We start from the raw sequence: 72,089 nt of genomic DNA, 5'->3' as shown, positions 1-72,089 counted from the left end.
CGCTGCTTAAAGGGGCTCCACAGACGGGCGCGAGTCGCGACTGAAAGCGCGGAGCCCAGTGACGGGCGTGGGACGCTGGGGCTGCTGCTGCCGCCGCCAAGAAGCCCGTGTGCGAGCGCAGGTCACTGTCCACACCGCCCTTCCGGGAGCCTGAGCAGCCCGCCACTGCCGGGGTCCCGGGATCCAGGGGCGGCTTCCCTGGGAGAACGCACGGCGCGCCTCGGGCTGGTGCAACGTCACGCCGACCTCTGCCGCTGCAGGCTCGCCCCGCACTCCGTGCCCCTCCCTCCCGCCCGGCCTGAGTGAGCCAGAGTTCCCGAAGAGGCTGCTCCTTTAACCCTTTCCTGTCTGAGCGAAGAACAGACGCCCTCCGGCGACCTACACGCAGAGGCGGGGCCAAATCCAAAGCTGAGACCCGGGAGCTGTGAGAACAAAGAAGAGAAAGGGAAACCTCTCCCAGCAGCCTCAGAAGCAGCGGATTAAAGCTCCACAATCAACTTGATGTACCCTGCATCTGTGGAATACATGAATAGACAACAAATCATCCCAAATTGAGGAGCCAGGAGTCAGTACTGTGCCTCTGAGGTGGGAGAGCCAACTTCAGGACACTGGTCCACAAGAGACCTCCCAGCTCCACATAATATCAAACGGCGAAAATCTTCCAGAGATCTCCATCTCAACACCAGCACCCAGCTTCACTCAACGACCAGCAAGCTACAGTGCTGGACACCCTATGCCAAACAACTAGCAAGACAGGAACACAACGCCACCCATTAGCAGAGAGGTGGCCTAAAATCATAAAAAGTCTGCAGACACCCCAAAACACACCACCAGACGTGGACCTGCCCACCAGAAAGACAAGATCCAGCCTCATCCACCAGAACACAGGCACTAGTCCCCTCGACCAGGAAACCTACACAACCCACTAAACCAACCTTAGCCACTGGGGACAGACACCAAAAACAACAGGAACTACGAACCTGCAGCCGGCAAAAAGGAGACCCCAAACACAGTAACATAAGCAAAATGAGAAGACAGAAAAACACACAGCAGGAGAAGGAGCAAGATAAAAACCCACCAGACCTAACAAATGAAGAGGTAATAGGCAGTCTATCTGAAAAAGAATTCAGAATAATGATAGTAAAGATGATCCAAAATCTTGGAAATAGAATAGACAAAATGCAAGAAACAGTTAACAAGGACCTAGTAGAACTAAAGATGAATCAAGCATCGATTAAAAACACAATAAATGAAATGAAAAATACTCTAGATGGGATCAATAGCAGAATAACTGAGGCAGAAGAACGGATAAGTGAGGTGGAAGATAAAATAGTGGAAATAACTAATGCAGAGCAAAATAAAGAGAAAAGAATGAAAAGAACAGAGGACAGTCTCAGAGACCTCTGGGACAACATTAAACGCACCAACATTCGAATTATAGGGGTTCCAGAAGAAGAAGAGAAAAAGAAAGGGACTGAGAAAATATTTGAAGAGATTATAGTTGAAAACTTCCCTAATATGGGAAAGGAAATAGTTAATCAAGTCCAAGAAGCACAGAGAGTCCCATACAGAATAAATCCAAGGAGAAATACGCCAAGACACATATTAATCAAACTGTCAAAAATTAAACACAAAGAAATCATATTAAAAGCAGCAAGGCAAAAACAACAAATAACACACAAGGGAATCCCCATCAGGATAACAGCTGATCTCTCAGCAGAAACTCTACAAGCCAGAAGGGAGTGGCAGGACATAATTAAAGTGATGAAGGAGAGAAACCTGCAACCAAGATTACTCTACCCAGCAAGGATCTCATTCAGATTTGATGGAGAAATTAAAACGTTTACAGACAAGCAAAAGCTGAGAGAGTTCAGCACCACCAAACCAGCTTTACAACAAATGCTAAAGGAACTTCTCTAGGCAAGAAACACAACAGAAGGAAAAGACCTACAATAACGAACCCAAAACAATTAAGAAAATGGGAATAGGAACATACATATCGATAATTACCTTAAATGTAAATGGACTAAACGCTCCCACCAAAAGACACAGATTGGCTGAATGGATACAAAAACAAGACCCATATATATGCTGTCTACAAGAGACCCACTTCAGACCTAGAGACACATACAGACTGAAAGTAAGGGGATGGAAAAAGATATTCCATGCAAATGGAAACCAAAAGAAAGCTGGAGTAGCAATTCTCATATCAGACAAAATAGACTTTAAAATAAAGACTACTAGAAGAGACAAAGAAGGACACTACATAATGATCAAGGGATCGATCCAAGAAGAAGATATAACAATTGTAAATATTTATGCACCCAACATAGGAGCACCTCAATACATAAGGCAAACACTAACAGCCATAAAAGGAGAAATCGACAGTAACACAATCATAGTAGGGGACTTTAACACCCCACTTTCACCAATGGACAGATCATCCAAAATGAAAATAAATAAGGAAACACAAGCTTTAAATGATACATTAAACAAGATGGACTTAGTTGATATTTATAGGACATTCCATCCAAAAACAACAGAATACACATTTTTCTCAAGTGCTCATGGAACATTCTCCAGGATAGATCATATCTTGGGTCACAAATCAAGCCTTGGTAAATTTAAGAAAATTGAAATTGTATCAAGTATCTTTTCTGACCACAATGCTATGAGACTAGATATCAATTACAGGAAAAGAGCTATAAAAAATACAAACACATGGAGGCTAAACAATACATTACTTAATAACGAAGTGATCACTGAAGAAATCAAAGAGGAAATAAAAAAATACCTAGAAACAAATGACAATGGAGACACGACGACCCAAAACCTATGGGATGCAGCAAAAGCAGTTCTAAGAGGGAAGTTTATAGCAATACAATCCCACCTTAAGAAACAGGAAATATCTCGACTAAACAACCTAACCTTGCACCTAAAGCAATTAGAGAAAGAAGAACAAAAACATCCCAAAGTTAGCAGAAGGAAAGAAATCATAAAAATCAGATCAGAAATAAATGAAAAAGAAATGAAGGAAACAATAGCAAAGATCAATAAAACTAAAAGCTGGTTCTTTGAGAAGATAAACAAAATTGATAAACCATTAGCCAGACTCATCAAGAAAAAAAGGGAGAAGACTCAAATCAATAGAATTAGAAATGAAAAAGGAGAAGTAACAACTGACACTGCAGAAATACAAAAGATCGTGAGAGATTACTATAAGCAACTCTATGCCAATAAAATGGACAACCTGGAAGAAATGGACAAATTCTTAGAAATGCACAACCTGCCAAGACTGAATCAGGAAGAAATAGAACATATGAACAGACCAATCACAAGCACTGAAATTGAAACTGTGATAAAAAATCTTCCAACAAACAAAAGCCCAGGACCAGATGGCTTCACAGGCGAATTCTATCAAGCATTTAGAGAAGAGCTAACGCCTATCCTTCTCAAACTCTTCCAAAATATAGCAGAGGGAGGAACACTCCCAAACTCATTCTACGAGGCCACCATCACCTTGATACCAAAACCAGACAAGGATGTCACAAAGAAAGAAAACTACAGGCCAATATCACTGATGAACATAGATGCAAAAATCCTCAACAAAATACTAGCAAACAGAATCCAACAGCACATTAAAAGGATCATACACCATGATCAAGTGGGGTTTATCCCAGGAATGCAAGGATTCTTCAATATACGCAAATCAATCAACGTGATACACCATATTAACAAATTGAAGGAGAAAAACCATATGATCATCTCAATAGATGCAGAGAAAGCTTTCGACAAAATTCAACACCCATTCATGATAAAAACCCTGCAGAAAGTAGGCATAGAGGGAACTTTCCTCAACATAATAAAGGCCATATATGACAAACCCACAGCCAGCATCGTCCTCAATGGTGAAAAACTGAAACCATTTCCACTAAGATCAGGAACAAGACAAGGTTGCCCACTCTCACCACTCTTATTCAACATAGTTTTGGAAGTTTTAGCCACAGCAATCAGAGAAGAAAAGCAAATAAAAGGAATCCAAATTGGAAAAGAAGAAGTAAAGCTGTCACTGTTTGCAGATGACATGATACTATACATAGAGAATCCTAAAGATGCTACCAGAAAACTACTAGAGCTAATCAATGAATTTGGTAAAGTTGCAGGATACAAAATTAATGCACAGAAATCTCTGGCATTCCTATATACTAATGATGAAAAATCTGAAAGTGAAATCAAGGAAACACTCCCATTTACCATTGCAACAAAAAGAATAAAATATCTAGGAATAAACCTACCTAAGGAGACAAAAGACCTGTATGCAGAAAATTATAAGACACTGATGAAAGAAATTAAAGATGATACAAATAGATGGAGAGATGTACCATGTTCTTGGATTGGAAGAATCAACATTGTGAAAATGACTCTACTACCCAAAGCAATCTACAGATTCAATGCAATCCCTATCAAAATACCACTGGCATTTTTCACAGAACTAGAACAAAAAATTTCACAATTTGTATGGAAACACAAAAGACCCCGAATAGCCAAAGCAATCTTGAGAACGAAAAATGGAGCTGGAGGAATCAGGCTCCCTGACTTCAGACTATACTACAAAGCTGCAGTAATCAAGACAGTATGGTACTGGCACAGAAACAGAAAGATAGATCAATGGAACAGGATAGAAAGCCCAGAGATAAACCCACGGACATATGGTCACCTTATCTTTGATAAAGGAGGCAGGAATGTACAGTGGAGAAAGGACAGTCTCTTCAATAAGTGGTGTTGGGAAAACTGGACAGGGACATGTAAAAGTATGAGATTCGATCACTCCCTAACACCATACACAAAAATAAGCTCAAAATGGATTAAAGACCTAAATGTAAGGCCAGACACTATCAAACTCTTAGAGGAAAACATAGGCAGAACACTCTATGACATAAATCACAGCAAGATCCTTTTTGACCCACCTCCTAGAGAAATGGAAATAAGGACAAAAATAAACACATGGGACCTAATGAAACTTAAAAGCTTTTGCACAGCAAAGGAAACCATAAACAAGACCAAAAGACAACCCTCAGAATGGGAGAAAATATTTGCAAATGAAGCAACTGACAAAGGATTAATCTCCAAAATTTATAAGCAGCTCATGCAGCTCAATAACAAAAAAACAAACAACCCAATCCAAAAATGGGCAGAAGACCTAAATAGACATTTCTCCACAGAAGATATACAGACTGCCAACAAACACATGAAAGGATGCTCAACATCTTTACTAATTAGAGAAATGCAAATCAAAACTACAATGAGATATCATCTCACGCCAGTCAGAATGGCCATCATCAAAAAATCTAGAAACAATAAATGCTGGAGAGGGTGTGGAAAAAAGGGAACACTCTTGCACTGCTGGTGGGAATGTGAATTGGTACAGCCACTATGGAGAACGGTATGGAGGTTCCTTAAAAAACTACAAATAGAACTACCATATGACCCTGCAATCCCACTACTGGGCATATACCCTGAGAAAACCATAATTCAAAAAGAGACATGTACCAAAATGTTCATAGCAGCCCTATTTACAATAGCCCGGAGATGGAAACAACCTAAGTGTCCATCATCGGATGAATGGGTAAAGAAGATGTGGCACATACATACAATGGAATATTACTCAGCCATAAAAAGAAATGAAATTGAACTATTTGTAATGAGGTGGATGGACCTAGAGTCTGTCATACAGAGTGAAGTAAGTCAGAAAGAGAAAGACAAATACTGTATACTGACACATATATATGGAATTTAAGAAAAAAAAAAAGGTCATGAAGAACATAGGGGTAAGACAGGAATAAAGACACAGACCTACTAGAGAATGGACTTGAGGATATGGGGAGGGGGAAGGGTAAGCTGTGACAAAGTGAAAGAGCGGCATGGACATATATACACTACCAAACGTAAGGTAGATAGCTAGTGGGAAGCAGCCGCATAGCACAGGGAGATCAGCTCGGTGCTTTGTGACCGCCTGGAGGGGTGGGATAGGGAGGGTGGGAGGGAGACGCAAAAGGGAGGGGATATGGGAACATATGTATACATATAACTGATTAAATTTGTGATAAAGCAAAAAATAAAAAAAAAAAAAAAAAAAAAAATAAAGACTAGGTCTAAATACAAACAAAAAAAAAAAAAATAAAAAAAAATAAAAAAAAAATAAAATGGCATTAATCATAGTATGTCCCTCATAGAGTGATTGTGAGGATGGAATTCCATAACACAAACAAAATGCTTAGAACAGTGCCTAGCAGATGGTAGACACTCAGTATTGGCTTAAAAAAATTGTCAACCCTTATACCTCTTTTTATGCTTCTACATTTTCTTATCTCCTCAGAAACCTTGTTCCCGTACTTATTTGTCACTTTTTCAGTAACATCGGACTCTCTCTTATACATGAAATTGATATCTAGAGGTTAGCTCGTTGACTGAAAGTCAGACACATGTTCAGTGGCAGATTTTGGACTAGAAGTCAGGCCAATGAATTCCTACTTCAGAGAAATTAGCGTAATAGTTTTCTGTCTCCCACCTTAACATAACTTATTGATGAAGTAATCTTTAGCATCCTACAACATGGAACGCCTATCTAGTCAGGCCAGTCATTTTACCTGGCATAAAGTACACTCTATGTCTTTGTAAAAAGTACACTTTATGACTTTGTAAAAAGTATACACCCAGGTATACTTTATACTCTTCTTGTCACTAATCTAACCACCAAAAAACTTCTTTGGAGGTAAAGATTTCTCAGATTGCCATTACATTTATTTTGAGTATTCTGAAGTTCTGCAGGATTGAAGCTGTTCTGAATTATTCCAGTTTTTATACTACACGTTATCACCTCAACTAGAATGTCATCATTTGTTCATTAGAAATACAGGGTACAATGCACGGCACTAAGTGACCTTGGAGTAAATTTACATTAAATGAAGAAGGAATCAATGGTAGATACTCTCTGGAAGTATATATTTATTTACCATCCTTGTTTAGCATCTGTATTGCAGACCGAAAACAATCCTTTCAAAGAGTCCTGGTTCTGAGGATTCCAGCAAAGCCCAGTCTATAGATATGGGCCTCAAACATTTCCTTGCTCTGTGTCTGTGGAAAGAAAGTAAACAGGATGATTTAGGGCTTGACAGGGGTGAATATAATTCTAGTTGGATATGAATGACAGGGCTTACTAAAGGAAACCAAACTGGCTGTGGTTGAGATTGGGATCCATCAAATATCCACCCTACAATCAATACAGACTCTTCTTTTTTTTTTTTTAATAAATTTTATTTATTTATTTTTGGCTGCGTTGGGTCTTCGTTGCTGCACGCGGGCTTTCTCTGGTTGTGGCGAGTGGGGGCTATTCTTCGCTGAGGTGCGTGGGCTTCTCATTGCAGTGGCTTCTCTTGTTGTGGAGCACGGGCTCTAGGTGGGTGGGCTTCAGTAGCTGTGGCTCCCGGGCTCTAGAGTGCAGGCTCAGTAGTGGTGGTGCGCAGGCTCAGTAGTTGTGGTGCACAGGCTTTGTTGCTCCACGGCATGTGGGATCTTCCCAGACCAGGGCTCGAACCCGTGTCCCCTGCATTGGCAGGCGGATTCCCAACCACTGCGCCCCCAGGGAAGCCCAATACAGACTCTTCTGATAAAGGAATTAGAAATAAATCTTTCAGAGAGTTAGTACTCTTCTCCCAAGCTGTATATTTCTGTGTTATTATGCAGTATGAGGAATCTGAGATCAACTACAAGATGTAGATGATTTTGTATTTAGCAGGACTGGCTTTAAGAGCAAAATAAAGGCTTGACACATGGAACACAGACGGCTTATCTGTGTTGCAGGGGGCACTGTACTCAGCCAAATCTGCTTCATCTGAAAGACACGATGGGGGAAAACCTTGAGAATGGGAGCTTCAGTGGGACAGGGTTTCACGGAGGGGTTTTGACATATCAGGACTGCACACTTCACTGAATCAGGAACTGCATCATTGCAGAAATGTCGGCTTGCTGGGGAAGTAGACAAGAGTGGTCTTGGGATTTCCACTCTTGGTACCATTGACATAATCCCCTTCTCTGTGAGAGAAATGAAGGGCTGACCACACTGCAGTTGTTCAAGCAAAGTATAAGGGGGATAACTGTAGGTGTGTGTCCTTTCAGTTCTGCTTTGATATTTGCTTCTTTCCCCCTTCATGATATTTTCTTATCGTTTTCTCCTAGTCTGCAACATTCAGCATGTTCCTCTCCACCAATCAGAATAACACCTACATTTTATCTTACAACTCAGATTTTATTTTCTTTGTTTGGTCTTCGTTGACCATTCAAGGGATTGTTATCTTCCTATCTCTAATTTCCTCCCCTAATTATCTGTATAATTCTCCAGGCTCTTATTTATTACTTTGCATTGTTATAGCATCTTTTTTTTTTTTTTTTTTTTTTTTTTGCGGTACGCGGACCTCTCACTGTTGTGGCCTCTCCCGTTGCGGAGCACAGGCTCGGGACGCGCAGGCTCAGCGGCCATGGCTCACGGGCCCAGACGCTCCGCGGCATGTGGGATCTTCTCAGACCGGGGCACGAACCCGTGTCCCCTGCATCGGCAGGCGGACTTTCAACCACTGAGCCACCAGGGAAGCCCTGTTATAGCATCTTTTAAAGGAGATTTATATATCTCTTTATCTGTATATATTTCTTTGTAAAACTCTTAGTCCCTTGGAAATTTTTGCATGATTGGCAGACGTATGTTGTAGGTAGTTTTTGTAGTAGTTTTATAGGCCAAGGCAGCAGGAATAAGGTAACAGAATATGTTGAAAACAGGGCTTACTTACAAATGTCTGTCACACTCTAATTCCTTTATTATGGATTGAGGTTACTCAGGGTTCTTAGTCCTCTGTTACTCACCAGTCTCATAGTAGGCATAGACTTTCACAATAGCAGGTTGCAGATCTCTTACAGGGATGTCTTGTAGAACTGAGAAGGAAAAGCTCAGTGTCTGATTGGTTACCTGAAAAAAGAAAGGGAGAATAATCCAGAATCAGAGAGACCTCACCTCTTTTCCTTTGGCACCATTCAATCTTCATTCTTTGAGGAACAGTTCTTAGTTGGCTGACAGAGTTCAATCTCAAACCAGCTGTGCTCCCTAACTTCCCACCTAGGAGGATGGCGATAAAGATTTTAGAGTAGGAACCTGAGGAGCTAGAGAAGAGCTCCTTAGAGTAATGAAAATTTACCAGATTTTTAACCAATTAAAACAATTCATATTCCTCCATAATGTCCCATACATGGCTCTGCTCATAGTGAGAGAAAAATTCTTTTCACTGGCAGACTGACTCTATCCATAGTAATGTTTCCAAATATTTAGAAAACAGACATTTTTCAAAGTATAAACCTACATGTACAAAATCACAGTGGTTTCTTGTGTTGCTAATGAAATCAATTACATTATGATAAAACTGACTGTGATTAATACATCTAGACTGATAATATATCATCTATCTGTCTATATCTATCTATGTATCTATGTATCTACATATCTATATATCTAACTACCTACCTATCTACTTGTCTATCTGCCTATCTATCTACATCTAATTTTTTGTATATATTTATGTTAAGGTGAGGTTGACATAATCATTGGCCAACTCCTGGGAACACTTCCTACCCTTAATCAGCAACTTTTCAAGTAGGCTTCTAGATGATCAGGCCTGTTTGCGGAAAAGAGTGTCTACCTGAAGTAAGCAGAAATACTTATATTCCTATTTTAGTACAAACAAATCCATATCCTCTGGCCCCCCCAACCCCCATACTTCTGACGCTCCAAACTCCAGGGAAGCCTGCAATGAGGAAAGAGAATTTAAAATATTATCTAATGGAACAGAAAGGATGTGATTTTCAAAAAGGCTTTCCTCGTGATTGCTCTTCTCATACCATGCACCTCCTAGGTGAAGAGACCCGTCTGAAAGGACTATCCACCTGGATGTGTCTAGCAACGCTGCAGGGCCCTTACCTGTTCCAGGTAAATCAAGACATTGTTGTTGCTCACTTCTGTCCTGCTCATGTGGCGTGATAGATCAATCTGAGGGAAATGAGAGAAATCACCAGTGTTACTGAATAAATGCAGCCCTTGGGGTACTAAGAGACAAGTGGACTATGGGACTGAAGTATGTACAAAGAGGAAGCTGGGATTAAATTCCTTGAAATGAGGTTTGCAGATACTCATCCAGTAGAATGGAAACATATATAGAAAATTGTGAATACCAATACATCAGATGTAAGACTGAATATTCATATGACTCAGTAACAGGTGTCCTTGGCTTCAGTTTGAAGGTAAGGGAGAAGTAGCCTCAAGTAAGATAACTACTCATCTGAGATTATTTGTGAAGGTATCTTTTTTTTTCTAAAGTTACAACTAATAATAATAGTTTACATTAATTCAAACACAGCTCTGAGCATTCATTGTGTCTTTATCTCATTCAGTCCTCCCCGCAACCCTATGAGACAGGCACTTGTTATGCCCTTTTTACAGAAGAGGGGACTGAGGCATAGCAAAGTGAAGTGACTTGCCCTAAGTCACACAGTAAATAGCCAAACCAGGATTTGAACCCAGGAAGTCTGGCCCCAGAGCTTGTGTTCTTAGCTGCTAGGCTGCCCTGCTCTCTGCACGGAAAACTTACTCATGGGTGTGGAGCTGAAGATATCTTTATCTATTCTAACTAACACTGATCTCAATTTTTTCTGAATTCTCACAGTATTTGAAGACTATACCAATAGTTTTGGTACTTAATTACATCTTGTCCCGAAATGTTATTTGACGGTTTCAGTTACCCATTTCTAAATATTCTTAACTAGAATGTAGGCTCAATTAATTCAGACATCTTTCTTCTATTTCTTGTATTGGTACTTAGCACAATGCTAAACATATGCTGGGTACCAAATAAATTCAGTTTCTTTAATTAGGACCAATGTTGTTTTGACAAGCTGACCTTATGAGGATGCTGTTGGTATGGTTGTACGCTGGGGATACAGAAAATTCAAATACCTAGGATCTACTTACCATTTTCACTGTTGGTTTCAGGGGAATGAAACCAGATATCATCTTTACATCAACAATCACCATGTTGGAGACCGGATGGTTCCCTGTGTATCTACAGATACAAGGAAGGGAAGAAACAGGCCCCTCTATATTTGAATCTTGCCCTCCTTTAAGGTCCAACATAAGCCCTAGCGTCTTCAAGTAGTTTTCCTAATGATTGCCTTGCCCTCAGTGATCTTTTCATACCCAGAAATATATAACCTTTATAGTCAATATGAGTGGTTCTAAAAACTGACTGTATGGCAGAATCAGCTGCAGAATTCATTTAAAAAGTGGATACCTGAGCACAGCTCCAGAAATACTGAATTAAATCACTGAGGGTGGGACCTGACAATATGCATTTTTAAACAAATTCTGCAAAGGACAATAATCAGATTTTAGAATCTCTGGTATATGCTACATCTTTGTAACTCATACATTTTAGATTAATGATTATCATTTTTTTATTTGAAAATTATCTTCACAACTAGACTATAAGATTCCTTTAAGTAAGAGACCCAGTCTGTATTTATATTCACTGTAGCTACTTGAGTGTATTTTTTATTTTTGCTTAGTTAACATATCTTGCTTTTTTTTTCCTTTACATCTTTATTGGAGTATAACTGCTTTACAATGGTGTGTTAGTTTCTGCTTTATAACAAAGTGAATCAGTTATACATATACATATGTTCCCATATCTCTTCCCTCTTGCGTCTCCCTCCCTCCCACCCTCCCTATCCCACCCCTCTAGGTGGTAACAAAGCACCGAGCTGATCTTGCTGTGCTATGTGGCTGCTTCCCACTAGCTATCTATTTTACGTTTGGTAGTGTGTATATGTCCATGCCACTCTCTCACTTCGTCCCAGCTTACCCTTCCCCCTCCCTGTGTCCTCAAGCCCATTCTCTACGTCTACGTCTTTATTCCTGTCCCGCCCCTAGGTTCCTCAGAACCATTTTTTTTTTTAGATTCCATATACATGTGTTAGCATACAGTATTTGTTTTTTTCTTTCTGACTTACTTCACTCTGTAGGACAGACTCTAAGTCCATCCACCTCACTACAAATAATTCAATTTCGTTTCTTTTTATGGCTGAATGATATTCCATTGTATATATGTGCCACATCTTTATGCATTCATCTGTTGATGGACACTTAGGTTGCTTCCATGTCCTGGCTATTGTAAATAGAGCTGCAATGAACAATGTGGTACATGACTATTTTTGAATTACGGTTTTCTCAGGGTATATGCCCAGTAGTGGGATTGCTGGGTCATATGGTAGTTCTATTTTTAGTTTTTTAAGGAACCTCCATACTGTTCTCCATAGTGGCGGTATCAATTTACATTCCCACCAACAGTGCAGGAGGTTCCCTTTTCTCCACACCCTCTCCAGCGTTTATTGTTTGTAGTTTTTTTTTTTTTTTTTTTTTTTTTTTGCGGTACGCGGGCCTCTCACTGTTGTGGCCTCTCCCGCTGCGGAGCACAGGCTCCGGACACGCAGGCTCAGCGGCCATGGCTCACGGGCCTAGCCGCTCCGCGGCATGCGTGATCTTCCCGGACCGGGGCACGAACCTGTGTCCCCTGCATTGGCAGGCGGACTCTCAACCACTGTGCCACCAGGGAAGCCTTTACTAGTTTTAAATTAGAAACTAATAAGAATACACAAAGTGAAAAACATAATAAACACTTTTTAAACTATTGTTATCCATAAAATTATAATTCATTAATTTTTTTAGCTGAACTTGGTAATTAAGGTAATTTCATTCATTTCTAAAAATGACCTGAAAAATAAAGTACATCGGTAAGAGTGTCAACTTCTGGAAATTAAAATCTTATACCAAAAAGGACTCAAGGTCATTGTCCAGTGAAAATAATGGCTCATTTATTCCCCTGCTAAAGTTCTTTCTCTGCCACCCTGCATTTTTTTTTTTTTTTTTTTTTTTTTTTTTTTTTGCGGTAGGCGGGCCTCTCACTGTTGTGGCCTCTCCCCTTGCGGAGCACAGGCTCCGGAGCACAGGCTCAGTGGCCATGGCTCACGGGCCCAGCCGCTCCGCGGCATGTGGGATCTTCCCAGACCGGGGCACGAACCCGTGTCCCCTGCATCGGCAGGCGGACTCTCAACCACTGCGCCACCAGGGAAGCCCTCACCCTGCATTTTTTTTAAGGATACATGAAAGACATCTTTTAAGACAGTCCACAAGCATAGAGTCATTGTAGAGGGATTAAAGAAAACAAAACCCCCAAAGAACTGGAATTCAAATCCAGGCTTTACTATTTTTTTAAACTGTTTCTTCTGAGTTTTAAGGCAAATTAAGCAAATTTGCTCATTGAACATTTCAAGTGAAAATCAATTTTTTTTTTTTTTTTGCCTAAGGGATTATATAAACTTTCCATTGATTTTGCTGTGATTCTCTCCTTCCTTGATCCAGCTGGGTAAAAATTGCCATTTATGTGTAAAGGATTAAGAATTTTATCTAATGGAAGAAGAGTTTCTGAATGTTCTAATTCAGAGCAAGTTAATTCATTGTATCCGCTCTGTAGTATTACAGTGCACAATACTACATTTTATTTAGCCATTTTAATACTCAAACTGTGGTTTCTAGTTTTTCTTAGTAACAGTACTGTAATGAACATTCTTGTGTAGTCTCCTTATTTACATGTGGAATATTTCTTTATGGCAGATACTCAGAAGTGGAATTGTTACCAGTGTATGTATACTTTAGAATACTAACAAATTGCCCTTCGATGTATATAATCCCTTTCTGCAACCTTGCCAAATTAAAAAAATATAGTATTTATTTATTTATTTATTTATTATTTTGGCTGTGCTGGGTCTTATTTGTGACACACGGGATCTTCGTTGCGGCATATGGACTCTTAGTTGTGGCATGCAGCCTTCTTAGTTGCAGTATTCGGACTTCTTAGTTGGGGCATGAGGACTCTTAGTTGCAGTATGTGGGATCTACTTCCCCAACCAGGGATTGAACCTGGGCCCCCTGCATTGGGAGCGCAGAGTCTTACCCACCAGGTCACCAGGGAAGTCCCAACCTTGCCAAATTTAATATTACCAAGCTTTAAAATTTTTCCTGATGTGATGTGTATAATGTTTTAATTTGCATGTTTCTGATTACTAATGAGGCCAGGTAACTCCTGTGTTTACCAACCACTTATATTTCCTTTAGGTGTGAACTGCTGTTTCATGTCTTTTGTCTATTTTTCTATTGATTTGTCTTATTCATGATGATTTATAGCCTTTAAAAGATATAGTGTAGACACTAATACTTTTTTTGTTGAGGTATAGTTGATTTACAATGTTGTAAAAAGCAAAGTGATTCAGTTATATATATATATACATTCTTTTTTAGTATTCTTTTCCATTATGGTTTATCATAGGATATTGAATATAGTTCCGTGTGCTATACAGTAGGACCTTGTTGGTTATTCATTCTATATATAATAGCTTACATCTGCTAACCCCAAACTCCCACTCCATCCCTTCCCCCGACCCCCTCCCCCTAAACAAGTCTGTTCTCTTTTAAACACTAACACTTTGTTTATTTGAATTAAAAATATCTTCTCCCAGTCTGTCTTTTGTTCATCTAAAAAATTTTTTTTGGACCCTTGTTTGTAAGTGATGATTTATCTGGGTATATATTTTTAGATTTGAAGTTATTTTCTCTCAATATTTTGAGTATATTATTTCACTATCTTCTGGCTTCAATTATTGCTTTTGAGTGGTCTGTTCATTCTAATGTATGTTCTCTTTGTTTTCGAAATTTTCACTCTGATATGCCTAGCACTGGATTTTTTATTTTTGTGTTTTTATTATGGTGAAATATATAAAATATAAAAGTTGCCATTTCAACCATCATTTAAATGCACAGTTCAGTGGCTTTAATCATATATGCAATGTTGTGTAACCATCACCACTATTTATCTGCAAAACTTTTCTGTCACTCTCACCACTATTTATCTGCAAAACTTTTCTGTCACTCTTAAGAGAAGCTTTGTACCTGCTAAGCAATAGCTCCCCAATCTTCCACCTGCCCCCAGTCTCTGGTCTCCTCTGATCTACTTTCTGTTTCTATGAATTTTTGTATTCTAGCTATTTCACGTAAGTGGAATCATACAATATTTGTCCTTTTGTTTCTGGCTTATTTCACTTAGCATAATGTTTTCAAGTTTCATCCATGCTGTAGAAATGTCAGAACTTTATCTTTTTTCATAGCCGAATAATTTTCCACTGTAGGTATATACCACATTTTATTTATCCATTCACCTGTTGTTGGACATTTGATTACCACCTTACTGTGACTAATGCTGCAATGAACAATGGTGTACCAGCAACTGGTTGAGTTCCCTTTTCCAATTATTTGGAGGTGTGTCCTTAGGACCGGAATTGTTGAATCGTATGATAATTTTATGTTTAACTTTTTGAGGTACCACCATACTTTTTCACAGTGGCTGCACCATTTTACATTCCCACCAGCTGTGGGAACAAGGGTTACAATTTTCTACATCCTAGGCAACACTCGTTAATTTTTAAAACAATTATGGCCATTTTTTAGGTATGAAGTGGTATCTCATTATGGTTTTGATTTGTGTTTCCCTAATGACTAATAGTGTTGAGCATCTTTCATGTACTTATATGCCATTTGTATAACTTCTTTGGAGAAATATCTATTCAAGTGCTTTGACACGTTTTAACAAGTCTTCTAGGTAACTCTGATGCACACTAAACTTTGAAAACCAAATGACTAGAAACTAATGAACGAATAACCACAAATAACCTAATAACATAATTGGAACTGACTGGAGTAAAGGTGTTAGGTTTTTATTGTAAGACTATTTGATGGATCAGGGTGAACGTGTGCTGTTCAGTTTTAAAGAACTTGTTTCTTGTCTTAAGTAGACAAAGGCTGAGGAGAAATGGATAAACATTTGGGGAAAGGATGAGGAGAAATCAAAGACAAGGAGGAAAAAGTGAAGCAAGAGCAAGAAAATACTTTTCACAAAACAAGATATGAAGAGTATTTGGGATTTAAGACCAAATGAAGATTATGAGGTAAGATATCTTTAATTGTACTTTATAGAGTAAGTATTCTTTCTCCTTGTATAGATTGGCAGGTACTGAATTCAATATTTCTTCTTAGACTTAAGCTTCTTATTCACTGGATTTTAGTTTACTTTTCAGAATAGTAAATATGTTCAAACAGTTCAATAGTCAAATAATTTTAAATGGTTTTCTCTAAGTGGTCTCCTTCCCATCCTTGAAAACTTCCACTTACTTTATACTGTTTCTGTAGGAAGGTAAACACTTTTTTAGTAGCTTTTTTTTTTTTCCGGTGGGTATCATTCTTGTCTTAGTTTATTTAATTCCAAAAAAAAAGGACATGTCATTTCCTCTCCCACCCTTTTTTTATAATATGAGTCCATAATATGTATCCTGTTCTTAGCTCTACTGTTTTCTCTTAACAGTATAATCCTGGGATATTTCTTTAATGATACATAGAGTGCTTCCTCATTCTGTTTCCAGCCACATATTTTGCCATTATTTAGATGTTTCCTAACATATTCTGAATTCTTGTGACCTCTTTCATACAGTAAACTGTCATACTCTAATCTTCCAGGATTAACTTTTGATTTATCAGTGGGGTTTAACTAAATATAAAAGTCATTTATTCTTGCAAGGTGAATCAAGTATTCTATTTCTTTCTCTTTGAATTCCTGCCATAACCACCCAATTTCCCTGAGGCACGGGGTTGCCTCTGACCAACTCACTCAAGGTGGGGAAGGATGAGTTTGGTGATGAGGCAAATGTGAGAAAATGCAAGGATATAGGGCTTCCCTGGTGGTGCAGTGGTTGAGAGTCCGCCTGCCAATGCAGGGGACGCGGGTTTGTGCCCCGGTCCGGGATGATCCCACATGCCGCGGAGCGGCTGAGCCCATGAGCCATGGCCACTGAGCCTGCGCGTCCGGAGCCTGTGCTCTGCAACGGGAGAGGCCACAACAGTGAGAGGCCCGCGTACCAAAAAAAAAAAAAAAAAGCAAGCATATAGCACCTTATTATTTTTTAAAATAAAATATAAAACTCTATATAAACTGACCCCTGAACATCTCTATCTCACTTACTGTCATGTCTCCACATCCTTTTACAGAAAGTAAATCTCAATTCACAAAATTCGATGTAGTCAAGATATGTCACTCTTTAAAATTCTACTCATACCAGTAGGCTGGTGGCAAATCCATTTTCAATTATAATTAGAGCTTTCCCCAGGGTAAAGAACACAATGTGAAAATTCATGGCTCAAGAGGATGCACGGGTCCAGGTCTTCCTGGTCACAAAAATAGTGTCCAAAATCTTACAATACAAATGAAAGAAAAATGAAGCAAATTATAAATGAATTCATAGAGAGTGCTTGATAATTACCAGAATATCAGAACTTGGATGTGGTACGTCAAAACTTGAGAAGGTCACTGTGCCTGGAGTCCATCTTGGTAATAAATAGTTTGCAGTATTTATCATGTAGTATTATAATAAGCCAAATATGTATCTTTTTCGTTTACTCTGCAGTGTAATTTCTCTAAGGAAGGAATCCCATTTTATTGAATTCTGTATCATAGCATGGAATATAGTGCCTGACATACAGGAAGTAATCAGTAAGTGTTTCTGGAATGAATCTTCTTGGTCCAAGGAGACACAATGATTGATTTGCAACAAGTGCACTCTTCAAGTACATTTGCAGTCATGATTTGCAATGAACAAAGAAAAAAGGACTAGAACTGATAGAATTTATTTTAATCCTGTTATTTCCTTTTGTCATACCCCTAATTTTTTTATATTTCATGCCCCAGATGGATGCTTAATTGATACTAATTATAACATTTATTCAGCTCTGAAATATGTTTTTTTCTTGGCTTTCTTGTCTGAAGTGGGCTGGAGAGACAGCATGGTTTGAGGTTATGAGTGTGGACTTGGAAACCAGACTTCTTGGTATTGAATTCTGGTTCAGCCTTTTACTAGCTGAGTAGCTTAGGGCAAGTTACCCCTCTCTGTGCCTCACTCTCCTCATTTGTTTTAAGAATACCTATTTCATAGAGTTGATATATTACTACCTATGAGGTGCTTAGAGTAGAATCTAGCACAAAGGTGATAACATTTATCTTTCACTTTTGCCTAGCCTGGAGACAGAGCTAAGGGTGCTTGAACTTCAAGTCCTTTAGAGTTCTTAGTTTATAGCATCCAGGCTTTTGTCAGACTCAACCAAATGAAGACTAGGACTCTAGGACTTTTCAGGGACCTTCTCTTCAAACTCCAGAAGCTTCTGCCCCTCCATCCACATAATGGATGATTTTAATACATAATGCCTCTGAATACCTCCTTGAGTTTGTATCCATCCTTTGGTTCTGGCTCAAAGTTGCAGAAAAAAGATGTAACAGTCCTATTTGGGCTTTGAATCCTATATATTCTTTCTTCTAGGAAAACTCACTTCTACTTGAATCACCTCTTCAGCATTTTCAATCTGTCATCCTTTCTTGAATCTGAAACCCAAGGTTAACTGACTGATCACTTGTATTGGTCAATGGCAGATTTGGTTCTGAGGTCACGTAACTTCCAATTCAAATCAAGTCCCAATTAATTATGCTGCCTCCCAATGTTGGACATATCCAACTTTCTATTTCATATTTCCCTTTAATGTGGAAAGTCTTTCCTTGTCAAGTCAGCCTTTTATTCTCTCATAAATCCACTCTTTGGCTTTTTCTTAGGGTAATCCTATAACCAAACTCACTTTACATGCTCCTACTACATAATCCAATACTTTATTCTTTTCCCTGAAACCTCTAAATGAAGCCTACTGTGACCACCACCTCTGTAATGTTTTTCATTTTTTGAAATCCTTTAGCCCTTGATTGCTGTGAATTTTTATCTCAGGAGTCTATTGGGAATCACATGGAAGTGTAATAAGTGTTTATTGAATAAATGAGTAAACAGTGATATGGGCTGACTAGAGAAAAAGGTTTATTCAACAAGCCTTCAGAGATATAAAAACTCTTTTCTCCCATGGAGACCTGAGTCTGTGGAACAGGGACTCCAGCAAAGCAGTTTTCATTGATGTGGTCTTTAAGCATTTCCAGTGTCTGTGATAGTGGAAAGAATAGAAAATTAAGATGGACTTGGGTTTCCAGAACAGTGAATATTCCTTCCTTTAGATCTGGGTAGCATGGTTCCTGAGGAAATCCAATTAGTATAGTGGGAAATGAGATCCATTACTTAAAATTATCTAATATGCAATTCTGTGAACTGTCTGAGGTCTGACTATCAGGGACCCTTTCCCAATAAATGTATTTTTCTATAATAAGTTGCACTGTGAACAGTATGATGTCTGTGAGAACTATTTAGCTAGCATTTTATGCAGGAGATTTGAGGGACAAGCCAAAGGGGTTCTGACTCCATCTGGAAGGAGTATGAATTGCTTACCTTTGCTGCAAGGAGCACTGTACTCAGCAACGGCAAACTCATCTGAATAAAAACAGAAGTAGTCAGGAGAAGTGAGAGGGAAAGCGAACATCTATGTTACAGGTCAGTGAAAGAATCTTTATTGTGGGAAGAATTGCATCAGAAACCTCAGCATCATTCATTTGATGTGCTGCTTTCTGTCTTATATTTTCAAATACTTTATTTTATGCTTTCCTTTACCCTAAACTCCTGAAGGGTAAGAGTACAGATATTATACTTATTTAAATTTTGTATTGTCCTACAGTTGATTTTATCTGAAGAAAAGGGAACTAAATATCTTACAGGTGCTTTGTATTAGTAATAATATATTTATATCAGACTTGATAGAGACAAAATGAAGTGATGAGAGTGATTAGTGTAATGAATTGCCCCAACACATCCCTCAGATCTAAATTTCTGTGATCAGGTATTTAATTTCTGTGTGAACTTTGCTTTCACTCACCTGTCTCATAATAATCATAGACTTTCACTATGGCTGGTTTCAGATCCCTTACTGGGATGTCTTGAATAACCGTGAAGGACAAGCTCAGGGTCTGATTTGTCACCTATAAAGCAAAAGGGAATTAAATGACTCTCCAGGGAGCTTTCCTCTATCTTCTTTGAGTGAATTTAAGTATTCATCTATTTTGGGGAAAAACTTTTTGCCAACTAGCAGGGTACTTAAATTGGGCCAAAAGCTCTCAGAGTAGGTGAAAACTTCCCCAAATTGTTTCTTAAATAACTAAAACTATTCATATACTCCCATCAATGTGAGTGCATAGCTCTGTTCATAGGGGGTGAATGATGCAGGCTTTTTATTGTTTGAATAGCTATGTTTATTTTTAAGTATCAGAGATTCAGTACAGCTTCACTACTCTATCTTGTAGAAATACTTGTGTCGACTCAAAAAGGAATATAAAAGGTGGATCACTGCAGCCTATGTTTCATAAAATTTGTAAACTATAATATCCGTCAATATAGGAATGAATAAACTATGCAACAACACACAACTATAAAATCAGATTGGTTTATTGGTGCACTGGTCTCATTGTTTTATGGTCTAAGTCCTTGCTGAGATTGATAGCATATTCCCCTTTTGTCTTTTTGATGTGCTATTGATATAATAATTGACTAATCCCAATGGTTACTTCCTTATATGTATCTTCAAAATAACTTGTGCACCTAATGAGCACCTTTTGTGGAGAATTTCTTGCTTATGGGGTCCTAGAAATATTCATATCCCAATATTATAATAAGTCATTTCTTCCCATAGTCCCAGATGAAATATAAATAGAGAAGGAGAGGAGAATATTCACTGGACCTAATGTTAGAACTCTCAAATTTTTAGCATGGAGGTGATGTCTCCAAAATGCCTTCATTCACTTCCCAGGTAGCTCATTATCCATATTTTTTTTGGATGGAATGGCAGGGCTCTCACCTTATCCAGGTAAATCAAAACACGGTTGTTGCTGACTTCTGTTCGGCTCACGTGGTCAGATGTTTCAAGCTGAAGAAAATTAAGACATCACAAATGTTAATAAACAGAAGAAAACCCTGGGGAACCAGAGAAAAGAAGAATGTTTATTACCAAATTAAGCCTGAGGGTAAAATTTCTTCAAATGCTTTTTGTGAGCAAAGGCAATAATGTGGCAGAATTAAAAATGAAAGAAAATTGGGATGCAGGGTTTAACTTTAATACGACACAGGACCTATGTGTAAATTGATTTATTTGAAGAAGAGGGAACTAAATGTCCTAAACTTGGAAATTACCCATATTTCAAGGTTCAATTCACATTCCATTCCTTCATGAAGGAGGTTTTTGTTTTTTTACTTTTTTTGCTTATTCTAACTTGTAGCAATCTCAGTTTCCTCTGTACTTCTGTAATAGTTCTAGTTTATGTCAATAAATCTTTCTCATTTTTTTCACTAGTTCACGTGCGTATGCTTTATCTTCTGAAGATTCTACGCTCCATTAAAGCAGTAGCCTGCTGACAATTTTTTCCCAGTAGATGTGGCTCCTAGCAAAGTGCTGTTCATGACAAGAGATAGACCGTTGCTGTGGGTGTCCCTAAAGCAGTGGACAGGAAGGCTGCTGGAGCTGGCAAGGTCACCAGGTCTGCCCAGATAGTTCAGAAGGCTAAATGAATATGACCCCTAATACCTGCCACCCCAGTTTGATCAGTGATGGAAGCCCAGTCTCAAAACCCTCTGAGTTGACCATTGAACTTAGTAGTGAAAGACTGGTTAATGATAACAATGTATCATAAAACTAGAAGAAAAGGAGAATGTTTTATGGATCATTTGGTTTTCTGTGGGCGGCAGTTTTGAGTTATTAGTTTTTAAAATTAGTATTTTTATTAATACCTTAATGGAAACTTGACCAAAAATCCATCATAAAATTTTGAGACCCATTTAAACAAAGTTAAATGAGAAAACAAACAAACAAACAAACCCCCATATAAATGTGCTAAATTATATTTCTGCTTTTGGAGACAGTAATGTCTTTGATAGAAGTTAATTTAATAGTATTTTTATATTAATGTTGTCTTAGTCTAGAGCTACATAAAATATTAAATAAAATAGTGTCTCCTGGGCTTATAGTAAACCTACCATTTTCACTGTTGGTTTCAAGGGAATGAAGCCAGATACCATTTTCACGTCAGCAATCACCATGTTGGAGGCTGGACGGCTTCCGGTGTAACTAAAGATCCAGGGAAGAAAGGAATTAGGATTTTCTGTGTTATTAAATATTTTTTTCTATGTCCACAGTAAGCACTCAACAGCCCTGAAAAGTACCAGAAGTCTTCCAAAATTTCCTACCAAGTAGCTTAAAAAACTGGCTGTGCATTAGAATCTTCAGGGGAGCCTGTTAAAGCCACAGAGACCAGGCCTATACTCTAGACCTGATGAATCAGAATTTCATGGGTGTGAACTCTGAGGATCTGCATTTTAAGAAAGCTCTGTAAGTGATGCTTAGCTGGGCATGAGACTGCTAATCTATCCCAGTTATTTGTTACATATACTTTGTCTTTTTTCCTGAATAGTATCCCCAACCAGGTTATAATATTCTTGAGGACAGATACAGATAGCCCTGTAGGTATTTGAATATGGCTGCTTATGTACGTTATTTTCCCCAAAATTGATTATTTTGTATATAATCTGAGATTTAATTACTACCAGTAGGAATTCTAACTAGAGAGTCACTACTTCCTTCTATTCACACTTTCAAGAAGTCTCCACCTCTGTCCCAGATAAAGCAAGAATAATATAGGATTTCATTACAATAGAATGAAATCAGGATGAATAATTATGTTAGAATAAAGTCAAGAATTCAGGTTAGAGGTTCTTTATTATTGAGGGGAATTAATAAGCTGTAAATAATGAGACTAGACACTAATAGATCCCGGAGTTGGGGGATGTACAATGTAAGCCCCATCACTGAGAAATTGTGTCAACACAAGAACACGTTGCTTTTTCAATAAAGGTAGAACAACATTCACTGTCACCCTGCTCTGCTTAATGCGGAGTTCCAGTAAGAAGATTGGTTGTTGTACCCAGAACTGCATGATGCAGTCAGAGATCTTACCTGACTCTCAGTGAGATTTGGAAGCTGGTGTGAGCTTTGGGTCCATCACAAATTTGGGGCAGAGTCTGCACCTCCAAAGCAAATGGGAACTCTTCCTTTTTCAGGAGAATATTGTATTTCAAAGATGTCTGTGGAACAGACAAAAATCTGTGATTTTTCCCTTGCCCAGGATTCCTCCCAACTTCCTCAACTCTTTCTTTGATTTGCCCCATCATTTGCTGTGTTAGGCCTTCTCAGTGACAATGTTACTCTGGACCTTTTGTCCCCACCTGCCCCTGGAATCTCACCTGGAGGTAAACACATCCTTCTCCTGTCGTTGTCATGCTGTACTCTCCGGGCACCTCTGGCAATGAAACCTGCTGTAGTAACAGGAGGTTGCTGTTGTCCACTCGGAATTTTGTGGAAAATGTCCCTGAAGATTGGATGGTCACCTGTGCAGCCTTCCCAGTCCTGGTGAAAGTGGCTGCTCCATATTTGGACAAAGCATGGAGAGCCACCACAGTGTCCTGGAAGAGACAGGTGAGGGAACCCACTTAGGCATGATAACCCTTCGAAGACCCAAAGGCCCATGTTAGCTGCCACAAAAGGGGCTTTGATTTCCTATTTCCTGTTTCCCTCACTGCTTAAATATTGAGGTTCTCATTTCAAGATTGATTGTCATCCTTAGATAGATGACAGAACCATAACCTTGACATATCTGCCTTGTACTATATGCTTTAGAAATTTATTTCTCAGAAAATCCATTCTCTTCTCTCTATAAATATATGTGAGGTATGCAATGTGGAGAATATATATGAATGGGAATAATTTATTAGAATTAGCTATTTGCCTAAGATGTCTTTCTTGATAACTGTGGTCATATCTGTCACCACCCAACCAAAGTTTAGTTTGGCTCTCAGCCCAAGCTACACTCTGCTCTGCTGCTGAGGTCAGTGCCCTGAGAAAACCCAGGGTCCTTTGCAGCCATGATCAGGGTCATGCTTCAGTTTCTCCAGAGGAAATAAAAAATGAATAATTATAATTATATTCTGGATTTGTTGACATTTTTATTTGGTCCTCTCTTTTTCATCAGAAGTTTGGATCCCCCTCCACCGGGCAGGTCATATTCTCAATTCTCATCCACATTGAACCTGGCATCCTTCAAATAATAATTTTCTAAGAAACGAATGATAACTTTTAACAAAATTATTTTCTCCATTTATATGGAAAAATAAGAGATTAAATACAGTGGAAAAAAGATGGAATGTCTTTCTGTCACATTCTGCTTCTCTTTTAGGGTGCATACGCTAACCTCTGAATTTTCTGGAGATGAAACTCCCTGCTCTGTCTATATTGATGAATTTTTTAGATATAAGATTATATAGTTAGGCTCAGGAGGTTGGATGAATAAAGATAGTTCTTTATGCTCCCAATGAACAAATGTTTGTATATTAAGAGGTGGATAGAGGAAGCGTGAAATGTGTCAGCCTTAAAAGAAGCCAGTCAGGGCTTCCCTGGTGGCGCAGTGGTTGAGAGTCCGCCTGTCGATGCAGGGGACACGGGTTCGTGGCCCGGTCCGGGAAGATCCCACATGCCGCGGAGTGGCTAGGCCCGTGAGCCATGGCCGCTGAGGCTGCGCGTCCAGAGCGTGTGCTCTGCAACAGGAGAGGCCACAACAGTGAGAGGCCCGCACACCACAAAAAAAAAAAAAAAAAAAAAAAGCCAGTCAAGGTGGACCTAGAAATGGAGAGCTTTGCAAGGAGAGGTGATTGGTTTCTGAATAGTGTTTCTGGGAACAACTTGAAAGGACTCTTAGAACTTCCAGAAGAATGGTGGATTTTTAAATTCGTTCTGCTGTGGCCATTGTGTGTAGGGTCATGGTGCCCCACTATTGCTTTAGGGCTGTAGAGTTGTTACTGGAAATAGGAGCCTGTGATAAAAATATGGGATGGGGGTGAGGCAGAATTGGCATTTTCTTTTCAGCCCTCTTTGACTCTCATTTTTTCTTATTTCTCACCATCCTTGAATACTAATAACATTCTTCTCATTTCAAGTTATTCTTATCTTCATTTCTTTTCTTCTTGTATGTGTTTGCATCTTGTTCAAACATTTTTCTACCTGAAGGTAAAGTAAAAAGCTCTCGCTAACCACAGACCTGGGTGGAGGAGAAGCCCCCCTGGGAGTTCTGCTGCCTTGAGATCCACTTCACGATGCGCGTGGCAGGGTTTAGGTCCTCCGAGGGCAGGGGAGGCTGGGCGGTGAGGTAAGCGAGGAGCACATAGGCTGTCATCTCCACTTCAGCAGAGGGAGCCCGGGGTTGGTACAAACGCTCCACTCGTGCCTTGGGTTTCTGAGGTCGTGTCCAGTGGACAGAATTATCTGGAGGTGAGAAAAAGATTTGCAAGTGACCACATGTTCATATTTAACTTCAGGTAAAAGGACAAGGGCCAGTGCTGAAGTGCAGTTTGCCTTCCAGTGATAATCTCTTAAATCTTATCTGGCGGCTTCTCGCCTACAGACAGCTGAATGAGGCTTGTTTCATCTGGGCTAAGGAGTCAGAAGCTGTGCCATCTAGTTTTTCAAATGGTTGCGGTGTTTGCTTTGGTGGAAGAGAGAAATGGCAGAGCAAGTTCTCTGACTGGTTGTGGTAATTTCCGACATCTGATGTTATCCAGACCCTATCTAGGGCTTGTTCAACTTTCTGTAAAGCCTGTCCTCCGAGGTTTCTTATGAGGATCATAGATCACATGAGATAATGGAGTTTACACTCATTAGATTAAAAAAAAAATAGAGTAATCCTCAAAATAGCAAAGGCTGACAGGGTGTGAAATAACGGGAATGGATTTACACTGCTGTGGGAAGAAAACAGCTCTTTGGAGAGTAATCTGATGATATCCAGCAAAGGGGAAGATGTGTTTAGCCCGCTAATCAGCAGTTACACTTTCTAAGTACAAGTTAGAGAAACTCACACACCCCCTCAAGGAGATGGGTGTATGAGTATTCATTGCAGCATGGTTTGCAATAGAAGTAAATAAGAAACAAGAAAAGATCCACGAGGAGAGACTCTCTAAGTAAATTATGGCCTTTTTAATATATTGGAATGTATCATGCAGCAGTGAAAATTAACATACCCATACAGGAGACTCCTATCAGCCTGCCTAATGTTGAACTTAAAAAACAAAAGGCAGACAGACAGACAAGGATCAAGCAGAAACACTCAGAAGGATGATACTTCTTATCTAAAGATGAAAAATGTAAACTTTCTGAATATTATTTAGGGATACATATGCAGTAAAAAGATAAATCCATGGAGTTTGTAATGACAAATTCAGGATAACGATTACTTTTGCAGGTAGGAATGGTACACAAGGGATTTTTCCAGCATTGGTAATATTTTGTTTCTTAAGCTGGAAGGGAAGTATTAAAGGTGTTTGCTTATTATTCGTTATGCCTTTTTTGTATATATACAGTACATTGCCTCTTATCTTTGGATGTGTGACTTGAGTAAGAAATCCTTGAGTCCATAATGACATAGACAAAAGAAGAGAGGGGAAAGGGGTCCTGAGAGGTAGTCATGGGGGTATTTTTGATATGGAATCCTTGATCCAGAGACTGTGGGATGGGAGAAAGATCCCGGGTGTGCTCTCACCTTCCTTTACGGCTTCCTCATCAAGTGACTTGAGTACTTCTCTCCTCTTTTCCTGGTTACCTGCCAGGGCAAAGGCATAGGCCAACAGTGCCTTGGTGTAGACGTGGCTGCCTCGGGATCCTTCCTTGGCTGACTTCCAGGCTGACTCCAGGCAGAACAGGGCATTGCGGACGACAGGGTGCTGGGAAGGCAGAGCAAGAAGGGAGCGAGCTGTGTGAACAGGGGGGCTAGTGCTCCCGGGTAAACACAGACCACAACACAGAGGTCAGGAAGTTGTTGGAAAGCATTTGTCTTTCTAGCCTCATTCTTACGGATAGGGAGAATAGTATTTTTTTTTAATCTGTTAGTCTCACATTCATAAGGCAGGAATATAGGCCATATCTTTAGAATTCATTCTGCATGTGTGGTGATGGTGGTAGTGGGGTTGCTAGGGGAAAAATAGACTAGGGTCGTCACTGGGGAAGTGTAAATCTTTCTTAATGGACTGACTAAATTCTCTACTGATCTGGGAAGCATTGACATTGCATAGAATGAATGCCGACAACTGGTTTTTAGTGGGGTGTTGTTTCAAACATCAGGTCAGCAGTTTCATTGCATCTAGAACGAGGCTTTAGCAAGGGCACCTACAGTGACAGGGAGAGGAATCTCCAGAAGGGCAATGGTGATATAGGCAGAGAGGGTCACTTCATCGTCCACTCCACCCTGTAAATATGAGAGAGAGACAGATTTGAATAATTTGAGGGACATTTATAGCGATACAAGCTTACCTCGGGAAACCAGAAAAATCTCAAATAAACAACCTAACCTTATGCCTAAGGCAACTAGAGAAAGAAGAACAAACAAAACCCAAACTTAGTGGAAGGAAAGAAATCATAAAGATCAGAGAAGACATAAATAAAATAGAAACTTAAAAAAAATAGAAAAGATCAGTGAAACTAAAAGCTGGTTCTTTGAAAAGATAAACAAAATTGATAAACCTTTAGCCAGACTCATCAAGAAAAAAAAGGGAGAGGACTCAAATCAATAAAATCAGAAATGAAAAAAGAAGTTACAACTGACACCACAGAAATACAAAGGGTCATAAGAGACTACTACCAGCAACTATAGGCCAATAAAATAGACAATCTAGAAATGGACAAATCCTTAGACAGGTATAATCTCCCAAGACTGAACCAGGAAGAAACAGAAACTATGAACAGATCAGTTACCAGTACTGAAAATGAATCAGTAATTTTAAAACTCCCAATAACTTTTGAGAATGCTCTTAATCAGCTCCTTGTATTCTGCTGTCATGGAATTTGTCCTTACCCATATATGTCCCCATGAAGCAAAGTATCACAGTCACTCTAAGTTCCATCCCCTCTTTCTTGGTGCTATCCAGGTTTTATTTTCTTCTGATACCTTCCTTAAGGAATTATGTTATCACATCCTCTCCTCTTCCTTGTAGACAGTGTAATGGACAGATCAACACTAGCTCCGAGAACACTTCACCTTAATGGCATTGTTGAGCAGTGACCCAGAACTCCTGAAACAGCCACTGTCCCTCTGCTTTTGGGCGAGCCAGGTGAGAGCTTCGGTAATATGTGCTTCATCAATGAAGATATAGGTTCGAGCCTGGGCAAAACTCTTCAGTACAAAGGCTGTGAGCCTGAAGGGGAGGAAGTCATGATCACATTTATGTTGTTACAATGGTTTTATACCCACATCACAGAAACAGGCTTCATAGGACACTTCTCACACTGACGTGAGTCATCTAACAGGAATTCTTTACTTAGAGCTCCCATTGCCTTTACTTGATGAATCTGCTAGCTCTCGTACAGCTGACCCTTGAACGACATGGTTTGAACTGCATGGGTTCACTTACACATGGATTTTTGTTTTGCTAAATATTTACTACAATACTACATGATCCCCAGTTGGTTGAATCCGTGGATGCACAACTGGGGATACCGAGGGCCGACTGTAAAATGATATGTGAATTTGCTACTGCTGAAGGTCAGTGCCCCTAACCCCCATGTGTTTCAAGGGTCAACTGTACTAATGTTACTTATTTTTTTATTTTATTTGAGTAAGGCTTTAAATCTTTTCTTTAGCGATTTTCTTCTGTAGATGGCAGAATCTTCTCATACACAGCTCTTACATGCAGTAACTTCTGACATTGCTTTGCCTTAGGGATTTTAAAACAGTGTTTCATATCACTGGCTCCATCTCATTTCTTTCCTCCTATTATTGAATTCATTAGTGATTAAGATGAATATGATCTAAAAACATAAACTGAAGTGAACATGGTTTATCTAGAAGTTATATGATATGTTTGCTGGCTATCTCATTAAAAAAATCATGGTTATGGGGGCTATTTTAGAAAAAAATAATAGCGATTTCAGAAGGAATACCTTGGTGTATTATGAACAGGATGAATTCTGGGGACAAATCTAACATACGTGTATTCGAATCTCAGCTTTTTTGCTTGTTACCTTGCTAGTTTTGGTATACTTATCTAGTATAACCAACTATAGCCTTAATAATACATATCTGATAGGCTTCCTGGGAATATAATTTTGATAATATATGTAAAAGACCTGACACAAAAATAGGAGCTCAGAAAATTGTCTTTCCCTTACCAGGTATTACCCTCATTGTTGCCATGTTGCTCCCCAAAGGTGCTATAAGAGCCATGATAGTGCCTGTAGAGCAGCTGTCTCTGGTAACCTGGAATGGAAGGTTAATGAAGCAACATGACGGGTTGTACATTCTGTAGCCAGAGAAATAAACAAAATGCCTTGGCATCTTGTGATAGTTCCTAAATTTTGCTGCAATATGTTAGATGGTTCTGAGTCCTAAACATTTTATTGGAGGTTGAACACTGGATAGGTACCATGAAATCAACTGTCATAGTATTCTTATTATTGTAACTATCATTGTATGATAAATTTACATATCATAGAATTGATAAGTAACTCAAGCCTATTGGGGATTCTAACCTATTGTTAAAATTGCACTGTGAAATTTTCACTCCCTTATTCAGTGACTCACCAGTGTTGAGGTAGCGAATGGCCTTGGACTTGATCTCTGCAGTCAGTTGCTGTGTTTTATTTAGATAATCCAGAACGTAGATGTTAGGAGCGAAGAGGACCATATTCTGTTCTCCACAGCCATAGGGCATTTGGAGGAGATTTTGTGTATTTCGCATGGCAGAGCCTAATATGTCTCCTAGGAAATGGGAGAGATGGGAAGTCATAAAGCTTATAGATTATAATCTATCAGAATCATTAAGAAGAGATGAATAATTAGCTGAGGTAAAGAAATGAGGAATTTTAGGAAGGGTGTCTTCAAGGAACAGAAGTATGATTGGAAGCAATAAATAAGTCCAAAGAAGAAAGAAGTTAAAAGTATAGCTGTTATTTTGAGAAAGTATTTATGGAAAAAATATAGTAGACATTGTCTAATATAGTACAGTAGTCCCCTAGGGCTGGAGACTCACCCAAAACTGAGAAGGAGGCTCGGGCAGATTCTTCTACCACATTTGGTGGCAGCTTCAGAGATAATTTTTCAGACACCTCAGCACCTAGAGAAAGAAACAAATCAGCCACAATGAAGATGATTTCTGCTGTATATCTTCCTGAAGAGTTCCAAGACCCAGAAGCCAGAACTATGCCTTGTACCTAAACTTCTTCTGGAAAGTTGTCCCTCTTTTAATATTCCAGTTTTAAAAAATACCTTCAACATATATGAATGGAATTCTGAGATTTCTAGAACTTTTCCTTCCCCAACCTCCTTGTATGTGGAGTTGCATTCCAAAAGAAGGCTACAAACTGACAAATACCTGTGATGTTGTGATTCTGTTGTAATCATCCTATGGCTAACACAAGATTGTTATCACAGGTGATATATTTCATGTCCATTCCCAGCCTCCTTACACAACAGTTGTAGGCAAAAAACCCGCTATGTATATATAGGCAAAGGAAAAATCTTCAAAAAGTTCCTGAATTCTACCATAATGCTCGGTCTTTACCTCCATCAAATTTCACCAGATATGAAGACAGTATTTTTAATGGAAGCGCTAGACATGGGGCTAGGGGTGAAGATGAACAGTATTTGACTCAGTGAAAATAAATTAATTGCTGCTGATAAGCATACATTTGCTGGCATTTTAATATTAGTGAATTACATGAAGATGAAAAAAGAAAAATGTAGTATTTATCATTATACTGCATCCTGTCCTCATAAGATTAATAATAAAACTTTTGTGAAAGGGTACAAACTATCAGTTATGCAAGATGAATAAATTCAAGAGGTCTATTGTAAAGCATAGTGCCTACAGTTAACAATACTGTATTGTAAATCTAAACATTTGCTAATAGGATAGATCATATATTACAAAAATATAATAATGAGAGAGTGGGAGGAAACTTTTGGAAGTGATGGATAGGCTTATGGTATAGATTGTGCTGAGAGTTTCACAGGTGTATACTTATCTCCAAACTCATTAAGTTGTATACATTAATTATGTATTATCAATTATATTAATTACTGATAGTTATATAATTAAATTTAATCATGTAGTTAAATACATAATATAATTATGTGTTAAATACATACATAGTTATATTAATTATGTATGTATTATTTGTATGTCAAAAACTTCTCTTACCTTCAAAAAAACTTTTGTAAGAAAACAGATGACATATATGGATTTAGTAGTAAGGACTAAATTCACTTAAATGTAGAAATAAGGCTAAATAATAAGGCAATTATGTTTTTAGAATACATTTTATATATTTTAAGTATTGACATGACAAAAAAGATAATAAACAGAAATTAGTAGGTACAGAAAGGTAAGGAACACATGATGTTGATTAGACATTGGTTTGAGATGAGAACACATTGTGTTGATAAATTTCTTAGTGTACTAAATTTCTATAAATGTTTTTGTTTAGGAAATTCTCCACAAAGATAAAGCTGTATCTTTTATTGTAAGCTTCTTTAGTCCCTTCCCAATGACTGGTAGGATACTAGGTATAGGATTGGCACCAAACAAATATTGACATGACAAATGGTAAAGGCTATGGCAACCTTTTCTTCTGGAAATAGCATAGTCTCATTATCCAGTGCGGTTAGCTATGCAAAACTCAGTGTTGAAGGGGCTTGAATTCAGCTACCCATGTGTGGTATTACTAAATATCCAAGGAAATATCCCCTTTGGCAGTATTCATTTTGAATCTACCCACTTTCTACCTATAATCACATCATACACTGGTCAGAAGGACAATTTGATGTTTGCACAGGTGCTTAAGAAATAAAGACTCAGAATTCCTGGGATACGGATATTCAGTTGATCAAATTACTTGGCCTCTCTAAAAACCAGTTTCCTCACTTACAAAATGGGTTGATGGTTCTTCAGGTCTTACTTACCTCATAGGGAAAGTGTAGGAATGGTATATATAAAATACTTTGAACTTCAACTATTATATTCTAGTCAATGTTGTTTTAATTATGATGACTGAGTCTTACCTGATGGACAAAGCAGGGAGTTGAATGTTTCTTCCTTCTCTAGTCCTTCAGGCTTTAGGTGGAAAGAAAGAAAAGTTAGAAGTGAGAATGGACTGACTTTCAGGACATGTGTGTTAATAGGGGAACTACAGGTTTCTTGATGAAGAGAAGAATTGGAACTGATTTTCACATGTATTATAGAAGCAAATTCTATAAGTGTAAGTAATATGAAGGCGACAGGTTGATAGATGAGAAAGGGAGGAGAAAATTACAAAGTAAAATCAAGAGAGAGAGACAGAGAGACACACAGAGAGAGACTCATATTGTGAAATATCCCATGACCATATATATATATATATATATATATATATATATATATATATTTCTTTTTTTCATATATCTATTTTTTAGCCCTTCTTACCTAAAAGTTGGAACCCCAGCTGGATTCACCATTGTTTTTCTTGACTCACTGTGACTTATCAAATGGGCAGGCTTACTTACTTCCACCAACAGGGGCTTGATGACCGTGTCTTTCCTTCCATGTTCAGGGACCATAGCCACCTCAGTCCCACACAGCCCTTGAGACTCCAGTGCCTCTGCACTCACTGTGAAATTCACATTCCCTGGAAAAAGGGGCCAGTAGAGATGAGCACCATCTCTCTCTTCCTCCATGCCTCCAAACCCCAAGATTTTAAAATGTTTAATGCTTTGTGACCTTATTTTTTTGTTTTATAAAAACATAGGAGCAGGAATGGAAGCAGCATAGACTAGAGGCTAATGATACTGAGAATCCAAGGTGGAGCCGGAGGTGAGGGAAGGGGGTATATCCTTCTAGACATCCTAGAATGAAAGACAAAGAAAAAACTTCTACCATTTGGTGGGGGGTGGGGGCGTCTTTGCCTGGATATGAGGATCCCATAGACAGACACACACAGTCGTTGAGTAGAGAACTGCCTCTAGGAGGCTGTCTCTCACCTAATGACTTTGGGGTTACTGCCCAGGACACGGTTTGCCGACCATTCCCACAGATGCACTGAGTCTCTTGTTCCTTCTCTCCTGGGACAGCTAGGAATGCAGGAGAGGCTTCTAGGTGCACATTGACCTGAAACCATGCACGAGACAAAGAGACAAATAGACCAGAGAGAAAGGGGGCCAAAGGAAGAATGGCTTGAAATAAAGCACATTGAGGGATTGGGTAGATTCCCGGTTGCCTAATATTGAAGATAATATAAATGAAGACTGAGCATCTTGTAAGTGGATCTGACATCTAAACATTAGTATTTGGGCATCATCTGTTCTTTCACGTGGTAGGAGCAGAGGAGAGGAAAAGTCCTGATGGTATGTTTGTTGCCTGTGGAAGCGCCACTCCTTTGGCTTAGGATCTTGACCATACCCTCAGCTCTCCCAGCAGAGTATACAAGATTTATAAACAATGATGGTAAGATGCACATAAATAACTTTAAAAGTTAAGTTTAATACAGTTCATCATATAAGAAAAGTTAAATATATGGGAATGTAGAGGTTGAAACCTTGGAGAGTATAAGACATGAGAATCAGCATACTAGTGTTTGTTGTTCATGTCAGAAATCTTCATGTTACACAGACTTCCTAACTTTAAAGGGTTATGATAAGGGTCAGAACCTTGTTTTAAGTTGTCATTTGGTATTTGGAGATATCAGCAACCATAGTCATCTAACATATGAGTATCTCTGACAGTATTATCTCCTGGTGAGCCCATCTTATACACAGGAGTTTGTCAGTATTCCCACGAATGCGGTTTTTAATTTACTTGACTGTTACCTTGTGTTCAGGTTAATAAAGAGAAGTCCTTACCCGGATGCATTTGGGAAGGTAGTTTAACACAGTGGCCTTGAGTGTGAAGGCTTCTCCGTGGATCACAGAGTAGGGCATCGTGAGATCCACAAAGAAGGGCTGGAAGGCTCGGAGAGAGGCAGTCGGAGAGAGACCAAGTCCAGTGTCACTGGACAAGCAGAGGGCCCCTGCCTTCCATTCAGTGATGGTATCGGGGACTATTACTCCTACTTCAGCCACACCCGAGGAGCTGGGGAGGATGGCAATGTGCAGAACAAAAAGTAAGCAGTTAAATACAGGCATGCCTCATTTTCTTGCACTTTGCTTTATTGTGCTTTACAGATATGTGTTTTCTTTTTTAAACAAATTAAAGGTTTGTGGCAACACTGCGTCAAGCAAGCCTATTGGTGTCATTTTTCTAACAGCATTTGCTTGCCTTATCTCTCTGTGTCACATTTTGGTAATTCTCTCAATATTTCAAACTTTTAAATTATTATTATATTAGTTACGATGATCTGTGATCAGCAATCTTTGATGTTACTATTGTAATTGTGTTGGGGTGCCATGAACTGCACCCATATAAGATGGCAAACTTAATAGATAAATGTTGTGTGTGTTCTGACTGCTCCACCGACCAGCCATTCCCCTGTCCCTCTTCCTCTTCTTGAGCTTCCCTAGTCCCTGAGACACAACAATATTGAAATGAGGCCAGTTAACAACCCTACGATGGCGTCTAAGCATTCAAGTGGAAGGAAGAATTGCACACTTCTCACTTTAAATCAAAAGCTAGAAATTATTAACCTTTGTGGTAAAGGCATGTTGAAAGCTGACGTAGGCTGGAAGCTAGGCCTCTTGCACCAAACAGTTAGCCAAGTTATGAATGCAAAGGAAAGTTCTTGAAGGAAATTAAAAGTGATACTTGAGTAAACACTTGAATGATAAGATAGCATAACAGCCTCATTGCCGATATGGAGAAAATTTGAGTGGTCTGGATAGAAGATCAAACCAGCCACAATATCCGCTGAAGCCAAAGCCTAATCCAGAGCAAGGCCATAACTCTCTTCAATTCTGTGCACGATGAGAGAGGTGAGGAAGCTGCAGAAAAAGAGTTTGAAGCTAGCAGAGAATGGTTCATAAGGCTTAAGGAAAGATGTCATCTCTGTAACGTAAAAGCTCAAGGTGAAGTAGTAAGTGCTGATGCAGAAGCTGCAGCAAATTATCCAGAAGATAATTAGTGAAGGTGACTGCACTAAATAACAGATGTTAAATGTAGATGAAACAGCCTTATATTGGAAGAAGATGCCATCTAGGACTTTCATAGCTGGAGAGGAGGAGTTAATGTCTGACTTCAAAGCTTCAAAGGACAGGCAGGCTATCTAGTTAGGGGCTAATGCAGCTGGTGACTTGAAGTTGAAGCCAGTGCTCATTTATCATTCTGAAAATCTTGGGGCCCTTCAGAATTATGCTAAATCTACTCTGCCTGTGCTCTATAAATGGAACAACAAAGCCTGTATGACAGCACATCTGTTTACAACATGGTTTACTGAATATTGTAAGCCCATTGTTGAGAACTACTGCTTAGGAAAAAAGATTCCTTTCAAAATACTGCTGCTCATTGACAATGCACCTGGTCTCCCGAGAGCTCTGATGGAGATGCACAATGAGATTGATGTCATCTTCATGCCTGCTAACACAATAGCCATTCTGAAGCTCATGGATCAAGGAGTAATTTTGACTTTCAAGTCTTATTCTTTAAGAAATACATTTTGTAAGGCTATAGCTGCCGTATATGGTCATTCCTCTGATGGATCTGGGCAAAGTCAATTGAAAACCTTCTGGAAAGGATTCACCATTCTAGATGCCATTAAGAACATTCTAGATTCATAGGAAGAGGTCAGAATATTAACATTAACAGGAGTTTGAAAGAAGTAGATTCCAACCCTCATGGATGACTCTGAGGGGTTAAGACTTCAGTGGAGTAAGTAACCGCAGATGTGGTGGAAACAGCAAGAGAACCAGAATTAGAAGTGGAGCCTGAAGATGTGACTGAATTGCTGCAATCTCCTGTTAAAACTTGAATGGATAAGGAGTTGCTTCTTATGGATGAGCAAAGAAAGTTGTTTCTTGAGATGGAAGCTACTCCTGTGGAAGATGCTGTGAAGGTTGTTGAAATGACAACAAAGGATTTAGAATATTACAAAAACTTAGTTGCCAAAGCAGTGGCAGAGTTTGAGAGGATTGCCTCCAATTCTGAAAGAAGTTCTACTGTGGGTAAAATGCTATCAAACACCACTGCATGTTACAGAGAAATCGTTTGTGAAAGGAAGAGTCAATTGACGTGGCACACTTCATTGCTGTCTTGTTTTAAGGAACAGCCCCATCCCAACCTTCAGCAGCCACCATCCTGATCAGTGAGCAGCCATCAACATCAAGTCAAGACCTTCCACCAGCAAAAAAATTATGACTTGCTGAAGGCTTAGATGAAGGTTAGCATTTTATAGCAATAAAGTATTTTTGATTAAAGTATATACATTTTTAAAGACATAATGCTATTATACACTTAATAGACTACAGAATAGTGTAAACATAACTTTTATATGCCCTGGGAAACCAAAAAATTCATGTGACTCACTTTATTGTGATATTCGCTTTATTGGAGTGTCTGGAACTGAACCTGTAATATCTCTGAGGTATGCCTGTAAATCCTTTCTAGGAAAAGTACCCCTATATAAATGATTCTATTGTCATGACTTGAATGCACTTAGTAGAAATACCAATAATGGAGAGTATAATCAAGGCTTGAAATGGGAATGTATAAGTTCCTTTTTTCCAACTCTGTTTTCAATTCTAGTCTATATCAGTCTCTCCTTAGACATGTAGTTGTAGTATAATCTGTTATAGACAATATAGTGATAAATATGTAGTTTTAGACTGTTATTAAATTTTTTTCTCTAAAATACTGTTCTACTGAGGGAAGGTTTATAATTTTAAATTCTACTACTACTGTGTAGAGCTGGCTTGACTGACACTGTGCTTAACTCAGGACTGCCGAGCAATGAAGGATCTCTTATAGGTGTTAATCTGTGCAGTGCTTGGTTATATTTAGTCCTTATGCTCATTTTCTGGAAATCTTAGAATGACATTTGTGCAAAATTTCTGATACAATTAGATTAGTGAGACGTCATAACAGAAGTATTATACTAAACCTCTCCTGAACACAGCAATGTGTCCAAAAGATATACTTGGATATTGAAAAACTAGCTAAAAATTGAAAATTGTGAGGAATCTATATTGTTGCATCTTATATATGAAAGAAGTTACTTACTCTACTGCCACCAAATCCCAGATCCATGTCTCAGGGAAGTACTTTCGCACAGTCTCTGTGGGAGGCTCTGAAATACGTATTATATGCATAAGTTCATGACTTCTTCCCATTTCAGCTATGACTGCGGAGGAGACAGAAACAATAAATGTAAAGATAAGGCTTATGAGAGATTGTAGTAAGTGCTACAAAAGAAATAGCGTGATAGGAACCAGGAGAGGACACTTGGGTATTAAGGGAAAGCTTCTTGGAAGAGGTGGTATTTTTAGATGAATTCTGAAGCATTACGGTAAGCTAGGAGTGAGCTGGGGGAAGAGAATCACAATCAGAGAACAGTGAGACCTAGAGGCAGAATGAGTCTTGGATTGCCTGTGAAAGAGACCTAGAGGCAGAAAGGAGGCTCTGCAGCTCCTGCGCACTGTACTAAGTGGTGAGTGCTGTGACTTGAGGTCAGGATTTGGTCTGCACCTCTGCGGGAGCAAAGAAAAACCGTACCCAGACATTTTGACAGTGGCTTTGAGAAACCGTTTGTAGGAGTGAGAGAATCAAGAATTTAAAAAGCTCTTTATTCCCAAATGTGACCCTTTATTCCCAAATGTGTCAGAAGATAAGACACAAGAGATAAGATTTGTCACTGGGACAAATCTTGTGCATCTATACACTTGTTCATACATAAATTTACTACAAATCTTATTGATAAAGGATTAAAGGATATAATTTATAAATACTAATAAAAATATACAATGATCTTTATTTAAATTCCGTATAGCCATTTGATTCTCACTGAATGTTTACCTTGATTTTTGACAAACTCTTTTGTTTGTACTCAACCTATATTCAACCATGATTTGACAGTATCAGACCATAAATAAATAAATGATTGATTACTATATGATTCATCAAAGAAGTAGCCCATATCATTGACAAATGAGTGTGATTTCAATATGGATATTAGCTGATGTTTTGGGGAAGTTAAAGAGCTTCTTTTCTTGACTGGTGAGAATATAGTCCCAATTTGTGAACATTTCTGTTTCTGTTTACATTATCCTATGCCTGGAAACTTGCCCTTCCCTTTTAAAACTCACACATCTCCATTTACTAGAAGCAGATTCTATATAAATGACTTCTTGCTTCCTCAATCAGAATCAATCCTTTCTTTTATTCTTCATATCTGCACCTGTCTTATAACGCTTTTTACAGCCTGCCTTGTGTTCTTTCCAGCTGCATACGTGGGAGCTGGACACAAACAGAATTTTTTGATTTGTATCACTATGTGACCTTGAGCAAGAACCTTAATATATCTAAATCATGAGTTCTTTTTTTTAAAATTGAAGTAGAGTTGATTTACAATGTTGTGTTAATTTCTGCTGTACAGCAAAGTGACTCAGTTATACACATATATACATTCTTTTTTATATTCTTTTCCATTATGGTTTATCTCAGGAGATTGGATATAGTTTCCTGTGCTATACAGTAGGACCTTGTTGTTTATTCATTCTAAATGTAATAGTTTGCATCTACCAATCCCAAAATCCCAGTCCATCCCTTCCCCACTCTTCCCTCCCCCTTGGCAACCACAAGTCTGTTTTCTATGTCTGAAGTCACAAGTCCTTTTTGATTAATTTCGTCACATTTAATCTTTTTTAAGGAACTATTTTATTTGGTTCAATATATTAGGCAATTAATTTTTCTTAATTTCTTACCTGGAGAAGATAACAGTCTTTGAGATGAATGTATTTGATACTGTTGAGGCTGTGGACATATTTTGGGTTTATGAATTTTTGAGTTGGTGAATACCTTTAAGCCCATATCCTGTAAAGGAAATCATCACCTAATCAGTACACAAATATCATAAAATATGTATATACACATACTTCTTTTCATTGAATTTAACAAACAATCCAACTAGCTTAATATTAATCTTTTTTGTGCTTTTGGATTTGGAAGTTGTTTCTTTCAAACAGTGTCCCTGCCTCTTGTCACCCCAGCGTTACCTGTAACTGTTACTCTAACACCCGTCTTTACTGTGCACTGAGGAAGCTCAGTCAGAATCCAACTTTTGAGCCTCACCACTAGCATCCTTAAACATGGGAAGCTAGCGCCATAAGCCCTGGTGCTGAGTATGTGTGGTTTAAGCACATTTCAGAGTAGCTGAGGTCATTCTCTCCTGCAAAGACTTTTTTCTTTGGAATACAAAGGCTTGCATTGTTTCACTTGATGTGTAAATATTACAGTTTTTTAGCTGTCTAATGATTCTAATCAGGTAGAACCATATGAAATTACTGATATTTGACCATTTTTTAAAAACTTTAATTGGAGTATGGTTGCTTTGCAATGTTGTGTTAGCCTCCACTGCACAACAGAATGAATCAGCCATACACATACAGATATGCCCTCCCTAATATTAAACTTTTAATGTTCACATGAGTAGAAAGGAAATTGATATACTTATAGAGATAATTTCATTCTGTTTTTAAACCTTTTTCAACAGTAATTATTTTACACGTGTAATATTTATAAATGAATGAAATGAATGAAGAAAAAAAAACTTGCTTAATAATCCCAAAAGTTCCAGTCCTGGCTCTGTTGTTATTAGTAGATCTGCTACTATTAGTGACCTTGGAGAAGTCACTTGACCTCTCTATGTCCCATTACCCTCAACTATAATACGGAAGCATTAAAATAAATATTTTTTCCATATGTAATATTTTGTGAACCTTAAGAACTGACCATCAGCAATATAACGGACTTACCTTTAGGAAGCTATACATATCTTTTTCATTTGTATTTGATACTGGGGAGTACGTGATCCCATCGATATAGATATTTTGGTGACTGATGCAGTCTTCATTGTCTTCCTTCTGTTGATTTAAACGGTCAGGGAAACCGTTGAGGTCCTTTACTGGTAGCAGGTTATAAACCTGTACAAATGCAAAGGGCAAAAGGACAAACTTACTTGTGGCTTATTTTTCTTAAGTGCAGGGAGAAAAGAAAAGAATAATCACTACCAGACTTTCTTTGAGTGGCTCCATTGCCTAGATAATTTACAGAGAAGATGATTTTGAAAACGTTTAACAATTTTAGGGAAAAAAACAATTAAAACATTCCTATCTAAGTACTCAGGATCATAATCTTTTGTTACGCAATTCAGAGGCAAACCCTAGACTCTGCTGGAATGAAATAAAACTTAATTAAGAGAAATTGAGGTTTGCTATATTTGAGACATTGTGCAACGCTTCAGGATGACAGAATTAGGTAATAGTTTCGTCTCTATCTGGTGGTTAGCAACCAACTCAGTGTTTAACAAAGTAAATGGACAACATGTTCTAAACAGGCACATGGATAAGCATGTATCCTCTGTATAGGTCAGGACAGTATTTTCTTAGTATTACTCATGGGAACTAAATGCTCCATATCTTTATAAAATACATAAAACTTTAACTGTAGAACACTGAAAATGATACTTTCAAATTGACTTCAACGGGAAGAATAAGACAAACATAAAAATCCTGTAGGTGTTTTACATTTATAGGACTTCAAAATTGTTTGATAAGAATAGATTAGCAAAGTGAGTAGCACAATGAAATGAAGCACTTTCTCAAAGGCAGCTCCTTCTTAGCATTCTCCAGCTCCTCCCTCTGCTTTATTTTTCTCCAGAGCATATCACAGAATTATTGTCTGTCTCACCTATTAAGTTCCATGAGTGCACGGATTTTTTTCTTTCTAGTAGTTCACTATGAGATCCCCAGAATTTAGGGCACACCCAGAACACAGTAGGCGCTAAATAAATATGTGTTGAATGAGTGACTTATGCTACTAGGTGCAAGCGTTTCATTAGTGAAACATTATCAAAGACTGAGAGGAACCTTTGTTCTAACCCAGGTCTACTCCTAGATACATGAAAGCTTCTGCTTTATTATTAACAAACTAATAGAATTTTCTGCCTTATCTATCCACTAAGATTGTTATAATTGAAAAAAACTTTGAGAACTGTAAAATTATGTTATACAAACATAAAACATTAATGTTATTGTACAACATATTCCCTTGCTTCCACTATGCACTTAATATCTCCTTTAGAAGTATTCTAATATTTTTAATTAAATACTATTGGAAGGACCAAAAAATAAGAGATCTTTTCTTATAAGTTTCTCTGGTAGGGAAGTAAAAACGTAACTTTCCCTTTATAAAATTTTGATAGTGAAAAAAACTTCAGTAAGAGGTCATTCCAATTGGCCTCATTGAAAATTTGAAGTAATGGGCAAACTACTATTAGGACACATTAAGTAGTTTCCCGTTGTTATACTAAGCATACCCTTTTGCTATTTTTCCTATTAATCCAGTATTTGAAAAGGTTTCATTTATTAATGTCATTTATCACATAGTAATTAATTTTTCCTAATTTTTATTAATCAGAGACAATACAGATCTTCCTTCAGAAATTGTGTTCATCTTGGGCATGCAGTGTTTCAACTGATACAATTCTTATTAAAAGAAATTTGATATTTCACTTAGCCTGTGCAGTCTAAGTGCAGGTATATGTACCATTTCTGTTAGACTTTTTGAAATATTAAAACTCGTTTGAAAACTCCTACTATTGGTTTCATAAAGCTCTAGGATTTCAGGGATTTTGGATGGTGCATGATTTATCCATTGATATTCATATGTAATATCTTCCTCACCAAACAAAAGTGCACATGAAAGAGCTCAAAACTATTAACTCCTAGATAAGTATAACTGTAATAGATGCTATCCCACTCAGGGTTTTTCCTTGCTCTGGGTCCCTGATGTGGCCCTTCCTGACCCCTGGGGCTGACGGAACTCACCGTGGCCACAGAGAGCTCAGCCTCGGGACTCATGAGCAGCACACTTTGGTCCACGGCGCGGAGGGCACAGAGGGACCGCGGGGAAGCGGTGACTTGCAGGCGAGCGTGGGAGGCTGGGAGACCCTGTGCTGGGCTGAAGTTCAAACCCACCTGTGGAATTGGGGACAAAGTCAGAAAAACAAATTTCCTGATTTACGCATGCATTCACCAGCATTTCCTGGGTGCTCCGCAAATTCAATGCATAATCACTTCGTTTGACTTTGTTGATGTTTGGCACCATGTAAGCCTTGAGGCCTTTGGTTCCCGATTTTGTCACTCTGATTCTCATCAGTTGAGCTATTATAATGATATCTGTTTTTATAAGTTATTAAATTGGAGATGCCATTTTTTACCTTTGATACATAGCGAGGTGTTCATTAACTAACTGTGGGTGGAATGCAAATGGTTCTAGACACTCTTGTATTTTTCTTTTGGCCCTTTTGTAGTCTTATAAACTTGGTTACATGTTTCCCAACATTTCGTCATAAGAGAAGGGAACAAGGTACTCTGAACTGTATCATATGGTAAGAGACAATGCATGAGAATTTTGCAGTAGGAGTCAAGTGACATGGGTGGCTTCTTTTTTTTTTTTCTTAAATTGGGGTATAGTTGCTTTACAATGTTGTGTTAGTTTCCGCTGTACAACGAAGTGAATCAGCCATATGTATACATATATCTCCTCCCTCTTGAACCTCCCTCCTACGGAGCCACCCCCCACCCATCCCACCCATCTAGGTCACCACAGAGCACGGAGCTGAGCTCCCTGTGCTATACAGCAGGTTCTCACCAGCTATCTGTTTTACACACGGTAGTGTTTATATGTCAATCCCAATCTCCCAGTTCATCCCACCCTCCCTTCCCCACTCCTTGTGCACATGTCTGTTCTCTATGTCTGTGTCCCTGTTCCTGCCCTCTATTCCCAAATAGGTTTATCTGTACCATATTTCTAGATTTCACATATATGTGTTAATATACGATATTTATTTTTCTCTTGACATGGCTTCTTAGTGTGATCTGTCATTACCTTGCTGAAAATCTCTGGGGAATTCATTTAACCCTTTTGGCCCCAGTGCTTGCATGTAGAAAATAATTGATAGTGATAGTAACTTCTAGTTTTAAATGTTGAAAAATTTATGATATAAAACACCCACCTTGTTGGCCAGGCAGTTTTCGACCTCATATTTTGCAGAGTCCCCAACCACTTCCCCATCAGGTAAAATGGCATAGATGAGCAACCTAGTGACGGGAGCAATGTCTGACTCCACAGGGACTGACAGGGGAAAATGGCCTTTCACTGGAGCACAGAGAGAATGAAAGGAAGTGGTCATGGGTTAGACAGCTCAGGGCTGAAATAACACTTTTCTGCTGTACAATGTCATTTTAGGAGCCTGGTCTGGTTGATGACTCTATTAGTAGATGTAACAGATATAAGAAATAGTAGATGCAATAAATGGATGACTATCTCCAAGAATCCTGGCTTTGGAAAAAAAAAAAAACCTTATCATAGCCCCCTTTTCTCTCAAAATCACATAATGATTTCTCCGCAGTTTTAAGCTCGAGTTCATCTATACAAAGTTCTGATGCTATCTAAGGATGTGGAGACATCCATTTGGCTACCATTTGATCTAGACTTTACACTAGAGAAGGGAAATAGTACTTGAAGTTGCGAGATGTAATAGTAAGAGTTTAACACATTGTATTTACCCATATATCCTCTTTAACTTTGTATGAACCAAATATTCTATTCTTTCTTCCTAAGAGGAGTACTGAGCTCCTTTGCAACTTATTTTTTGATGCCTACATAGAATTGTTAGAAGTTGCATCGAACTTCTCTACTGTAGTGCTTCTATGTGCTACAAAGTAGCAACAAAACAGTAGTTCACTGATAATTTTCTTAAGGGAACTTTTAGACTCCCTTAGGATAGATGAAACCTTCAGAGGATTATATTGTTCCACATTTGTTCCTGGGGAGAGTCCAATTTACCTCTTCATAAAATCATAACTATCTTCAAAAGGGAAATATGATGTAAAGATATAAATGACTCAGCACAAGACCTAACATATAGAAGATACTCCAAAGTTTTACCTTCTCTCCATTGTCTAAAACAATTTTGACATGTCATTTTGAGAAGGAGGTCCATGACTATTTATGGTTTGAAAATTTGGAATAAGCATAAATTATGAAACAACTAAACACTTTAAATAATCTGAACAGAATAACCTGAAAGAAAAGGAAATAAATATTTGATAAAGGGTTTAAAAAAAGAAAGAAACATTATTGCTTTCCCCTTTCAACTTCTTTATTGGGGTTAGATGAAAATTCTCTCTCTTTATTTGAAGGTATTCCTGGTATTTCTGCAGCGTAAGGTTGCATGTGACTGAGGAGGGCAGAAATGGGGAATTATGGAAATACTCACTGTCTCCCTGGTGCACGGGCAGTACGTGAGTCCCAGATCGGACAATGCCTCCCTTTGCCATTACCTGCAAAAAAGGAAATGAAAAGGGATTTAATTTGCCGGACAGAGATCTGACCCCAAGTCTTGCTCTCTAGGTGATATGCTTGTTACATTGAGCCCCTGCTGGCAATAATTAGCCCTGAGAGAAGTCAGACTTTCAAAAGGAACATGGATAAGAGGTCAAAGTAGTGATGCCTAAAGAGCTTCATAAATCCTTGCCCACACAGGAGTTTACAGAGGAGTCAAAGTAGTGGCCTTCCTTCTCACCAGGTAATAGAACACGAGCTCCTTCAGCTCCTGCAGGACCTGTCCATTCAGTACATAATGTGCTTGGACTGTCTGAGCTCGGCCGCAGGGCAGTTCACGAGGCAAGGGCTCAAGGTGGACAAAGCTCTTGCTTCGGGAGAACACAAGATTAGCGGTGTGATAAGCTTCTTCATATTCTTCTGACAGCCACTGGTAGCCATAACAGGAACTTTGATCCTTGTGTTTGACCTAATGAATTAGAAAAACAATATTATCTTATAGATTATATGTCATAGAGAATCAGTGTGCTCACAGAATTGCATTCGTTTAGTATCCTACCTTAACTAGTATCTAGAAATCTTGTGCTCCACACTCAAAAGTGAGAGAGGAGGGTCCCTTATGGTGTTTATCTGTATTGCAGGCCTTTACAGGGCAGAGGCTCCTTGAGTTGGTATTGATTTTTACATTTGTGAAGAGCATAAAAGGAGGCATCCTTTGCTCTGATTAGCTTGGCTTACATTTCTTTGGCTACTTTACAGACAGAGAATGAAAGGTAGAGACAGATAGAGACACTGGAGCTATGAAACCTCACTGAGGAGACTAATCCTCAGAAACGGAAGAATTGCATTTCAGAGAGTAGATGTCTCATTTATGATGGGTTTCAAATGGGTATTATGAATAAATGTAATATTGCAACCTTAGGGGTCTGAGAACACTTTCTGTTAATAGCATTGGTTCAAGAGTTGAGTTAGCGAAGTAGTTGAAGTCTATACTCAACTCTTAGTTATTTGCTCTTAATATAGAGTTCAGCCAGGATTTTAATCTAATTTATCTGATTCTGGAACCTACACTTAAAAAATTGTGGTAAAAAACACAACATAAATTACCATCTTAACCATTTTAAAATGTACAGTTTGGTAGTGTTAAGTAATATGCAGCCCATCTCCAGAATTCTTTCATCTTGCAAAACTAAAACACTGTCTCCAGGAAATACCAACTCCTCATTTCTCCTTCTTCCCAACCCCTGGCAACCACCATTCTACTTTCTATTTCTATGGCTTTGAGTACTTTAGATACCTCATGCAAGTGGAGTCGTACACTATTTGTTTTTTGTGACTGGCTATTTCACTTAGCATAATGTCTTCAAGGTTCGTCTACACTGTAGCCTGTGACAAGATTTCCTTCCTTTTTAAGGCTAAATACTGTTCCATTGTACATATATACCACATTCTGTTTATCTGTTGATGGATATTTTGGTTGCTTCCACCTCTTGGCTACTGTGAATAGTGCTGCTATGAACAGGGCTGTGCAAGTATTCCTTTGAGATTCTGTTTTCAGTTCTTTTGAAGGTATACTCAGCAGTTAGAATACTGGATCATACGGTAGTTCTCAGCTGGGGGGACTGCCACACTGCTTCCCACAGCGTTTGCACGATTCATGTCGCTACACGCGAGTGCACACGTGGAGTCCCCACTTTAGCCACAACACTATACTGCCTCCTTTTAACAAACTTTTTCAAAATTGACCTTGAATTGGTTTTTAGTTTCTCATTTTTTTCCCCTAAGACTAAACACAACTTGGAAATGCCATCACTTTTCGGTTGCAACCTTTCTTCCAAGACTACTTCACATCATTGGTAACTTCCCTCCAAACTTACCCTGACAGTGAGGTACGTGCCCGTGATGCTGGTGGTGTTGATGGAGAACTGCACCAGGCCATTCTCATCAGTGGTGGCATTGGAGTCATAGTGGGCTTCATCTGCTGTGATGAAGATGAGTTTATTTGGTATAGGGACACCTTTTCCATCCGTTAGGCGCACCTGAAGTTTAAAAGCTGCAGATCAGTTATGTGGCTAATATCCAATAGACACCAAACATTCATTTTATTATAAATATTTATTGAGTGTGTCCAATACGTCGGACATGGTTCGAGGCATTGAGGCTACAGCAGTGAACAAAACAAAGTTCCTTCCATCATAGAGCATACGGTCCAGTAAAAGAGATAGCTGCTAAATAAATGCGTAATATATACTTATTTAGTGGTAATCAGTCCTAAGACGAAAAATAGTGTAAAGAGGTAGAGAATGATGGAGATAATAGAGGTGACCTGAGAAATGTATTCTGTGGATATTTTGGAAACTCTATATAATATATATAACTTTTGTAGAGTCACAAACCACAAGAGCCATAATGAAAATTTTTAACCCATTAGTCAAATTTAATTGAGCCTCAAATACTTATTTTATGGCAGACCATTCCCTTTCTACGGATTAGTGTTCTGAGGTTTAATATTAGCAATTGCTAATATATTGTCCTGTGTGCTCCTCTAGTTTTTTATATGATATTTGCTTCTTGACCTAGATTTGCAAACTTTTGGAAGGTAGGTAGATTTTATGAGGTACTTCCCATCTGAAAAATGTAAAATTGAAAAGAAGTATAGAATATTAAATAAGGGCCTAAATTCAAATTACTGCTAATACTGAACCCAGAAGATGAATAGTTCAGTTCAGATTTTAAAGATGGTGATTTTTTTTCTCAGTATAAGCTACTTTTGGTAGAAGGAAGCACAACCAGCAGACTTGGATTAGTATTTGTAATTGATTAACGAGATGTAAGTTTGCTAATGAAATGTCAGCTGTATGTAGGAAGACCAGGATAGGTACAAAATTCTGATTCTTTCAGTTTTGGTGAGAGAGTCTTATGATAATAGGATAGTTATTTAGCAGGAATAAAATCTCAAAAAAGTACAGTATACTTCTGAGAAATTTAAAGAAGTGAACTTTCATTTTAGGAAGTGACCAAAGTTTCTGAACATGTTTGCTGTCATAACATAATCAAAACATTCTAAAATTTATTCCACTACTCTTTTGTGGAGCCTGGTCCCTCTGTCTTTTAACACTCTCCACAGCTGACATCTTATAATATTTCCATTAAAAACAGGATGCACAGTAATTACATGTGGAGGTGCAAACAACTCTCATCTCAGACTTCTGGAGTCCGAAAGCTCCATTAGCACATCTGCTTATAACAGTAAGCAGAAAAATAACAGTAGCAGATTCTTTTGTACATCTGAGAGAAAAAATTTATATCTTTAAAATCTGGGTATACTTTATTTATTTTTTTTGCGGTACGCGGGCCTCTCACTGTTGTGGCCCCTCCCGTTGCGGAGCACAGGCTCCGGACATGCAGGCCCAGCAGCCATGGCTCACGGGCCCAGCCGCTCCGCGGCATGTGGGATCTTCCCGGACCGGGGCACAAACCAGCGTCCCCTGCATCGGCAGGCGGACTCTCAACCACTGCGCCACCAGGGAAGCCCTGGGTATACTTTAAATAGCAGTATTTTACCCCTCTGTGTACTGTTTTTAAAATATACTTGCTAAAATAAAACAAATATATTTGAATAAGTATACTTGAATAAAATAAAATATACTTGAAAAAGTAATGTATATATAATATCCATTAAAGAAACACTACGTACAGTAGAATCTTTTATATTTCAAAATAAAAATGAAAGCCACCTACCCACCCATTTCCATACAAAGTTAATGTTAGAAGGATAATGTGATTGGCCATCAGGAATTTCGAGATGCTTGTGAAAAAATATTATAAAAATCTGAGACTGCCTGGTAAACCATGGGAAAGAGATTGAGTGACATCACGCAGTGCTGTTGCCAAAGCCTTCTAATTTTTTTTTTTCCGATACGCGGGCCTGTCACTGTTGTGGCCTCTCCCGTTGCGGAGCACATGCTCTGGACGCGCAGGCTCAGCGGCCATGGCTCATGGGCCCAGCCGCTCTGCGACATGTGGGATCTTCCCGGACCGGGGCATGAACCCATGTCCCCTGCATCGGCAAGCGGACTCTCAACCACTGCGCCACCAGGGAAGCCCCAAAACCCTCTAATTTTGATAGTGCTTTAGAATGGTTTTATAGATTTGATGTACAGATTTACAGAGGAACAAACCTATTTTATGTGGTTTTATACCTTTGATTATATTAATCAACAGATAATATTAACCAGGTATAGTTTTAGCAGAATATATTGTATGTATTAGGTAAGAGTACAGTTTGATTTGTGAATTGAAAAATACCTCACCTGCCCAAAGAAGGGAATCCCTCGTCTAGCGTCTGAGTCTATTTTCACAAATGAGAGTTTGGTTATGGTTCTTGTTATTTCAGTGGTCCCTTTTCCAGTTAATTCCACCTCTGAAAAAGAAGGAAAAAATAAGTTCTCTTTTGGAAGGATGCTCTCCCTGAACTTATACTACTTCCTCCCTTTCAGTTCACTGTTGGGCAAAGGAACTAAATCCATGTCCGTTGTTCTTTCTCCCATACCCATGAGGTATACACACCTGTTCCTTCTTCTTGAATCTTGGCCTCCACTTCAATTTTCATTTCAAACTCTTGTCTCTTCATTTGGAAGATCTTGGTCTTTACTTGCTGAGAGAAGCAGCCCTGGCTGTTTAGCTAGGAGGGGACGAAATAAAATACAAAAACATAAGACTGGACAAATCAGTGGTCAGTTAATCTGGTGGCATTTTTTTTTTTGAGACAACATAACCTAGGAATTTTTTATGATAACACAATAAATATTCTCTAGGGATTAATTATAACTACATCTCACAACAGTTTCTGGCTTATAACTGACAGGTGTATTCCTTAGTATCTGATATTCCCCAGAGTGAATGAGGTGAAGAAATGAAGAAATGCCTTAAAAATTGGGGGGTAATCTTACTGTAGCAGGCAGCTAACCCCTCACCGAAGCCTGGCTTCCCTTCCATAGTTTACAGCTGTGGCTGGGAAGTGGCTGCCCATCTGGGCACTGTGTTTCCCAGCTCCCTGGCATCTAGGTGGGGCCTTGTGACAAGCTCTTGCTCATAGAAAGAGAGAAAAACTGACACCCTTCCCAGCCAAGGTGGTTAAGATTTGTATGTTTTTTTCTCCTTCCTTTACATAATTGGATGGATACTCAAGGCGGCTTTAGATACCAGGTACTGGAGATGGTTCAACTTCGATCATTCTGGGTGCTTGGTGCACCAAGAATACCCGCAATGGACAATTACAAGAAATAACTCCTATTGTGCTAAGTCACTGATTTTTAAAAAACGACTATAGCTAGCATAGAATTCTCTTACAGATTGGTCTCTTCCTGAGTTACCACCGTGTTGTAACTCACTGCTCATCAACAGTGCCTGGGCTGTTAATCCCTAGGAGTAGTTTCCCACATACCTGCTGACTGAACTTCTCACAGACAGCACGTGATTCTCCACCAAAGCAGTTAGAAGGGTTACTGTACTTTCTGCACATGTTTATAGTCACACGTCCTGGGACAGGCTTCCCATATGTGTATCTGTCATAAGAACGTTGCCAAATGGATCAAATCAGACATTTAACACCCCCATTTTCTACCTGTTTATATTTTCCCTTTAGCTATAGTATATTTTTAGACTCTGTACTTCCCTGTAATTTCTGCAGGGCTCATACAGTGTTGAGGGCAAGTAAACTAAGTAATGAACCTTCTCTTTTAGAAATTTCCTGTGCAACATGCTGGAATTTACTTCAGTCTTCTTTTACCATGTCTTTTTTTTTTTTCTTAATCTCTAATTTTCAGTTTCATCTTTTAAAAAATATTTTTTCTTTTGCCAAAGCTACACCAGATCTTAAGAGAAAAAACAATACCAACAAAACAAAACAAAGACAAGAAATAAACACTCTCAATTCTACCTAGGAATATAAACTATTAATATGATGGTATCTCTCTTTCCATCATCCTCTTCCTATGTGTAGCCATCTCTGTTCATGTAGACTTTTACTTGTTTACTTTTTACAAAAATGGGATTGTGCCATAAATATATCATTGATAATTGCTGTGGTTTTGAGGGTATTTGTTTCCTTCCCTATTCAAAATACCCTCTATATCTATATTTGCAAGAGTACTGGTTCACCAGCTCTGTGGGATCAGGAGCTTGGTGACCTTACTCTGAGATAGTGCTGGGGCAGGGACCCAGCTGAAGGTCTTTAGGACTGGTTTCTTCACTCTGCCTGTTCTTTCTGTACTGCTACTGCTGGGCTACTGGAGATGGGAGCAATAAGATCCTAGAAACATGAATTTTCAAGGTTGGAAAAGACTGACTGTGAGATCATGTCTACTCTCATCAGTGAAAATGGCAGTTCAGAGAAGTATGTGACGTGCCTTAGGTAGACAGATGAGTTAGATGACATTTCTGCAATATGCCTATCTCTACAAATTCTGAATCTGAGCTATTTTTCCACTATGTATCCAAGGTCAAGTAAATGATCTGTTGATGATTGAATTTACTTTACAACCTGGTGAAGGGAAAGTCACTACCCTTCAACACTATCTCATTTGTGTGTGTACATGTGTACGTGCATGCGCGAGTAGCTTTATTACTTTCAGAATCAATCCTACTAGCATAGCTTAGCTCTAGGAACGGTTGCCTGCCCCATGATAGTTATAATAATGTTGGAAAGGACGTGAAAGAAAATAAGAAGGGAAATAGAAAAGCAACAGGAGAGGAAAGTTTTAGAGATGGGGATGCTCCCATGTATTTAAGGTATTTTTGCTGCACTGCTTCTAGACAAGCTAGTCAAAATATCCCAAAGGGTGAGTCTCCTTTAAATAATTCCCCTCGCCAAAGATTTTTTAAAAGTATAAACTCACAGGCCACACACTGACACATTCATTTCTTCTTCCAAGATGGTGATTATCCTTGGCACTCTTACTTGCACTTCAAACTTAGGAAGCACTGTTGATTGGAGATAAAGGAAGTTGGTGATTGGTTTTCAACTTCTGGGGAATTGGTATTTCCAGGTTCTCATAACAATTCTCTAATCATATTTTAGGGCCCTGAAAAGGTAGCCCTCTTCTCCAATATATCCACCTTTCTCTCAAATGGAGATCCTGGTTGAAGGACTGTGATGGATCAATGTAACCTTAATGAATTATGGGAGACTCCACTGGACTAAGAATGTTTCACTTTTTTTTTGAAGATTAAAAATTGCTACAAAAATGCTATATGACATCCTATTCACGAATCACTGATGGTCCTCATTGGATTAGAAGTAATTAGTTCCACTCCAAGCCTAATTTCACCCATGGGAAATAGAAAGTAATTCCAAAGAAACTCAAATTCTAGACCCTAGAAGTTTAAATATGAAAAAACTGTTCCCTGATTTTGCATAATCCATACCAAATTCCTCCACGGTGAAGGGGTGCTCTGCCATTTCACCTGATTCCTTCTGTACCACCACCTTATAGGAGCCCTGAAAGGGCTCTGATGAGAGGGGAAAGGTCAACTGCTTGAGGCCACTCTCTACCTTGAGGTTCTGCCATTGCATGATGCGATTTCCTTTGGGGTCCTGTGGACACAGTAGTTGTAATTTACAAAAGAGCCCAGAGCATGAGAGACAATAAAGGAAATCTGTGGGGACTCCTATGTTATCCACAAAGAGGTGGGGATGGGTGGGGAAGGGAGATGACTTGGAACCATCTAGTGTTACATGAGTTTGAAGGCTTCTCCCTTCAGGACAAGTTTCTGAAATATTGTAAGAATCTCTCAAATAAGAACCTTTTCCCTAAGTTTATTATTTGTTTCTAATTATGGAATGTTTCACGTTGCTTACCTCAATATATACTAGTGGAATCTGAAAGACAAAAGAGAGAGAAAGGAGTTTAGAATTGTTCTCAAATATTCTCAGTTCTGATTTATAAGCAAGACAGCTTTATGCAGAATAACTTTATCTGTAGTAAAACACAGAAAAATTCCAGATTAAGTTTTACAGAACTTTTGATTAATCCATTACAAGCAATTAATAAGTAATGTTAAGTACTTACTGGGTGTGAGCAACAAATGCATATGTGCCATTCATTAGGAATGGTATTTACTGCTATTACTTAAATACTTATAGTATCCCAGTGAAGAACATTCCTTTGCTATGCTATTTTACAGATTGAGAAATCAACACTAATGGAATTATAAGTAACCATGTTCAGATCCAAATGTTAAGGTGGGTCACAGAATTCTTAGGTAGTTCTAAGAATAAGGACGACTGGGAATAGCTCCTCTACTATCAATGCTTATTCATTTTTAAAACTAATACTTATTAAGTGCCTAACATGTGCTGTGTATCATTCTAGGTGCATGAATAGAGCAATGCACTAAAGAACAACAGATCTGCTTTCATAGAGCTTACATTCTAATAGGGATGGATACATGAGAAACACAGTCATATATGAAATATATATTTTTGATATATATAGATATATATTTGAGATATATATGTTTGACATATATATTTGAGATACATATATTTGATATATATATTTGAGATATAGATAAATAGATTTGAGGTAGTGGTAAATGTCAAGAAATAAAAATAAAGCAGAGTTAAGCTGATAGAGTGAAGGGCTAGGTGTTTGATTTTAGATAGAGGAGTGTAAGTGGAAACCAGGAGACCAATTTCAAGGCTATTGTAATAGTCTTGTTTAGAGGTGATACTGGTCAGGACAAGGTCGTAGCAATTCATGTGGTAAAACATAGTCTGGATATATTTTAAACTAACATGATTTTCTGATGAAATGGATGTGGATGAGACGGAGGAATATGCCTTAATCCTTTGCCTGAGGAGCTAGAAGAAAAAAGTTGCTTTTTTCCCTCCCATCCCTTTCCCTTCTTCACCCCCTAGCAAAGATGGGTTTGATCAGGATCAGCAGGGAATTGCAAACTCTATGACAAGGGAAAGAGAACACTTTTAAGAGGGGGAAAAGGAAGTTGGGGGCGGAGGGGCTATAGTCAACAGAGTCCCTGGCTTTTCATTGAAAATTGCCTCTTTCTGAGATAAGAAAATGTGGTTGAGGACTAGATCTAGGAGAGAAAAATTAAGACTTTGGTTTCTTGTCTACATTAAAATTGAGAGTGTTAGTCTTGAGGAACAAACATTGATTACACTCTCCTTCCTTTATAGGAGAGGTTTTGTGTTTAGAAAAAGTTTGAATCCTTGAGAAGTCGTTTAAACCTAAGTTTTTTGATGGTTTATTTATTATATAGTGTATCTTTCGGGCTTCCCTGGTGGCACAGTGGTTGAGAGTCTGCCTGCCGATGCAGGGACATGGGTTCGTGTCCCGGTCCGGGAAGATCCCACATGCCGCGGAGCGGCTGAGCCCGTGAGCCATGGCCGCTGAGCCTGCGCCGCGTCCGGAGCCTGTGCTCCGCAACGGGAGAGGCCACAACAGTGAGAGGCCCGCGTACCGCAAAAAAAAAAAAAAAAAAAAAAAAAGAGAGATATAGTGTATCTTTCTAATTTGGCTAATTGAGAATTTTCTAAAGAGTAAGTTTGTGTGACAACTGACTAAGTATGAGTACCAAGAAAGAATCAGCTGCTCTCTTGACCCAGAATACTGTTTTAAATGAGGATATTGCACTATGGCAATGCCAGAAATTACTGCTATCAGTACCAGATTCTTTCTCTCCCTGGTTCTCCCCCAACACCAAAAACAAACTCTCAGCCTGTTTACATAGATAATAATAATTCTAGATCGATATTAGGACACTTACCAACTCATTCAGGGGGTGAAAATTGTCATCCAACAAGACAACACGAAATTTCACTGAAACAGAAATATTTTTCATGAGTCCCAGAAACCTGAAGCCAGGCCTATAGGCTAGTAAGACAGACCATAAAGGAACCAGGATTCCTTTGACTGGGGAATACACAGGGGAGGAAGATCTTTCTTTTTTGAAGTTGTCCTGACCATAGGCCTTTTTGTACCTGTCTGCTCTGGTTTGTAGATGGGTTTGTCTGTCTGGACAAAGACCAGACTCTCTTCATTTTTAACCAACACTGTGGTCCGCTTCTTGAATTCTTGGGTTGGTCCTTTCACTTGGATAGTGAGGAACATTACCTCCTCATTGGATGAAGATCTTGGGATCTGAAATATAGGAGAGATCCTGAGAACCCATTCATCTGCCAAGTTTCCTCCTCCAGTCCCTGTCCCGATTCTCCCTGGGGATCTTGTCCCTTTTACTTAATTTCACTCTCTCATTCTCATCAGGGAAATTTGGCATGGACAGGAATTCACAGACAGAATGACTTCTGTCATTTACAAATGGGAAGACAGAACACAGGATGGAGGAAATTACAACAGTGAGAGAGGTCATAAATGATGCTCACATCTCCTTATAGATCAGCCAATACAGGTTTTTTAAAAAATATTTTTGCTTTATTTATTTATTCATTTTAAAATTTTTATTTTATGTTGGAGTAGAGTTGATTAACAATGTTGTGTTAGTTTCGGGTGTATAGCAAGGTGATTCGGTTATACACATAAATGTATCTATTCTTTTTCAAATTCTTTTCCCATTGAGGTTATTACAGGATATTGAGCAGAGTTCCCTGTGCTATACAGTGGGTCCTTGTTGGTTGTCTATTTTAAATATAGCCGTGTGTTCGTGTCAATCCCAAACTCAATCTATCCTCCTCCGCACCCTTCGCCTGATAACCATAAGTTTGTCTCTAAGTCTGTGAGTCTGTTTCTGTTTTGTAAATAAGTTCATTTGTATCAGTTTGTTTTTAGATTCTGCATATAAGCAATATCATATGATATTTGTCTTTCTCTGTCTGACTTACTTCACTTAGTATGATAATCTCCAGGTCCATCCAGGTTACTGCAAATTAGCTAATACAGTTTTTTTTTCTTTCATAATTGAGATGTTTTATTGGTTGTTTTGAGGATCAGTACACAGACATTTCAATTTGTACACAATTCTTAACATACATACCAAAAATCTAAAAAATCACGTAGTTGTGATTCTTTTTTGAACAGTTATTCCAGTGACTTTCCAGCTTAAAATTTGGAGGCAAATTTTCCTTGACAGGCGATCAAATACCAATATCTTCAAATATTGATATGCTGTTACATCGTAAGTCCCACTAATTCACAATTTAATATCATATACACTACATACCCAAACTGTCAATCGTTCACAGCACATTAACAAAGTTACTAGAAGAACTGGACTACCACGACCAAAGATGTTACAGAGTGCACAAAATTCTGACCAGGAGAGCCAAGATCAAGAGGTGAGTGGTTTGCTTTAGGAAATAATTCTACCAAAAACAACATGGGAAGAGAAGTAATTTAAAGTGTTCAGGGCATTAAATGCACAACTGACTCCAAACTGCCATTTAGTATGCTTTGTATTATAGGATATAAAATATCCCCCCATCTATGGAACGTTAAGCTGGCACCCAAGACAATGCCTGCCACATTCAATATCCCACTATTTTCTGGTTGTACCAAAAAATAAACAACCAGCAAATGATTTCACCTCTTAAAAAAAAGCATTTACACTTAAAAAATGGGATGAGGTAGGATTCCCTCCTTTTTAAAAATGTTTCTAAAGCTACTAAAAAACTTGCATTTACAAAATAGTTGATAAAAATATTCCTCTGTACTGTACAAGAAGGGAGACGGGCCCCTGATAGGACCAGGTGTGTGATACTAATCAGACTTGGCTTCTTTCTCTCCTGCTTCATCAGAGGCTGGGCTCTCCTCGTTTTTAGTTTCTCCGTTTTCTGCAGGTGAGTCTTCTTTAGTCTCTTGGTGAGCCACTTCGGCCTGTTTTCCCTTTGCTCCCCTTTTCCTTTTTGTTTGCACTTTTTTGTCTGAAGATTTATCCTTTCCTGCCGCTTTTTTGGCTTCGTTTCCACTTTTTCAGGAGCCGGTTTCGCTGACAGCCTTGCCAGTCTCCTCTTGGGCTCCTCCTTCGCCTCCCCGTCGGCGGAGCTGACCTTCCTCTTGGCCATGGTGGCGGCGGGGCTGGCGCGTGCTCGGGGCCTGCGAGCCGTGCACGCCGAGAGCCTTGGCGAAGCTGGGCTGCCTGGCCGCTGCCGGTCCTCCCGCCACCCGAGCTCGCTAATACAGTTTTGATTCACTTATACACTGAACTTTACCAAACTGATGTTATGTGGTAAAAGGGCATGGTAGAAGCATCTCTTAAGGCTATGAGAAAGGAAACTGCAACATGTTATTGGCTGTACACTGTAAGGATTCTATATATGGGCAACTGTGAAGAGCTATTGGATAGTCACCCACGGTAATTTCTACAAGTTCACTCTTAGAAAGAGTACGTATGGGGTGGTGTGTTCCTGTCAGCCCACTACTGGGGCTTATGTTAAACACTGGCCTAGTTTTCTTTGTTTGTATTTTTTCCATTTTAATTTTCAGGAGAACTCATATTTTCCCTTTGTCTAGTGCATACTGCTTTTTTTTTTTTCTGGCTAATAGGAATTTTCTCTAATCATTAAGTTGATTTTAATATCTCTATAAATATTGGTCTACCATTATTTATATTGGAAATTCATGCATTGCTTCTTAATTTCTACACTTAGTCGCTACATTTAGATTCCTTCCTGAAGTCCATGCCAGCCTCTCAAAGTCTTATCTTGACTGAATTCTGGTTGCCTATGTTCCCAACCAATAGAAACAAGTATTTTAAGTCAAACAGCCATACTCACAGTGAAGGAGACACAGTGGAATAAGTCTTTCTCTGCCACCACATCAGTAAAGAGGCTTCTGTTCTCTCTGAGGGACTCCAAGGAGGCGCTTACGGTCACCGTCTCATTCAGGTGGCTCAGAAGGAGGCAGCCCTTCTGAGGGGTCCCAGTGTGGAGCAGGGAGGGGACCAACACCATGTAGTGCCTGGGGATGGGGGAATCCAGTTAGAGGAGAGTGTAGGAGGCGAGGCATTATTATCAGCAGCATTATCTTCTGCTGTAATTCTTGTTACTATCGTTAGTTCTATGCCAAGAGAAGACATGTTGATAAGCATGAAATTGATCTCTGCCGTTGGAGGGCATGCATGCGAATTACTCCCCTTTCCATCGTCAGTGCCATGGCAGTGAACATTTGACTTGAAGTGAGCCTTTAAGAGGTTAACATTTGCAGGTATACCTCACTTTAAGGAACCCAAATATCAGTCTGTGAGCATCTGAATTCAAATAAAAATATGCTAATTATATATATTTATGCTGTAAATCTATTTTACATTAGGGTTGCTGTAAAAAGCAAGCAAGTTCTCGTGTGGAACACTACAGAAACCAATCCACTTACAGAACTTATATATATTTATAAAACAAACCTGTAAAAATGGAATGGCAAGTTCTTGCTTTCTACTCTGAGGCTTAAAGAGAGTCCTTAGTTTAAAGTCTCAGTGTGTTAAGCAACTAATGAAATCTTAGTGTGTTACCTAACCCTGGATGTTTGCATATTAAATATTTGCCTTTCAACTCAGGGTAGACAAAAATGGTCTACTCAAGAATGGTCTTCTAGAGATTGAATTTGGGGTCCTCATGAACAGAACAGAAACTTTCTCAATACTCTCATATATAATTTTATTGACACACGAGTTTTCAAACATTTTTGCTCACAGAATTCCTAACTATTTTTAGACACTATGCCCTCCTTACATGTATTCAAGTAAACATCTATTTTTTTATCACAAGTTTAAACAATAGCAAAATATATTATTTTTGATGACATTTTAAATTAAAACTTATGTTACTTTTTTGTACATCTCCCATCGAATCTTAAATATCATAGTGATAAGGTATCCAGTATGATCTATTTAAAAAATACACCAAAATGTTCTTTTTGTAATGATCAGAAATTTAGCATCTTTCCCCGTTTTCCTCCGTGAACTTGAATTTTCATGCCATTTACCACACAGAAGTTTGTCCTAACATTTCTGTGCTTCAAAATATTTTATGGATCACTCTTCCTTCTTTGTTTATATATATATGTGTGTGTGTATATATATATATATATATATACACACACACATGCATATGTATATATATACATATATATGAAATATTATATGTGGGTATATGCATTTAACTCTTCTTTTAAATTTAATGTGATCTTAAAGTTGTAAATGTTAAACATTTTCTTCTGGATTGAATTGTTTTCAGAAGTCTTACTAGTATACAACTGATCAAAACAAAATAAATATATTACAAATTATGATTCATATTTATTATATATAAAATCAAAATACTTTTGAAGTACATTTTTAATGAAAATGATGAGTTGTTCTTATGTATCCATGGATGGATATTCCTTATTGCAAGAATTAAATAAGGTCTAACATTAACTCTGTTGCTGTTTTTGGTTTGTGTAGATATAAGTGCCATGAAAAATTGTTCACATAAAAGTAAATAAATGACAGATGAAACAATTATATCATTTTTACCAGTTCTTGTAACTCCTTCTGCATTACATGCCAAAGATCACCCAGTGCCCTATTATCAAGAATTGCTTCTAATTATTTATCAGCTGGTATCTCCCTTAGATCTTCCTTCAATTTTGTTGAAACAAAGAATTCGCCACCACAATATCTGCAAAAGGATTTTTTTCTCCTGTCATTAGAGTCCTTTGCTTTCTCAACATCAACAGCGGTATTTCAAATTGCTCCTTTATTTGGCACCCTAGAGATTTTAATACTCCAGGACAGTGTTCCACAGTAACATCTGATTGAGGGAGGTTTGTCTTTCTCTTTTAAAGTGAAAGATAGGAAATTAAGAAAGGGGAGGTAAGAAAGGATAAATAGCATGGTCTCAAGCAGATCAATATGAATGTGAGGATCTGAAAAGTGTTTCCTTTAAAAGAATCACTTTCCAATGCCCTTTAGAAAGTCTTTGTATATCCCCAGAGAATTTAGAGACGCAGAGATTCAGAGATCCAGAGAGTTGGAGAAAAATGGTTAAGAATAAGTGAAGACTGAATAAACCAGATTTGTAAAATCTCATCATTGGAAGACACCTTAAAGATAAGAAGGTGACAGTTCCATAGGAAAGACAAATGAATGATAAGGAGGATTTGAAATAAAGGAAAGGACTCTTCAAGTTTATGCTCTATGTGAAACTCACGGTATTCCAGAGACTGAGGCATCTGTAGGCAGGAAGACCAGAAGAAGGAGAGTAAGACTTGGATGGAGGAGTTTGTTCTTCCCCATGCTGCAGGGAGAAGGGACCAGAGGAGACCAGACTGTATTGTGCCTTTCTCCCTGCAATTGGTCTGGTCCCAAACATTCCTCAGAGCAACTAGGCTTTATGCTGTTCTCTGTGTAAACAGGAAGTTCCACCCACACAAGGTGTCTAAACAAAGTAGAGGTCTTTGAACATTCTCTGAAAGGGTCATTGCTCTCAGGGACTTAATTACAGTCAAGGTTAATTCCTGGTGGGCTAAATAGGATTCCTAGAGGGATAAAATCCACATTCCCATTAGTGCTCACTTTCCCTGGGTTTTACCGTAAAGCAGCTAATCGGCTTTTCAACCCCTTCTCTCTCTTACTCCCTCCTTCCCACTTCCCCATAGTGCCTTTTATGGCTTTCCTCACATCTCTTGCATGAATAGCTGGCAGGGGAAGCTATAATTTAAGCAACACAGGACAGGCTTAAAATAGGTATTTCACTACAAGTCAGTCTGCCTGCAAGTCCTCCATCAGATATGTCTACCTCAAATGTTGAAGCAGTTTCAGAATTTAGCAGTCCTCTATGCAAAAGACATTGGGCTAAAAGAATAGCTTTTTGACCTTGGGGATATTACTGGATTGCAGATAAAGAGCTAGGTTCTGGAAGAATGATAATAGAAATATTTTCCTGTATTAAGGAAGTGAAAAGATGAAAGGAGAAGTAGCAGGACCTCAGAAACAAGCTTTGACTTACTGTGCCTAACAAAGATACCAATTGCCTTTACCATCTACTATACAAACACATTTTGTTACTGCCTTCTAAATGTGCAACTCCCCTTCAATCTTTAATCATATTAACTATTTTATTCATCCATCCATCTGTCCATCCATCCACTCATCCATTCATCCATTCATTCATCCAACTGTTTGATTGTTTTGTAAGTGTTTATTGAGCCTAGTTGGTCTAGGAATCATACAAAATCATGGAGATGGATGATCAAATATGAAGAAACAGATTGCACATTCTTGCAGGTGTAAAAGCAGACAATAAAAATACAGTAGCCAGACATTATTATTGGAGAAGTTCAGGATGCTCTAGGAGCACTGGACAGGGACACACAATGCAAACCTGGGCCTTGGAAAGGAAATCTAAGGTAAAGCAAAATGTAAATCAAGTTCTAGAGTGTGGGTGGTGGTTAGCCAGAGGGAAGTAGGAGATGAAAAGTGCATTCTAAGCACATAAGGAATGACATAAACAAAGGCACAGGAGGTAAAAACCATCACGAAACCTTTGGTAAAATGAAAAGTGTTTGGTATGAAGAAAATGCCTGTACACTTAGAAAAGTGGTGAAGCAAGGTTGCTTCAAATAAAAAAGGAACTTGTTGGTACTACTAGGGTATTTGGGGAGTAATCAGTGAAGTGACTTCCCCAGATTTGTTTCTTGGAAAGATCACAATTACTGAAATTTGGAAGACTGATTGGAAGGAGGCAATCCAGGAGGCAAGGTAGGAGTTGCACAATTATATGGGTGAGAAATGAGGATATTTTGAGCTAAGGTGTTCATAATGAGATTGGATAGAGGTTGACAGATTTACGTCATATTTAAGAGGTAAAATTATAGTACACAGTGAATACATGGATGTGATGGGTAAACGAGAATGTGCTTTTCAGTTTTCCTGGTTGGTCACTGAGTGACTTGCGTTGCCTTTAACTGGTTGAGTGAAACACAGGAAACAGGGTGGGAAGGAGAACAGAGGGCTGAGGGTTGGGAAGAGAAAGAGTCTAGTTTCAGAAAGCGCTTGTGGGATAGTCCAGTAATAATATCCATAGGGAGTTTAACATTTGCACCTAGAGCTTAAGGCAGTGTGATCTAATAAAAATATAAGGTGAGCCTCCTATGTAATTTTACATTTTCCAGTAGCTACGTTGAAAAACAAAAAGAAACAGATTAAATTAATTTTAATAATATAACTTACTTCCCTCTATATTGCCAAAACATTATCATTTCAACATTTAATCAATATAAAAATTGTTAATGAGGTACTTTAAATTCTTTTTTCATACTAAGTCTTTGAAATCTGGTGTGAATTCTACACTTACAACACATATTAATTTAGACTAGCCACATTTCAATAGCCCATTTGGCTACTGGTTATCAGATTAGACATAGCAGGTTTAAAGCAATGTTTTTCAAATTGTGGGTCACCATCTATAGTGAGTTATAATGTCATGATCAGTGAGTCATGACCAAGAGTTTTAAAAATGTGATAGAATACAATAAAATAGAAAACACAGTGTATCAAACAGAATAAGTGAAACTATTGATTTTGGAAATACTCGTTTCAATGTTGTACAGCAGAAACTTTGGTTGTGTCCTATTACCCCTTCTCCAATTCTGTCTTTAATACTAGAACACCTGAGTTTTCTCTGGGCACAGACTGCCTCACTGAAAACTTTCATTTCCTAGCCTTCTCCTTTAAGGCTGGGCATGGTATATGGCTAAATTCTGGTGATTGAAATGTGAGTGCAAGTGATGTATGCAACTTTCAGTTCATGATTTAAAAAGGAAGGGCTAGGTTCTGTGCCTCCCTTTGCTCCCTACCACTGGCTGGAATGTGGACATGTGGACGGTTGTCCGATCTTCCATTGTAGGTAATAAGATGGAAGCCATGTGTCAAGGAAGGCAGAACAACAAGCAAGACATAGACTGAAGAGGGAGGGGATATGGGGATGTATGTATACGTAGAGCTGATTCACTTTGTTAGACAGCAGCAACTAACACACCATTGTAAATCATCTATACTCCAACAAAGATGTTAAAAAAAAAAAAAAGAAAAAAGGAGGCATAGACTGAATCCCTGAATCATCCAAAGGCCATTTTAGCTTGGACTTTCATGTAAGAGAAAAACACTTTCTCTTATTTAAAAGCCTTTGCATTGTGAGATATCTTTGTTTGAGCAGTAAAACTTGTATCCTAACTAATATAATTTTCTTTATTACTATCTCTATCATCTCTATCTTTAACTATGAGTGTCCTGAGTCACAATGTAAAGGTTACATTGTGAAAATGTGATTTCAGTGTTACATTGCAAACTGTCTGATGAAAATATACAAAATTCTTATTATAGGTTAAAGTTAAAGCAATCTGAACACCACCAGTTTACTGAGATCTGGCCTATTTGTACAGCTTAGAGATTTATCAGCTTATAGGGAGAGCTGATGCCATGGAAATAGATAATACGGGATGAAAATGGAAAATAGTCCAGGACAGAGCTAGGCAAGGGCACCCAAATGGAACCCGAATGGCTAGACAGAGAGAGAGAAACACAGGAGAGTGTGGGATCTCTGAGTCCCAAAGAAGGGACATTTTAAGAAAATAGTCAAGAGAAGGTTTTTACTAGTCAGAGTGATTGGGGCTTTATGCCAACACATCAATGTTAATAGCATACAAAATTGAAAAAAATCATTTCAAAAGTTTGCATGATTTTATAATACATTGATTCAAAACATAACAGAAATTAAATGGTTTTTAAGAAACTAGAGATAACTAAACACTTATTTGCAAGGTTAATTACTTAAAGAAATAATTAATAGCATTCATTTGGTGCCTTATCAAAAATTACAAAGAGCATCTGTAAAGATTATTGCTGAATCCCTGGCTATTCATGTCAAATGCCACCGTGAAATCAAATAATAGATCGAATGATTTTTTTTTTTTTTTTTTTCTGAATTGAGGGACAAGAAGAATATGGGGACCCAGCTTTAAGGGTCTGTGTGGAGCAGAGCCTGACTGCAGCTCAAGGGGGAGTGAGAGGGAGGCTTCTGAGTTTATGTGAAGGGAAAGAGAATGATAGGGCAGTACTCAGCAGAGATGTCGGGCTGAGAGGGAGGTTCCCTTAAGAGGAGAGAGACTTGAACAAGTTTAAATGAAATGTTGCTTCTGTAAATGCTGACGATCAAATAAAAGGGAGAGGTTGAACACTGTGAGTGAGAAGTGATAGTCCCAAGAGAGAGAACTTTGAGGTTGCGTGAGGTGGACGTATTAAGTAAGTGGATGGTGGAATTATCCTCAGGAGAAGCGACACCACTTCAGTATAATCGCAGATAAAGAGGAACGTTTTATCTGAAATGCTCCCTTCACGAAGACAGAGCTTTCTCTTCTTGGGAAGACAGAAAATGAGCTTGAGGGGGGAAAAAATGACTGGATCAGTTGTCAGGGTACCTGAGCCCTAGTTCTGACTCATTATAAGGTCCTGGGTAACTCATTTAACTGCTGTGAGCCTCAGCTTCCTCACAGATAAATATGGGGTTAATAATATCTGACCTGTCAGCTCCAAGGGGTACTTTTATACCAGATGCTATATGGAACAGTTTTTAAAACTGTGAACCTTACTGCACCTGTCAGAATTAATATTTATATTTTGAATCTTAATGACTGAGAAAGAGGTCTATTTCATCTGTCTGCTGTGGGCTTTGATATAGGGCAGCATCCAAATAGAGAAAGTTAGGTTACCTGAATAACAAGTCCTTGACAGAAATGATAGCACACAACTTGGACAAGTTCTGTACAGTTTTGAAGCACTTAGCAAATAGTTACTGTTAGAAAGCTGAGGTAAAGGGTTAAGAGAAAAAAGAAGGTAAGGGAAAGAAGGAAGGCAGTTTATGGAAAAGAAAGTAAGGGAGCAAAATACAGGGAAAAGCCATTTAAATAGAACAAGGAGAATCATTTGGGAATTGAGAAAAAAGATTAAGAGGTATTGGGCCTTAACAAAAATAAACAGAAAAAAATGTTTCCCCTGTATTGCTGTAGTGCTTGCTGGGGACTGAATGTAGTTTCTCTAATGGCACCACTGGTTACACATACACTACCCTAATAAGTGATAATGAAGGACATTTCAGCTGGTTACATATTAACCACTTTCAAAAATCAGAAAGCCCAGTTGCTGGCATACCACATTCACTCTATCAGACAGTACACTTGCTTTACCTTTCTGTAAATATCTAGGGCAAACTTGGAGTTAGGGCAACGTGTATCTACAGAGATGTTCTCAAAGATCAGAGTGTTTCTCATTTGTGCTATCTCAATGCTCCTTTCTAATTTTTAATGAGAAAAAATATTTGAATGTACAAAGATAAAAAGCATAACAAATCCTCAGATCGTTTCTGAACAATGTACTTGCCATAGTTTCTCAAAATTATCAAAATTTTAGTGTGTTTTATTTTAAATGTTCTTGATCTTGTTTTTTAAATTTATTTTAATTTATTATTTTTTAAGATTGATCTGATGACTCTCAAGTTTTATCTATCTATTTTGGCCATGCTGTGCAGCATGCGGGATCTTAGTTCCCTGACCAGGGATCGAACCTGTGCCCCCTACAATGGAAGCGTGGAGTCTTAACCACTGGACCGCCAGGGAAGTCCCTAGCGTGTTATCTTTTAAATTAAACTCCACTTGTTCCTTTCAGTTTCTAAAGAGTACTGATATTCACAAATCTAATCTTTATTACTAGACGCTACATTGTTATGCAAAGGAATTAGTGCCCGAATTAAAACAATTTATTACAAACAATAGAATTCAATGTCTGTCCTTATATATACATACTTTGGGGCATGTAGAAGTATTTTTGTATGATGAACCTGTGCTGTAAATTTTCTATGTCAAAGAGTATACACATTTAAAACTTTTATAGTACTGTTACATCCCCTTTCTGAAATGAATCTGACAGAAATAGAGACACAGACATAGAGAACAAACATATGGACACCAAGGGGGGGAAGGGGGAGTGGGATGAATTGGGAGCTTGAGATTGACATATATACACTAATATGTATAAAATAGATAACTAATGAGAACCTACTGTATAGCACAGGGAACTCTACTTAATGCTCTGTGGTGACTTAAATGAGAAGGAAATCCAAAAAAGAGGGGATATATGTATACATAGAGCTGATTCACTTTTCAGTACAGCAGAAACTAATACAACATTGTAAAGCAACTATACCCCAATAAACAAATAAAATAAAATAAAATAAAATAACTCTGCCAATTATCTTCTACCAGCAATGTCTACAACTGCATTTTTCCCATGCCTTTAAAAAATTTCCCAATCTGATAGGGAGGGGTGCATGACATATATTTTTCTTTTTCAAGTTTATGATTACTAGTGATGTATTGTATCATTGTTACTTGTAGGAACTCTGTTCCTTGTATTTTAACTTTGTCTTGGGGTTTTATTTTCTGATTAGGAAGTCCTTTTGTACCCCCAAATTGTAAAACTATGCTACATGTTTTTCCTAATTTAAATATTTGTGCTTCATATTTTTATATCTAACTCTATACAGTTTATTTTTGAATATGAGACTAGGTAGGGAATATGTTTCAGGGTGAGTTTTCCTTTGGTGAATGGAAAATGTGTGTGTGAGTGTGTGTGTGTGTGCATGCACACACGCATAGGGTTGTTTCATGACTCTACTTTGTGAACCCACTTTATTCTCTGTGACTCTCATGTTCACTCTGGAACTTTTCAGTGTCAGAACTTTTGTTTTAGAGAGTTATATTTAGTCTGGGAGTGAACAATGGAATCAGATTTTAATAGGAAAAGATAAAATTATTTGTCAAGTTTTATTTAATTACTTAGATGATAATGATGATATGGACAACAACAGTAATGATAGCTCGTAATTACATAGTGCTTACTATTTATATGACTGTGCTGAGTAATGTTCTAAGAGCTTTAGATGCTCTAATTTATTTGATTTTTGTTATGCCCAAATGTTATTGAATTGCAGGTTCTTAAAATAACACACAATTTCTAGTAATATAAAATTTTGTAAGAAAAATTATGGAATATATATTGTAAGATACTATTAAAGCTGTTAAGTTTTAAATGGTATTGCTTTTTAAATTCATGTGTTTTCATAGCAAGTTATAAACACACAATCTCCTATTACTTCATTTGAAATAATCAAATATAATATGAGGTAAAATTGTTATTTATGAAGCAAAGGGTACAAAATCAGGGAGTGCAATACCTCTAACTTTGTTCTTTTTTCTCGAGATTGCTCTAGCTAGTCTGGGTCTTTTGTGGTTCCATATAAATTTTAGAATTTTTTTGTTCTATTTCTGTGAAAAATGTTCTTGTGATTTTGATAAGGATTGCACTGGATCTGCAGATTGCTTTAGATAATATGGACATTTTAACAATATTAAGTCTTCCAATCACGAGCATGGAATATCTTTGCATTTCTTTGTGTCTTCTTTAATTTCTTTTATCAACTTCATATAATTTTCAGTTTACAGGTATTTCACCTCCTGGATTTAATTTATTATTAGGTATTTTATTCTTTTTGTTGCAATTGTAAATGGGATTGTTTTCTTAATTTTCTGGATCATTTCTGCTAGCTCATTGTTATCATGTAGATATGCAACAGATTTTTGTATGCTGATTTTGTACTCTGCAACTTTACTGTATTTATTATTTCTAATAGCTTTTTTTTTGTGGAATCTTCAGGGTTTTCTGTATATAAAATCATGTCATCCTTAAATAGTGATAGTTTTATTCTTCCTTTCCAATTTGGTTGCCTTTATTTCTTTTTCTTGCCTAATTGCTCTGGCTAGGACTTCCAATACTATGTTCCATAAGAGTGGCAAGGAGTCTTATAGTGTTCAAGGAGCAAGGTGTGATCAGCTGGTTGGCATTCTTCTGATTGGTTGGTGGTGAGGTAAATGGGAGTCAATATCATCAATCTTCTGGTTCCAATCAGTCTGGAGTCTACGTGCTTTGTGGGCAGCACACAGTTAACTTCTTTCACCTGGTGGGGGTTTCAGTATCTGCAAAACAGCTCAAAGGACATGGCTCAGAATATTATCTATAGTCCTTGAGGAAGAACTGAAAGTCTTTGACTTTGTTTAATGGCTAAAGTATTATTAGTTTGTCTTGCTTGACTGTTTTCCTTTCTGCATTTTCTTATTTCTCTGATTAAATTTATTCTTTGACTAAAGTTTTTCTGGAGACAAAAGGCAGGTAGAGGACATGGGTGGGGGTCTATTCTGGGAAGGCCTCATAGGGTCCTGCTCAGTTACATGAATTGAATGAGTTAAAGAATGTGCAAGTTCTTGGTAAACTTAAAGCGCTACATAATGTTGATGTGAACTCCTTTTGTTGTAGATGGCAATTTACAGAGCTCCCCTCTTTCCATAGAAGTGGGTGCCTAAAAGTCATGACTGTACCTTGATCGTGTCTATCTGACCACAGTGTATCAGAGCAGGGGTGGACACCTGACCCAAACAGGGCTATATGGATTCTCCATCTTGAAATTTGAATTTGGACCGAAAGATGACTGTTCTGGCCTTGCTGATCTAATGTAAGGATATTAGAAACCTAGGAAGCTTTAGGGCAGCTGTCTTCTATTGGGTTGGCCAAAGAGTTCATTTCTTTTTTTTTCTGTAAGATGGCTCTAGTAGTGCTTAGTTGTCTTTAACTTCATTTGAAACAATTTTGTTAGATTGTATTGTGACAGCTGTCATATCAGCGTGCATTTTAAAAAAAGCATCAAAATTGGTGAATTTTTGTGTAGCCATTTTAATATTGAAGATGGAAAAAAAAGCAACATTTTCGGCATATTATGCTTTATTATTTCAAGAAAGGTAAAAATGCAACTGAAATGCAAAAAAAGATTTGTTCAGTGTTCATGATTCAGTCTTGGTAGGTTGTATGTCTAGAAATTTCTCTGTTTCTTCTAGATTGTCCAATTTTTTGGTTTATAATTGCTCGTAATAATATCTTATAATCTTTTTTATTTGTGAGAATAATTGTAATATCTTCTCTTTCATTTCTGATTGTGTGAATACTCTCTTTTTTTCTTAGTCTAGTTAAGGGTTTGTCAATTTTATCTTTTCAAAAACACAACTCTTAGTTTCATTGATTTTTAAAATTGTTTTTCTTTTCTCTATTTCAGTTATTCCTTCTCTAATTTTTATGATATTCTTCTTCTAATTATGGGTTTAGTTTATTCTTCATTTTCTGGTTCCTTGAAGTGTAAAGCTAGATTGTTTATTTGATGACTTTCTTCTTTCATATCATAGGCATTTATTCCCATAAATTTCTCTCTTAGTATGGCTATTGCAGCATCCCTTGTTTTGGTATGTTGCATTTCATTTTTGTTTGTCTTGAGATAGTTTTTAATTTCCCTTGGATTTCTTTTTTGACCCAACAGTTGTTAAAAAGTGTGTAGTTGGAACTTCCCTGGTGGCACAGTGGTTAAGAATCCACCTGCTAATGCAGGGGACACAGGTTCGAGCTCTGGCCCGGGAAGATGCCACATGCTGTGGAGCAACTAAGCCCGTGCGCCACAACTACTGAGGCTGTGCTCTAGAGCCCACAAGCCACAACTGCTGAGCCTGTGTGCTGCAACTATTGAAGCCCGCAAGCCTAGAGCCCATGCTCTGCAACAAGAGAAGCCATTGCAGTGAGAAGCCCGCTCACCGTAACAAAGAGTAGCCCCCGCTCACTGCAACCAGAGAAAGCCCGTACGCAGCAACACAGACCCAACGCAGCCAACAAATAAATAAATAAATAAATAAAATTTATTTTTAAAAAGTGTGTTGTTTTATTTCCATGTATTTGTGAATTTTTCCATTTTCTTTCTATTATTGATTTTTTGTTTCATTCCATTGTGATTGGAAAAGGTACTTCTTAAATTTGTTGAGTTGTTTTGCAACCTAATATGAGATCTATCCTCCATCTTTGAGAATGTGCCATGTACACCTGAGAGGAATGAGTTGCATGGTGTATATTTTTTTTGCCCCGAGCACCCATGGCAGTTTTATTTATTTATTTAAATTTTTATTTTATATTGGAGTATAGTTGATTAACATGTTGTGTTAGTTTCAGGTGTACAGCAAAGAGATTCAGTTATACATATGCATTTATCTTCTGCATGTGTCTTTTAGGCCCAATTAGTCTATGGCATTGCTCAATTCTGCTGTTTCCCTGTTGATTTTCTATCTGGATGATTTGTCCATTTTAGGGGGTGGAGTATTGAATTATCCTGTTATTGTTGTATTGCTGTCTGTTTCTCTGTTTAGTTTTCTCAATGTTTGCTTTAAGTACTTAGGTTCTCTGATGTTGGGTGAACATATATTTTAATCATTATATCTTACTGTGAATTGACACTCGTCATTTTATAATGACCTTCGTTGTCTCTTAAGACAGTTTTTAGCTTAAAATCTATTTTGTCTGATATATAGCCACCTCTGTGGTTTTTGATTAGTATTTGCATTAAACTTCTTTGTCCACTCCTTAACTTTTAGCCTTTGTATGTCCTTAAATCTAAAGTGAGTCTTTTGTAGACAGTATACAGTTTGGTTTTGTTTTTTAATCTTTTCAACCACTCTATGACTTTTGACTGAAGAGTTTAGTCCATTTACATATAGAGTAGTTACTGATAAGTAAGGACTTGCTACTGCCATTTTGTTTATTCTTGTCTATTTTGTATTTCTCTTGTTCCTCTCTTGTTGTCTTTCTTTGTGGTTTGATGATTTTTTGTGGTGGAATACTTTGATTCATTTCTCTTTAGCTTTTTATATACCTACTGTTTTTGTTGTTACTGTGAGGCTTGCATTAAATGTTTTATAAGTGTAGCAATCTGTTTTAAGATAATTAACAACTTAACTGCAATCACATAGTCTACACTTTAATCCCACTCACATGTTATGTAATTCATGTCAGATTTTACTTTTTTCTATATTGTGTTTCCATTAAGAAATCTGTGGCTATAGTTATTCCACTACAATAGTTACGCTTTTAATGTATATACTAACATTAAAAGTGATTTCTGTGCCACCATTACAGTATTACAGTATTCTCTATTTGTCTTTATACACACCTTTAGTGATGAAATTTGTACTTTCATATGTTTTTATGTTGCTGTTGAGCACCTTTGTGTTTCAACTTGTAGAACTGCCTTTAGTAGTTTAAAGTGGGTCTAGTGATGATGAACTCCCTCAGGTTTTTTTTTTTTCCCCCCAGTCTGGTAAAGTCTTTATTTCTCTTTTATTCTTAAATGACAGTTTTTCTAGGTAAAGTATTCTTGGCATTTTTTTTCCTTCAATACTTTGAATATGTCACCCTCCTCTCTACTGGTCTCCAAGGTTTCTGCTGAGAAATATGATGATAGTCTTATGGGTACTCCCAGGTATGTGACAAGTTGCTTTTTCCTTGCTGCTTTCAAGATTCACTCTTTGTCTTTGACTTTTGATGATTTAATTATAATGTGTGTCTATGTAGACCTCTTTGGATTCAACCTATTGGGAATTTGGGGGTTTCATGAATCTGGATGTTCTTTTACCTCCCTAGATTGGGGAAATTTTCTGTTATTATTTCTTAAATGCCCCTTTATCTTTCTCTTCTCCTGGGACTCTCATCATGTGTATATTGTTTTACTTCAGGAGATCCCAAAACTCACATAGGCTTCCTTCACTCTTTTCTATTCTTTTTCTCTTTTTGTTCCTCTAACTAGGAAATTTCAAATGACTTGTCTTTGAGTTTGCTGATTCTTTCTTTTCCTTGATTGATTTTACCTTTGAAAGTCTCTTGAATTTTCAGTTCAGTCATTGTATTCTTCAACTCCACAATTTCTGTTTGGTTCTTTTTTAATCGTTTCTATTTCTTTATTGAGTTTCTTATTTTGTTCATGTTTTGTTTTCCTAATTTCATTTAGATATCTATCCGTGTTCTTTTGTAGCTAATTGAGTTTGTTTAAGAAGATTATTTCAAATTCTTTGTCAAGCAATTCATGAATTTCCATTTTTTAAGGATTGGTTACTGGAGCTTTATTTGTTTCCTTTGGTAGTGTCATGTTTGTCTGATTCTTTGTGATCCTTGAAGACTTGAATTGGTGTCTCTGCATTTGAATGAGCAGTCACCTCTTCCAGTCTTTACAGAATAGTTTTAGCAGGTGAAGACCTTCTCCTACCAGGGTCCTGGACTGATGGGACTATCACTGAGGTCATGGTCAAGTGGGCTGGAGGCAGGTCTCAGGGATGCTTTGGATCTTCAGTTGACTCCAGGGTCACCAGACCTGTTACCATGGTGCACAGACAGCTGTTGCTCCT

General features: G+C 38.1%; 1 protein-coding gene and 1 pseudogene across 2 annotated transcripts; both read right to left on the bottom strand.

Moving 5' to 3' along the window:
* Positions 1-19,131: 19,131 nt before the first annotated feature.
* A2M (alpha-2-macroglobulin) lies at positions 19,132-60,015 on the bottom strand (the record flags this gene model as incomplete). The annotated part of the gene is made up of 36 exons (XM_079715722.1): positions 19,132-19,220; positions 19,561-19,602; positions 20,042-20,144; positions 21,017-21,085; positions 22,189-22,279; positions 23,165-23,292; positions 23,452-23,670; positions 25,299-25,522; positions 26,793-26,973; positions 27,420-27,494; positions 28,284-28,440; positions 29,414-29,501; positions 29,826-30,002; positions 30,274-30,357; positions 32,304-32,355; positions 32,784-32,905; positions 33,258-33,384; positions 34,116-34,344; positions 37,420-37,540; positions 39,120-39,228; positions 40,170-40,337; positions 42,243-42,392; positions 43,433-43,575; positions 44,699-44,762; positions 45,005-45,232; positions 46,641-46,802; positions 49,077-49,186; positions 49,333-49,447; positions 50,210-50,330; positions 51,663-51,747; positions 52,192-52,360; positions 52,625-52,645; positions 54,556-54,608; positions 54,770-54,929; positions 57,518-57,701; positions 59,930-60,015. The coding sequence occupies 36 exons, from the start codon at positions 60,013-60,015 to the stop codon at positions 19,204-19,206; spliced, it is 4,434 nt and encodes a 1,477-aa protein (XP_079571848.1). The 3' UTR covers positions 19,132-19,203.
* LOC307060885 (non-histone chromosomal protein HMG-14-like) lies at positions 56,502-56,806 on the bottom strand (annotated as a pseudogene). The gene has a single exon. The product of its transcript is annotated as a non-histone chromosomal protein HMG-14-like (transcript).
* Positions 60,016-72,089: the final 12,074 nt, after the last annotated feature.

Source organism: Hyperoodon ampullatus, assembly GCF_949752795.1.
Source record: "Hyperoodon ampullatus genome assembly, chromosome: 11".
NCBI lineage: Eukaryota > Metazoa > Chordata > Mammalia > Artiodactyla > Ziphiidae > Hyperoodon > Hyperoodon ampullatus.
Note: the sequence above shows the minus strand (reverse complement) of the source record. Positions and strands in the feature narration are given on the sequence as shown.